Source organism: Notolabrus celidotus, chromosome 2 (genome assembly GCF_009762535.1).
Source record: "Notolabrus celidotus isolate fNotCel1 chromosome 2, fNotCel1.pri, whole genome shotgun sequence".
In the NCBI taxonomy this organism is placed as follows: Eukaryota; Metazoa; Chordata; class Actinopteri; order Labriformes; family Labridae; genus Notolabrus; species Notolabrus celidotus.
In genome coordinates this window covers 36,422,706-36,485,973 of record NC_048273.1, presented here as the reverse complement: position 1 = coordinate 36,485,973, position 63,268 = coordinate 36,422,706, and the positions used below count along the sequence as shown (strand labels likewise).

Genomic DNA, 63,268 nt, shown 5'->3' with positions numbered 1-63,268 from the left:
CCAAACAAAGCTCACTTCATTGACTTCTCATCCACTGTGACTGATTCTGTGGAAAAGTGAGAACCTTTAGCAGTTGCTGGGAGTCAAAGTGGTGAACTGCATCACTAATGACGACAATCACAGTAATCCCTGCAAGACTCAATGCATATGTGGAATGTATATGTACATTACAGTGAATGTTTCTTCATCCTGAATGGTTCACGATGACGTCAGTTCATTTAGGAGGGATGGATTTCAAACTTAACGTCACGTCATTGTAACCTTTCACCTACAGAACCCCTAAAATCACTCACAGTTTGATGGTGGCCTTTGTGCTACACGTGCTTATATTAGAGGCAGGATTAAATATTTGAAATGTGATCTCCCCGAGCTCAAATGTGGTCAAAATAAAGTTAATCGCAGTGTGCAACATGTGTCCCAACCTAAAAAAGGCCTCTAGCACTCACAGGGGATTTGTTATTACAGCTTTTCTGAGCTGAGAAAAGTGGCACTCGCCTACAACAAGTAAAGGCAGCAGGAGGAAAATGTGTGGCATCTATGGTATGCCAACCCAAGCTCTCCTGGGAAAACAAGGAGGGCAAAAATATTTACATTAAAAGTCAAAGTTTGCAGAGGAGTGTTTGCATCTAATGGATGTGTGCACGCCCAGGAAATACACCACAGCTTACACACATCGAGTAAAAAGAAGGTGTAACAACAAAACAATTTCCTTAGTTTAAATTTCTGTTTGTATTCAGCTTTGACTTTCCTGCTCTGGACGCACATAACAGTCTCTGAAAACCATTTCCTCAGAGTCTCTGCTTCAACACAGTCAGCAGCACGACTTACCGTCATGTGAAACAAGATCCTTTCTTGATGATGAGGAATGAAATTCCAAGTATTTCCTCATTTGATTAGGATTCAATGTACAGAACAAAAAGTATGCTAAACCTCACTGCTCACACTCAGTGCTAGGGAGAGGAATTTAAGAGTACAGAGAGAACTTTCTGACTGGTTATGAAACAGTCTCATTTTAACACTAATGCCTTTTTAATGACTTATCTGACAGTTAAAGTAAAGCTAGCAAAACAACCAAGCTAACGTTACTTGCACTATTTCAAAGAGTAGTTATTTGAATGTTACTTGAATCAAAATTTAACACAGTACATTGCCTATTAACATGATTTCTGTCTCAGGAAGAAGACAAGAATTCCCATGATCCCATGCTGCTTTACAATGTTATGAACATCACCAGGGGCGGATCTACTGGGTGGCATAGGGTGGCAAGTGCCATCCTAAAACACACCCTTGCCACCCCAGTTGGAATGATTTAATTCAAAGAAAAGTTATGCCTCATCGGACATATCTGTGAATTACAGACTGCAGTGAATGCAGCACAAGATGACATATCACATTTATATATTTTGGCATTTCTTAAAACTGAATCCCCACTGCTCTTCTCCCTCTACACCAATGACTGCACCTCAGGAGACTGCTCGGTGAAACTCCTGAAGTTCGCAGACGACACCACCGTCATCGGTCTCATCCAGGACGGAGACAAGTCTGCTTACAGACAGGAGGTGGAACAGCTGGCTCTCTGGTGTAGTCAGAACCATCTGGAGCTGAACCCGCTCAAGACGGTAGAGATGACAGTGGACTTCAGGAGAAGCCCACCCCCCCCCCCCCCCCCCCCCCCCCCCCTCACCATCCTGAACAGCACTGTGTCTACTGTGGACTCTTTCAGGTTCCTGGGATCCACTATTTTCCGGGACCTGAGGTGGACCTCCCACATAGACACAATCAGAAAAAAGGCCCAGCAGAGGATGTACTTCCTGCGTCAGCTCAGGAAGTTCAACCTGCCCCAGGAGCTGCTGATCATGTTCTACACCTCCATCATCCAGTCTGTTCTGTGCACCTCCATCACTGGCTGGTTTGGCTCTGCAACCAAACTAGACAAACACAGACTGCAGCGGACTATAAGGACTGCAGAAAAAATCATCGGTGTCGACCTGCCCCCCATCCAGGACTTGTACCGGTCCCGGGCCAGGAAACGGGCAGGTAGCATCACTGCTGACCCCTCACACCCTGGATACAAATTCTTTAAACTCCTCCCCTCCGGCAGGCGCTACAGATCACTGTGCGCCAAAACAACCCGCCATAAGAACAGTTTCTTCCCCCAGGCTGTCACTCTGATGAACACTAAACCATAACAGTGTCACACCTGTCAGATAAATACTCTCTGTAAATATACATGTAGATACACAATGCAACAATTCTCAAAGCAGAATTCCATATTTCTATTTTTTGTACTATTTAACTACTATTTTATAATGTAAAAACTACCTCTGCAACTCACCACTGCACTTTATCATATTATTTTAACCTGTACATATTAGTCAAGCCTATTTGTTGTTTCTTTGTATTTATAGCTAAGGTTATTGTTATTATATTTCTATTTTATTTTTTATTGCAGTTCTTATTCTTATTCCTATTCTGCCTTGTACAAAGAGAGCATAGTTTACTGAAGTCAAATTCCTTGTGTGTTCAAGCATACTTGGCGAATAAAGCTGATTCTGATTCTGATTCTGATTCTGATTCTAAATTGTCTGTTAACTAGATTTTTAGGGAGGGGGGGGGTTGTCCTGTTGAGGGGGTGGGGCGCCCCCTTATCAAAGCAGGAATACACCCTCATTTATATGTGGTCAAATCAACTCAAAAAGACATCCAGAAAACAGAACAATCATTGTAAAAAAAAAATATCAAGCTTTGACCAAAGTATAGATGTTTTTAAATTAATTCAGCACATAGATGTCTGCCATGTTGCCACCACTGAAAAATGTACTGCCTCCCTCTTGCCACCACATAAATATTTTTCTAGATCCGCCATAAACATCAGAGACAGAAAAAACATCTTGTGGGTTTAACTTGATACTATTAAGGTAATTAAAGAGACTGCATGGAGTTTTCATGTTGTGTTGATGTTGGTGACCCCTCTGGATGAAATCTGTAGTGTTTTTTAGGGTAAGGACTACATAAAGTGTGCATTTGTTGTGAAAGCGAATGAATGAAATACAGATCTTCTTTTTAATGTAACTTTTCTTTCTTCAAGACAACCACACAAAGCATCACTTTGACTTAAGGGTAAAATCATTTGTCTCATGTTCAGAGGTTGTAAACCTCGAAGCAGGCAGCCGAGGTCCATTGCTTGTTGTTATCCCCCGCTCGTCTACCCAGCTCCCTTCATCCACTGTCTTGTCTCTGAATAAAGGCATGAAAACCCAGAAAAGAAATAAGCAAAAAAAAGAAACACAGTGTGTAGCCTCTGTGGTGACGAGATGGCAATAAAAGGTAAGCCCATGACCTAACCTGGATGATGGTTCTTGTAATGGGCATGTCTCTGATCTGTTTCCCAGTAACATCCTCACACATTCTTATCTCAGACTCTTGGAAACAGCCACTTCGAGGAGTAAGATTTTCTCTGACTGTTACATTGTTAAGGCGGTCTCTCCATCTTCTATCCCCCTGGCGCTGTAGTTGTGATTGATGGCTGGCTTCGGTCATGAGGGCTACACTCACTTATTACAGATTATCAGTGGTGGACAAAATACACAGCTTCATTACTTAAGTCAAAGTATAGATCCTCCAGGTCAAATATTACTCCAATACAAGTAAAAGTTGTTCAGTCAGATTATGACTTAAAGTCCTGGAGTACTTCCTTTTAAAAATAATTAAGTATTCAAAGTACTTTAAAAAATCTCTAAATCTTGTATTTTCACAATATATCAGTGCAGTCCAGAAAACATAGTGGTACATTCAGTTACATTATGTTTATTTAGAAACCATTACTTGAAATCTCTAAAAACTATACCATGGAATAAAAACAGACACTAAGTTACTCCACAGACAACTTAGTTTGAAATGTTTATCTGGAATGAAACAAACGTTAAGTAGTTCAACACGCTTTCTCAGGTTGGACAGTGAATGTTTGTACGTTTGGGCAGAGTGGGAAAAAGGGAGAACATTTCAAATGCTACGTATCATTCTTCATTTCAAAAACCTCTAACACGAGCTGAAGATATGACCATGGGTGTTCAGGTGGAGAATTATAGACATCATTACCACCTCTACATGAACTGTCTGATCTGAGTGAAATCTGCTCTGTGTTTGCTCCACGTTCAACCGAGGGATCAGATTTCAGAAAAGAGAAAGAAATTCATGAGCTGACTTCAAAGCTAAAGTAGTGAGTAACTAGAGCATTGATAGAAATGTAGTGGAGGAAAAAGTACAATAATTGTCTTCTGAATGAAGTGGAGTGAAAGTCACAAGTTCCCCCAAAAAATAATACTCAAGTAAAGTACAGATACTCAAAAAATGTACTTACGTACAGTACTCAAGTAAATTTACTTTGTTTATGTCCACCACTGCAGATGATCCACTGTTGTCATTAGTATTTGAATCTAAAGGGCTTGACGCCAAATTAAGAGGATCCCACTTTTGTCAGATGTACTTTAAGGAAAAACACTCACCCTGTATTCGGGTCATTGCAGCATCACCTCAAAGATGCCAGCTATTTTGTGAAGTCTTGTTGCTGGCTGGCAAATATAGTCACCCTGTTTTTAGATGTTTGGTCCAGACTCATTCCTGAAGTTGACTCTTCAGCTGCTAAGTGCTTTATGTTCTGTGTTCGCATGATAGTCGCTAACTTTGTCTTTCTGCAGGGGGGTTTCGGAGCTTTTTCTGCAACAAACAGCTGCCTGTTGATGAAACTGAGAGAACCAGAATGAGCATTATCACTCTACAGATGCAGTATATTTAGCCATATCCAAATGTTATGAACATACTGAGCATACTTCTGAGGCTGCGGAATACATTGTTCCTCAAGGGTGGGGCGTTTAATGAATTTGTCTTCTTACAAAATGGTCCAACACTACTGCCATGAATTCAGATCCAGCTGCAGCCTCCATATTCCCACTGAAAGACAGAAAAGCAACATTATACTATAACCTCTCACACTAACAGCAGGTGAGATTTTGAAGAAGAGATAGACCACAGCTCACTTTTTAAAGAAAAAGCTGGGTCTATGAGAAATAGAGCCTCATTTTATTCAGCACACTCAGTTTTGGTGGTGCAGCCTTTCATGTGTTGGTCATCAACTGTATAAATCATAGAGATAGTTTCAGGGACTACCACTGGGCCCTAAGGAGGGTTATTTAGTCCAATGATGTTATTTGCCATCTCTGAAATGTTGACTCTGACTTGTGGGACTTGGGGATCATCTAGAACCAGGCAACAAGCAAGACCAGAGTGGATGGCCTATAGCTGCCAGGAAAACAGCTACAACAGGCCCTGTCAGTCAAATCAACAATGACAGGAGTTATGCTCTTAGCCTTAATATAATGAAAAGCAATTAGGTATAAAAAAAATTCACCCTGTACTGTTGTTACTGATAAAGAAATGATCTATTGAGAGCGGGGAAATAATGACAGTTAGCGGGCAAAGATGTGAGAGCAGCCTGAGGAGCTACTGGACCCCAACCATCTCTGAGAGGGAAAAGAGGAGCAACATCCTGTCCTGCAGCAGAGCTGGAGAGAGCATCTCTAAGCAGCTGATCTCTACAAAGTCTCTGAAACCAGAAGAGGTAGAGATAACAGCAACAATGTTCAAAGAGGAGACATCTGACTCATTTATGTTTAAAGGTGAGTCAACGTCAAAGAGAACATGAATATTCCTGCAGAGATCCTGCTCTGGCGTCACCCTCAATGGAAATGTTTGGTTTAATGTGTATTATAATGAATGAGCAGGCTAATGTTTTGACTTGACCGTGAATTGAAATGTTCAGTTTAATTAATAAATATTTTTTCAAATCATCTGTTACTCAACATTTTGTGTGTTAACTTATTCACATCGTCAGACGGTAGCTGTAGGTGGGATAATGTATAGTGAGTGGGTTGTTATGCTGTTGAAGTCCTGGCAGGGTGAGCTGGACCCCGATGCAAAGTGGGTCTAGATTCTATCTTGCATAACCACCATTCATTTCATTATCCCTTATGTGTTTTCAGCTCCTTCCAACTACTATTCCAGATTTACAGACATGCTGAAGTTGAATGTTATGCATTTAACAGATAGTAAGGTTTATTGTGATACAGAGGATTTCCAGCTCTCTCTCTGAAAAGTGAGTTGAGTCAACGGAGAGATTAGTTTGAGAGAATCCAAACTCGATTTCTATTCAGTGTTGGTTGTTATTGTGCTCAAGTTCAGCCATAAGTTTATTAGCATGCGTTAGCTGGCCAAAAATGTTATAAAATGTCCCTGTCAGCATGTAAACAGCAGACATACTCTGACTACTGTAAAGTAAATGTATCCCTTCATTTAAAAATATGCACTGTCTAGAGTTTCCTGTTCAGTGTCTTATGATTCAAGTTATATTTTTACTTAATAAAAGTGTTGATTAAACTAAAAATGAGGGATCTAAGTGGATGTCTTTTAAAGAAGATGATCAACCTTTACCAAGACCCCATTCATCGGACAGGTCTGACTTTTCTGCACTGTATTGTCTGTATTAAAATGAATGCAACAAATCAAACAGAGAAACTTTTCTGAGACATATATTAAGAATTTTAATCTATGGTGAAATGTTAAGGCGTACAAACAAATGTTTCCTTTACAAAAGTTCACAGCCACAAAAAAAATATGGGTCAACCAGCTGAAGCAAGGCGCCTTGACGGGACCTTTTGTGTTTGACAACGGTTATAACTTAGAGTACATCTTTGGCACCAGAAAACAATACAAATACAGAAAATATAAATGGAGACAAAAAGGAAAATATATTAACTTCTCTCACTTCAAATAGCCATTCATGTAAACACATTCCAAACAAAGTGAAGGGCATTACGTCAAAGGACACACTGCATTGACCAGCAAATGCATTGTGACGGGAAAAATGGTGGAAAGTATGAAGGGGAACCCAGAGGTTTGACATTTCACATGATATTTGTGGAGCTTGACACAGATACTCATGTCTTTATGTTGTCAGGTTGAAAATCAGACACTTTTAAGTTTCAGCTGTATTCCCCTTTGAGGAAATCTGAATTTCCAGTTAAATATAAAACACAGCCTTGGAAAACAGGAGTCTACATTCAGCAGTGTCCAGTGATCCCGCACCATGCAGGGAGAAATAAATAGAAGATTCCATGTTGGGGGTACAGTCAGAAATGTGAGCAATGGAGAAAACACGTCTGAATATAACACAGTGATGGGGACAACAAATAGAGTAGCAAATGCAGGCCAATTATAGTTGACCATTTCTGCGCTCATGGAGGAACCAGCCACCACGGCTCTGAAGAAATAACCAACCCAGGACGAGGAATCATGTGGAGAATGTGTGCCATTTTAACAAGGGCGAGGGGTCAGACTTTAGATAGCCTTTTTTCTTTAACGGGAGCATTCCCTTAGCGAGGGGAATGTGAGAAGATTAGCTCCAGCGTGTCAGCGGAGGGGAGTGAAATGTTGGGCAGCCGCCATGTGAGGCCCCAACATTAACCCGGGATCTGGAAAATTAGACCTCCGTGAAACGCTGTCAATCCTCGCAGGCTTTTTTAAGAGAGAAATGAGCGGAGGTGCTGGAGGCTCCGCATTCAAGGGAAGTTTCCAAATCCTGTGCTGAGCTGTGAGTAGGGGCCCGAATGTATTTTAAAGAGAGGAGCAACTGTTAATTTAGGTTTGAGTTGTTCTGTTAAACAGAATAATCCTCAAACATAGCATGGAAACACGCAAGGATGCTTACACTGAGTCATTTTAAATATAAATATTCCCATTACAATGAGAGGGCATGGTAACAGGATCACTACTGGGAATGAAACATAGATATGTTTAAACTTAATCCAGGAAAGTGAGTACATGGGTTTATAATTTAAGTGGAGCAGAGCAGGACAAGTGATCCATGTGCTTCTTACGTCTCAAACATCAAATAACATCACAACATGAGCAGCACTTATATAAATATAAATACAATACATAACAAAAAAAGTCACATGCACAACGTATGCACAATCAGCAGCCCCTTTCCCATCGTAGCGCTCAAACAGTCCATGTACCTTTAGGAATTCACAATCATGAGTCATTGCACAGTCGAAGGAAAGCTCAGCTCTCCTCTCCAAACCATGCCTCATTCTGGACTCTGTTCATTTACTCCGACGACAGACAGTCAGACGTTCTTTACTTGCAGCAGACGTCATGTAGGCCTTTAACAACCCGGCCAAGTGTCTCTGTCATCGCTCAGTCATGTCAGCTGCAGCGAGCACTCAAATGAGGATTTCAACTACCTCTGCGTCTGAGCTGTTGATGCTCTTGAATGTCTTGAGTGCTGCCTTTGGCTCCTCCGAGGCGTCTACAGTTAAGATAAAGATAGCAGATTAGAAAAACAACCTTGGTATGCTAAAGCAAATACAACTGCAAGAGCTGCTGTTTGCAAAGCTGCACTAAACAGAGGTTAAATTGTAGATCTGTAAATTGTTAATGCAATCAGTTCATAGAGCTGAGTTAAGACCAGAAGAAATGCAGATTCTCAACCTGTGTGAGTTTCATTGTAGTGTCTTCTGTGACAGTTTGAAGGCTAATTTGATCAAGTGTTTGAGTGACATGAATTTGCATTATTTTGTGTCTTTTAAATCAGTTAAATGCAAAAGTGCTGCAAAAAATGTCTTGCTTGTTGTCCGAACACCTCTTTCATTCTGATCCAAAAGCCCCTTTCACTCATGCAAAACCCTCCTGAATTGTTATCCAGGTGGGCTGCATGTGTGAACACAAATGGCTGGATTCTTCATCACAACTTTATCTGGACTTTTTTTCCAAATAATGTCAGAAGTTCACGTTTGATAGGGGCTGAACAGGATCAGAATCAAAGGGTCGTCTGTCTAAGTTTTCAGAGCAGTATTTTGTGTGGTGGTGATTTGATGAGAAATGCCAAATAGAGCAATCAACTCACTAGTTGTAGCTGCTGAGATCACATCAGGAGTCTTGCTGGGTTCTGGCTCCTGGGCCTCATCACTTTGGGTGCTGGAGTCCCGGGTCAGGCCCTTAGGCAACACCCTGGTTTTGATTTGCAGGGCAGCAGCACCTGTCTGGTCATCTGAGAGGCTCTTTCCTACAGACAGACAAAAGGAGGAGGCTGTTTAATGACACGCTTACATTTACATTTACACACTCCTGAACATCTGCCCTGCGGAGTGCTTCCCATGACTATTCTGGATCTGGCTATTCTGGAGTGAGAGACGATATGCATTCCAGTTTAAAAACATGTTGTCTATTTGAGGGACACGACAGGGTTGTCATCTACTGCCCACTTTTTTTTAGGAAGTGTACATTCTGTCTGGCGGCGCTGACCAGTCTGCCAGTTGTCGCCTAATAGCATGTGTCATTATAGATTTAGGATTCCTCACAGTGAGGGAAACATCTTGTTCTCACCTTTGCTCTCCGTGTTGCTGGACACGGTGTTGATGGAGGGGACGGATCTGGCGAGTCGAAGCTTGCCCTGCTCCCATTTGGAGCGTTGCTGCAGGACTTTGATTACGGCGTCTTTCTCCAGGAGCTGAGCATGAAGAGCACGGATCCTGAACACATTTAATTCACAGTTAGATCACACCCCAAGAAGCAGGATTAAATGAATATCTAACAATGATGAGGTGGAAATAAATGTTCATATGTATACCTTTTCTCCATCTCCTGATGTCTTTGACTCGACAAAGGCAGGTCTTCATTAAAACTGCTGTTAGGAGAATGTCGAGGTGAGTGATTGATGATGGTTGTATCTCTGCAAGGAAAATAGAAAACTGTTAAAAACTTCACATAACTGGAATACATTTCACATCACTACATTTTCTTTATCTTTGTTTCATGTTTCCATATTTAACATACCTCTGTGCTGCAGCAGTTGCAGCTGCATCCATCGCAAACTGCCTCATGGTGCTCTCCTCCAGGTACTTCTGCTCCCACTTAGTGATGTCTGCTTCCAGGGCCAGAATACGCTCCTCCTTCTCCCTGAGCTGCTGCTGCAGCCTGGACGAGCTCAGCTCTGAAGATGAGGAGTCTGCTGCCTGGTTCTGAGACTGAAACAACAGACAAAATTATAAAGATTAAGCTTAAAGAAAATAAACACTGTTTGGATCAGTAATTTGACACTTGAGCAAAATGATTTGCTCAAGTCTTGATGAGAGTAAGATCTAAAAACTGAGACCATTTTTACATCTGTATGATAGAAATATCTTAAGGAGCAGATGCTTTGCTTAGCTTAGCATACAGAAATTCAACAGGGTTCACACCTAGCCTGACTCTATCCATACACTGAAATGTTTCAGTTTGAACATTTTTAAAGATTTAACAATGAAACAAAGCATGCATTAAGTCAAAACCAGGGCAGCTGTTCATCTGCTTTGGGACCTTTTTCTCAGCTGAGCTCATTTATGTTTTCTTGGCAATCAACCCATAAAAGATTGCTAAAATGCTTCAAATTAAGTCACAGCAACCACTTTTGAGCTCAGCTAAGAAAAGTATTGGATCTCTCTCAATTGATAAAAAAACCCCACTTAAAATATAAATACAACATGTAATTTAGCAAACTTTTATAAATGCTTGATTCCTGCCTCAAGCCTTGATGCTAAGCTAAGCTAATAAGTCAATTGTATGGGAAATCATAGAGCTGCCACTCTTCTCTACTTGTTGAAAGACAAAGAAAAAACAGAACAGTGTTTCCTCCTCACCTGTTGTGCTCTGAGGCTCTTCAGTTCCTGCTCCAGTCGTGTACGTAGTCGCATCTCAAGCGCTTCCCTCTTTTCACACGCTGCCTGCAGCTGAGCCAGTGCGCTCTGCAGCCGCTCCACCTTCTCCACATAGGCTCTCTTCCTCTGCAGCTCTTCCTCCAGCTGTCTGTTTCTAGCCTGAGTCGTAGCCAAAGCCTGCTCCAGGATCTCCCGTCTCCGTTGGCACTCCTCCCCAGAGATGCGCAGGTGTTGTATCTGCCGCTCAAGCTGTTCACGCTCCCGCTGCTGCTCTTCATCTGAGATAGAGAAAGAGAACAAAGAGGGCTTTCGGTTATTACTAAAGCTGGGGAACAACAGCAGTCTGGAAAATGAGGTCAAATGAATGCTTAAGATGAGTAAACTTCATCTAAAGAGTTTTCAGCAGCCACTGATTGGATCAATCAATCAGCTGGATCTGCTTAGTGAGTGATATTCTGAAAGGAATGTGACCCAGCGAGGGACATTTACACTGACATTAAGGCATGTGAATCAATGACAGTCTGAACATGTTTCTGGACCTGGATCCTGCAATCAAGAATGAAAATGATATTTTCAAACCCTCATTAAAAGTTGTTCTGTGTTTCTATGGAATGTTTTAGCGAGGAAATCCAGTTTGTCTGTTGTGCCACTTTAAAAAGGTGGCTGATTACACAACACGCCTGCATGCCTGTGGAGGGAATGCAGACTTCCTCTTATCCACTTACGCACACAGGCATTGCCTTGTACTGGGAAAAGCTCTGGAATGCTTCTAAGGAGGAGAAGTAAACAAGCAGCTCAAAATATAATTCAAGTGGTCCTTGAAGAAAAAAAACACACATCCACAAATTGTAAATCAGACGTGTTTTTTGTGTCTGTTGCTCCGAGATAACTGTTAACAGACAATGAATCTGACGTTTTGGTTAAGGTTGAACACTAAAATATACACAGAAAAGTGTAATTGTCATTCCAGAGTGAATGGAAAAAAGGAAGCGTGGATGTTTATGTAACTGCAGCCAATGTTGAAGGAGTTCTGAAGAATAAATCAAGTCTGTAAAGTCAAAACTGCACAGTAGAGTAAAGACTAGATGAAGAATGAGGAGAAATGTTAAGAATGAGGAGGATGACAATGTCCCCAAAAAAGTCAAAACCTAGAAGAAAACAGTGAAATTTGAGAGTTGGAATGAGTATAAATCAGAGGAGGACGATTTTTAACATTTCCACTTCCTCAAAATGCCAAAAGAAAAAGGTCTGCCTCCTCTGATGCATTTTTCTTGCTACTTGCATCAACCCTTCCAGTTTGTCTTCATTACAGAGACATTTGACATTTTGTTTTTGGCTCAGTGTTACTTTTGTACCCGGCATTTTGGTTTCATTGAAATTGAATAAAACATCCTCTTCTTAGTTGCTTTTTTATGCCTGGCCTTCCTACTCTTACGTTCATTTAATGATGTGAATGGTGCTCTGCAACACATTCCTTCGTATAACCGCAAAGAGGGAAAGAAATATTCACAACAGGGTGAAAATGATGAAACCCTGAGGTAAAGAAATGTCCAAACAAGGAGAGTGAGGCAGCCAGAGGTCATGTTGAGTCAGGCCTGGATGCCCTGAAGTCCTAGACTTACTAGTTCCCCTTAAGGAGGGAAGTCAGCAGTGATGCAAAACTGAGTAGAGCAGGAGGGAAGAGGGAGGGAGGGAGGGGGTAGGTCCTAATGGTGGAACAGCCTGAAATACTGAAAAAAATTCCTGGAATCCGGGCCACATTTACTGCAGCTATGAAAAATGGCTGGCGTCTCAGTGAGTGCCCAGAGTACCTCTCACGTTAGCAATTTGTGTCCTGACATGTGGGGAAGGCTTTTATAACCCACCACCTCACAGTGGAGGAAACCAATCCCTGCTTAAATATGTTCCTGCCATTGTTGTGTGTTTCTGAGGGAAGTGAGATTTGTCAATCCAGTTAAAAAATCCCCTGTAGACCCTGACTGATGTGAAACTGTTTGACATTATAACAGTTTGAGAGGTGAAGAAGTTTTGATCACTGATACGGAGGCTGATACAGAGAATTTTTCAGCCGGACTGAAACAACATTTTCTATGTTGATGTGAATCGATGTGACTGCGAAGCTCCTCTGAGTGCTGCTTCCTTAAGCAAATAACTTCACTGTGTTTTCTAAAGCCATGAAGTTAAATTGCTGCACTGATAAAGAGACCTGATAGCAACATTTCTAAATCACCTCAAGCACTGTTTTCTATTATAAGTTCTGTTTCAAAGGAGAATATTAAAGCAGATCCTTGTGTAACAGTGATGGACCCATGTTGACCAATCATATTAGCTGACTGATGTTTCTTTTAAGCTTTCTGGTAGACTTAAATAAAGGGGAGACCAGTAAAAAGAGAGATAAAAATCATTGAAACATGTGTTAATAAAAGATTTAGAAGAATTTCTGCAGAGTTTGGACTTGATTTGTTCTGATTCTGGCAGCATTGTTATGCCGTGCACTGAGAAGACAGTTCCTCTAATAAAAGACATGATGCAGATGTAAACTTACTTTGCTCCAGCAGTTTAACAAAGACGTGCTGTCTCTGCTCTGAACACTCTGCCTCCTTTGCTGTTCGTTGTTTGGTGGCCGAGTCGAGTTGTTCTGTTGGGAGGATAATAAAGACAACATGTTGGTCAGACCGAGTTTACAGCAGGCATCATCAGGACAGATGTGGTGTTCAACACATACCTCTTAGGTCTCTGTTGAAGTCGTGCATCCTCTTAATCTCCGCCTCTAGTTTATTCCTCATTGTTTTCTCCAGAGTCTCCCGCTTTGCAGAGCCTTTCATCAGAGTCTCATACGCTTCAGAAATCCTTTGAATCTCCAGCTCCAACTGGGAAGAAGAGAGCAGATGATCAATCTCTGGGAAAGGCGGCTACAGTCATTGTCTGCACTGTGGTGTAGTTTTCAGTAGTTAATACCAATGAGGCTAATTAGTCATCTTTGCATTCTTTTTTTACTGCCCTCAGGCAAATGGCTCATAATACTATGCGCAAGTGAATAGCAGGAATCAACATTCCTGAGTGAACACTTGTGGGTCCCAGGTGTCAAGGCATTTATGTGCTGCTGTGGCAAAATGCCAGCATGTTTGAAAGAGAGGGGGGAGGATGTTCTGAGGGGACTCCATAGGAGGAGAAAGCTCTTAAAACCAGACCAGTGGAGCACATTATTGATAAAAAATGACTGAAAGTTGTCCATTTCACTCCTGTTTGAAGTAAATATGAAGCCAAACAGCTCATCACACTGACTTGCACTGGCAGGAAACTATGGTTTTGTGATTTCACACCCTCCACAAGCCAACAGCTCCATTCATCTCACCTTCTGCAACCTGGCGGCCTTCTCGGCGTAGACCTCCAGCTCCTTCCTGAGCCGCTCGTTCTCCCGCATCAACATGTCGGTCTGAGCAGAGTTATTGCTTGAGGCTTCGATTGTGTTGGTGTTGTGAGCCACCTGGGAATGAGCAGACACATACCTGCTGAGGGGAGACATGAGTAATAGTTACAAAACTGCTCAAAACCACAAAGCGCAGGAAACACTGAATGAAGCACTATCTGAGGCAGTTACTGTGACCTCCTATTGTCTGAACCTTTAGTGTCATCTTTCTGTTACCTGTGAGGCTGAGGGTAGAAGGGAGGAGGAGCAGGGTCTCTGAAGTACTGTCCATGCTCTTGTGAGTGGCTCAGCATATATCCAGGAAGTCTGGCAAAGACAGGATAGTCCGGAGGTGGTCCTCGCTGGTCCACACTTTGCTGCATCCCTTCATGAGAGTTTGTGACATGGTTGTACAGCTGTGGGTAGCTGTGCGAGGAGCTCAAAGCTGCACTGTGTCGAGCTCCATTCCTTTCCAGAGAAAGCTGAAGGAGCCTCTCGCTGAGGGAGCGAGCATGTTCCCTCTTCAGATCCCACTGTCCCTCGCTGTGACCCCCCATTACGTCCATGCTGGGGGCCTCCTGCTCGGCCTGCTGGGAGATCAGGTACTGCGAGTGGGCCTTTGCCTCCTCGTATGTGGGCAGCTCCTCTCCATGGAGCTGGTACAGATGGCACACCTGGCTCTCAGAGTGCAGGCTGTCCCCTTTGTGCTCCTGGCCCTGAGGCTCCTGTCGTGTGGACATCTGCATGTACTGAGACTCGTCCTGAGTCAGACTCTCCAGAGAGGAGCGAGGACTCCCTGCGCCCCCGCCACCACTGCTGCTGCTGCCTCCACGCAGGGCCTGCTGCTGGATGGCCAGGAGTGTGCGAGTGTCCGTAAGATTCCCGAAGCGGAGCTGCTCCTGGATAAGACGGTGCAGGACCGTGCCAGATGAATCCTCAGCGGTTCTCATTTCAGTCAGTGAGAAATTAGCAGAAAATAGTGCCAACAAGGGAAGTCTGGAGCTTTATGAATCACAAATCTAAAGAAATAGAGAATCCAAATCATTAGACCGCTCTGCGAAACACAACACAAGAACTACATCTCAGTGATGTTTCTATGGTTCCCAATTGTTTTCATTACAAAAATATGATGGCAGCCACAGCAGAGGCCAACATTCCTCTTGATTAATTTACAAACATTTCTATTGCACAATAACTTCATGAGCTATTACTGGAAATACCCCTGACAGTGAAGTCAGTGTGTATCAAGTTTTATGGCCCACACTCTTTGGAGCATAGCTTTCCCAGTTAGACAGAAGTGTGATCCTCAATAGATGCTATCACAGACTTCATCAAATAGTTGCTTTAGCAAATGTGTGTCTGATAGATCTCAGCTGACAAGCCATTCAATCAAAACAGCTTTCTAAGATCTTTCTAATTGAATCAATTGTTTAATTTTAGTACGTTTCTAACCATCTACTTCAACTGTAAAGCAGTTTCGGTCAACTCTTTATGTGATTTAATGTGCTGGCTGTATAAATAGTGACTTGACTTTGCACACTTGCCCAACAACAAATAGACAGATATGCAATACTTAAAGATAAAATGATATGCTGCATTGCAAAAATATCCTACAGCAAATTAAAATGCAAACATGCAGATGGAAAACTTTTTAAAAAGAGTTCTGGAGTTTTCTAATAAGAAGAAAGTAATAAAATCCAATTTAAAGACTTAAAGTTGAAAAGAGACTAAAATGAGTTAAATTAACAGCTAATTCTGGATAAGTGGACACATCAAGAATCATCAGATCATACGTCTTAAACAAAACTTGAAAACTTGTATTTAATAAGTCTCATTATTTCACACATCAACACTGCGACATGCAAACATCCGTGCCGAGAGGACGTCTGGTTATCAGGCATCCACAACTCGAGAGAGAGAAAAGACCGAAAAACAAACTCACCGAAATAAAGTCACATCACAGTCCAAACACTGAATGTAGCGTGGTGTTATTTCTCAGTTTTCTGCGCTCAATTGAAACAACGTAGTCCACAGATTAGTGTGCTCTCTCTGCTCTCCTCCATGAAAGTCTCCGTGTGAGCGCGCAGACAGCAGCAGCAGCAGACTGAGGGAGCGCAGCGCAGAGCACCAATAAATAACTGAGAGCTGATTGTTCGCCGCGGCTGGAATGAGCGGAATGCAAAGGCTGCAAGTCCCTGTGGGATCAAAAGCAGAGCACGGGGGAGGAGGGGAGGAGAGAGGGGGAGAGGAGGGAGGAGGGGAGGAGAGAGGGGGAGAGGAGGATGGGGGAGGAGGGACGAGGGAGGGGGGGCGACTGAGCAAAAATTGGATTGAGAGCAGCAGCGCTCCTCTCAGCTGGCTGTGTCATGGAAAGAGTTTGTTGTTGTGTTTGTTGTGTAGCAGGATTTCTAAGACCCTGCTGCTACAGAGTTTGTTGTTAAAATGAGGTTGAAGTCATTACAGTTTTAGGAGCGACACAGGAATGTTGATGGGGGATTTAAGGAGATAAAAATGATCATAAAATGCAGCAAAACATTACGAACTCTATTTAAAGGATAATGCTTTAGGAATGTAACGTTAGGTCATAAGAGGTAGGAAAATAACTGAGAAGAAAAGAGAAGGAAACCATAAAAAATACACCAAATATTCCAGAAAGACTTCAGAACAAAATAAGTATCAGAGAATGTGATTAAAATGTTTCATTTTCTCAGTAAAAGGTGAATAATTGAAAAGCTCAAGTGTGAGAACTGATCATTTCTTCCTTCCAGCAATTCAGTATGATCTACTGGAACTCAACCCAGCATTTTAGAGCCAGAAGTTTTGAGTTTAAGTGATAAAAAAGTTATATTCTGCAATAAAAGAAGCTCAAAACAAACAAACTTAAACATCTTACACGATAAGTGCCTGAATAATACATTGATGGAGCAGTTTGTGGTGGTAAATATTGGTTAGAACAACTATTTGATTGACAACCTGCACTCAAAAATGACATGTTTTCATCTTTCTTTGCGTTTCATAAAAGCCATGTTACAAAGTTCTTAAAAAGTGCATCAAAATAAAAAAGAAGCGTCATTAAATGCTCAGGTTTTAAAACAAAAGACATGTCAGAACTGTACAGACATCAATAAGAGAATAACAAATATCTGAGGCTGTATTTCAGGGATAGATTTCACCTCCTTTTAACATGATAGAGACTACAATCATGAAATTAATGTCGTAATATAATTGAGACACAGATTAATCATTATTTTCTTGCCCAGTCTTTTGTTTGCATGTGCCTGGTAAATATTTAAGCCATGGCCCGTGCCAGTTAATTGCAGAGTGTGTGTCTGAGTGTGGACACGGAGAAAGAGGGAGTGTGTATGTGTGAGTGTGTGTGTGATTGAGGCACACTGCCTGCCAGCTGTCCGTGGACTGAAATCCCCTTCCCCTCCTTTAATAAGAGCTCTGAGAGATGCATTGTTCTCCCCCCAAAAAGCAGACATGATGGGGGCAGCCCTGCCATCTGCTGTTCTCCCCTCCACCACTAGCACCAACTATACACACACAGACACACACTCACACACATGCACAGAGATGGGATCAGCTGGCAGTGGGGGAAGGGTTTTGTATAGTATTGTCATTGAGTTCAGTTTTTTTTTTTTTTGCATGAAAAGAATCATCCTGAAGTGCTGCTGGAGGTTGCGGGGTGTAAACAAGTCTGCTCTTGTTGAGACAGTGTCGTCAGTCAGCAGACAAACTGCAGGTGTCTTTATCTCACACACTCGCAGGCAAACGTCCACCTGCTGATTTGCATGGCAGTTTAAGACCAACAGTTTCTGAGGGCTGCTGGTTAAACCTCAAACACTGATAAAGATCTACAGTTTACAATTTGTAATTCCTCTGATTCGACACGACAGGAGAGAAGTTATTACAGCACACATCATGTTTTTATGGGTCTTTCATGTACAGTGCTGCAAGGCTGGCTTGGGATTTTGCTTTATTGGGGAAAGTTCAGTGAGAAAATTTGGATTCTCTTATTTCTGTCTGTTAAAGTGAAGCTACAGACAGGTGACAGCTAATGTTACACACATTTAGTTTAGTACAAAGACTTGAAACGGCTCCATCTGGGGATAAATCAAATCTTCTAATTAAGACCTCCAAAGCTCACAGATTAAACACTATATCTTGTTTGTGTAATCCAGACAAAGGCCAAGTGTAAAAACAACAATTTGAGGTTTAATAGGGTTTTATTGTGGGTCCATATGTTCCTACGGTTCTTTGTTTGAGATGGCAAGGGCTATCTTAGTATGAAGGCAAAGCTAAGTCTCAATGCCATTTGAAAACTAGTTCAGCCACTACAGGGTATTCAACATGTTCACATAGAAGGGTTTGCATGATATCTTAGAGAAAGTTAGGCTCAGTGTTTTGTGCAAAATCATAATTACATCCAACCTCCCAGGTAGAGAAAACTGATGCTGTTAAAGTCCTTTTTGAAGCTTCCTACTGAGGCACACCATTGCAATGTTAAAACCAAAAAGATGTGAAAACTCAAAATTTCAAGTCAACTGTCTGTACTAGATTTTTGAGATTTGAGGCTAGCTAGAAATCTTACATTTGAGCCAACTGATGAGTTTTTGTTGAGATAACTTATCATTCATATGTAGTGTGACTTAAAGTTTTGAGTTCTACATACTAAGAAGTGAAAGTTGTTCCAACTTATTATTGTTTGTTCTGAAAATGTTCCTAAATGTTACTGCACCGTTTTCACACTTGAAATGTAGCTAGCTAATGTTCAAGGTGGCTAACTATTGGTAATGACCATGCCTTATTAAACTAACTGAGCAAATTAAAGTGACAGTAACCGGTAATCAACTCACTTTCAATTGACTAACTGTAAAGCTAGAGTTTCAATACAATACTCAAACCACACACTCACCTTTAGGGCGATCACATCCACACAGGACAGGAGAGTTGGGGGTCTCCCACATGTGGTGAATTGAAAGTGTGGATGAAGACCCCTGTAGATTTGAGTTGGAGACCCCGTTCTTTGCCTGAAGCATACTCAAATCATTTAGCCGAGCCTCAAACCCATAATTTACAGTTTTGCCAACCTAACTTATGAAATGAGACCAACTTTACACAACAAACTTCATACAGGTAGTAGAGATAACTACTTTGATTTAGTTTGAAACTAAATGGAACATTTTTTGTTTACTTAATCAAAAAGTCATTTTCAGGCCAACAATTTGAAGTTTTCATTTTTACAGTGCGGACTTGTTTCAAGATTCCCCTTCAGTGTCTGTTTTATGAAGTCTAAGATATTAGTCTCACAATGGACTCCGATGTGAGAGTCCTACATTGAGCTATATATCGTCTGTTTGTCTCATGTGACAACTCGAATGTAGCTACAATTACTTTTTAAAATTTAAGTTCATATCTTTTCCCAGTGAGTTATAGATAGTCTGCAAAGATGGGCGGGATGACAGCTCCCCGAAACTGAAGCCAAAACATCCAGACCTCTCCCTGTTGACTTGCTATAGTCCAGGTACTAAAGCCAGCTTCCTCCATTAGAACAGATGGGACATGGATTGAGCTGTAAAATTAAAATACATGTCAAATAAATATTTCTCAAACATGGTTTCTGTCATAGCAGTTTGTTGTGGAAAATGCATTCTCTACCTGATTAGTATATTGGAGGAGGAACGGTGAGAGTAAACATAATCAACACTACATCAAGAGACACTGACTGTCCATGCTTCAAACCCAGCTAGCAATGTTTTGTTCTAAAAACATTCTGTTAATGTGACAGAGAATGTTCTCGAATGTTTTCAGAGGGAAGTTTGCTTTGTGTTCAAAGAATGTTTTCAGATAACATTCTCTAAAGACCTTCCTAAAATGTTAAGTCACAACAGTGCCCTAATGTTCTTGAAACATTCTCAGCGTGATTTATGTTCACAATTTGTTCTCAGATACTGTACTCTAAAAACATTCAATAATCTGTGACCCAATGAATGTTATCAAACATCCTTTGAATGTTAAAGATAAAACATTCTGTCTTTGTTCTAAATAAATATCACCGGAATGCTAAAATAAAACAGTGTGTGATTTCAGGCGTCAGAAACATCCTGAAAACATATTTTACATGTTGCTTGAGAAAGTTGCTTTTTTGTTATTGAGTAACATTGAACATTTTATGGAAAACATTCAAAAATCATTTTCCTGAAGAACATTATCAAAACATCGTCTGAATGTGAAAGACAAAATGTTCTTCTTTCATTGATAGTTAACAAAAAGGAACATTATTTAAATCGATAACATCCTTGATTTGTTCTTTGAATGCTACATTCAGAACCTTGTCTTGAAACATAATCAGAACTTATAGTTAATGTTACCCAATGTAGAGTGAACATTCCCTGCTAGCTGGGAACCAACACTAGACTCTGTTCTGTTGTGGACTGTACCTGAGGGATCTTCGCTCTTTTATCTGTAAGTCTAATTCGTGTTTTGGTTAGCAGAAGGAGCGTGACGTCGGCTCAGTAGCTCCAACAGCCAGATTACTTCTGTGTGTGCCGTGGCTCCAAAATATGTGCCAGCGCCCAACTAGGACGGTATTTAGGGTTCACTTTATTACAATGGAAGGGTCATCCATGTTTATGTACAGTCAGTGGTTTGTAGTGGAGCTGTTTGACTTCAGATATTAGAATCATTACATAGCTTTCAAAACAAGTCATAGATCTGCTGACTTTGAATGTTAGAATTATTATTATTATCAATCACACTTATTGTTATGGTCCTGATTTTTGTTATTTGCCCTAACCCTCTCTCTCTCTGCCTGCAGGTTGCATGGGTAGGGGCGGGGCCGGTCTCCTCAGGAGTGAGGCTCATCAGGCACACCTGTCCCTGATTTTCTCATCAGCACTGGCTTCTTAAGCTGCCACCAAACACTCCTCCAGTGCCAGATTATTTCCTCTAGCCGCATGCTCCATGTCCTGTTGTAGCCTTGCTCCTGAGGAGATTCAAGCCAAGTTTTCTGTGTACTTATCTCGAGTGTTTTCCAGAGGATTGATTCCTAGTTTTTTGTTTGTGAGTTTTTTGATAGAACCTTTTCCCCCTTTTTGGGTGATTTTGTGTTACTCCTAGTTTTGTACTTTTTCTCAGCTGTTTTTACCCGCAAGGCGCTTTAGTTGAACCTTGGTTTTTTGCTTAATAAATATTTTTTTTCTCTGTATTCTGCATTTGGGTCCTGGTCCTTTGCTCAAGCTGTAACACTTATGTTATCATTATTATTGCTGTTGTTGCTAATATGACTCATATTTTTATATTATATTATATTATATTATATTATATTATATTATAATATATTATATTATATTATAACCAGATTTGAGGCCATTCGTCTGATTAATCTATTGTTAATGTTGTTTCTTTGTTTCTCTATCCATCTCACTCTCTTGGCCCGAGCAGTACTGGTAGATGACTGTTCAACATGAGTCTGGTTCTGCTGAAGGTTTCTGCCCGTAAGTTTCTGCAGCTAAATGTTCGATTAATGATACATTCAAGACTGCTGTCTAGACCTGCTTGCTTTGTAAAGTGACCTTCTGTTATTATTCTGTGCTTTATAATTAGACCTTGTTTGACTGACTGATGCTTTCCAGTGGAGGAAAGTCAAACATTTAACTGAAGATTCAGACACTTTTCTTTTACCTCAATTTTAGTGAATCAAACCAGAACCCTGAAATACATTTGAAAGTTTCCCCATCAGAGTCTGAAACCTATATTCCAACAAGAGTCACGTTAAGATCAGCAGTTTGAACCTGTTAAAATCGAGGCCTATAGGCTGAGTGGGTTCACACAATGCTCACTGTGATCTGGGAGCGGCAGCCTTGTTATGTGAGGTGGGACAAACCAGGCGCTTCGGCAGCTCCTTTTGTTTTCCTGCAAAGGAGGAAATGGCCGCATTCCTCACATTACCATGTCCATGGGGTCTGACCGAGCCTGCAGTCTGCTGTTTCACTGAGGACAACAGGAGGGCGACCAGCAGCCTCTGACATTCTTATTTTAATGTGGGGTTTCTTAATGAATAACACTGTTGTCTTTAATCTTAAACACAAATTTTCTTTCTCCACAAAAGCCACAAACAGTTGATAGAAATAATGAGGGAAACATGCAAACAGATCAACTAAATTCTTGTATGTGTTGATTTTCTTCTTAAGTTTTAGCATTTCAGAAGAGGGCAACCTTCTAGGCGGTGAAACTTAAGGACCAAAGTGATATCTGAATTGAACATAGTCTTTACTGAAAGCAGCAGACATGACAGACATCCCATGTTTGCTTCCTCTCGCAGATCTGAACTCTACTTAAGGGCTGTGAAACAAATGGAGATGAACGTTTACACAAGTCTGACGTGTTGCAGGTCTACAAAGAAACGGTCCCTCACACCTGGTGACATAAGAAATTCCTCACCTCCCCATAAAAGCAAACAAGTCCTGCTAAAGCAGCGAGGAGCTCTAAACAGGACGCTCAGAGGTGATGCTGCATACACGAGACGAGCTCACTTTCTTTATTGCAGTGTTGTTACACCAGATTCATTCTCAGTCATCTGTATTTACCTGGAATGCTGCAGTTTTTTTGAGAGCATGGTGTGAAAAACAGACAAATACATTTAATGGGAGGATGGGGACTTCATCTATATCTCTTCTGAGTGCTGCTTTTTTTTTTTTACAAAAACAGATAAAAGGAGGTGATATTCTGGATTCTGCTTGACATGAAAAGGAGTCTGTGTTGCACATTTTCAGCACAGATGAACGATAACTGCTCCAGATGCAAGTCATTCTTTTATTTCAAGTCTTTTTAGATGTTTGTGATGAGCAAACCACTGAGGCATGATACTTTATTGTGCAAACTGACCTGGTTCAAGAGGGTTAGAAGAAAGAGTTTACCAATATAACAGTATTAGCTGTTAAAGGGACAGTTCGTGATGTTGAAGTTGTCACATGGGTTGTGTGAGGTACTTGGATGCTAGTCAGCTCAGTCCCTTTGTTGAGAAATCAGAGAACTATTTGTATTTGGAAATTTGTCAGTGTTTAACTTTGCTGTTAGAAAGCCACTTTGATTCAGCGCTGCTGATGGATGCGACACCTATGTGTTTTTCCGCCTGCAGCACACTGATCAGCTGTTCGGGTCCGCAGGCTTTGAAAGAGACCAAAATACAACCAAACTAAATAATGAAGGATTCAGACAGCAACATTGATATGCTGTTTTCTGTGCACACAAGTGGACACCTTTATGAAGCAGAGTTTACAGAGAGAGAAGGAGAGAGTGGAGAAGCTTCTTTGCAAGCTGGAGAGCAGGATACATCCCAAGTTACCTGGTGCTACAGGTGTGTAAACTGTGTGCACACGAACCCAGAGAGCCTCTTCTGTTACAAGTGTGACGTGGTAACGATAGTACTTCAGGACCTTTCTGTGTCAGAGGATACCGGAGAATTCCCTGCCTCACTGGACGCTGCTGTTTTACCCACTTTCTTCACTTTTTAGAAGTTAAATCAGAAACATAGTCCTCAAAGTAAGTTTTCAGCTCTCACTGTTTTTTTTTCTTTGCATAAAGACACAACACATGATCCTCAAAATATAACATGTTAACGTCTGATATATAGATATAAAAAACAGACAACATACATTTTTTATGTGTCAAATCTTACATCTATAGCATGCCATTATAAATGAAATATGTCAGCAAAACTACTTAAATATTTGCTCACAACTCCATTAGTGTACCCGTCTCTCTAATGAGTCTTGTGCTGACATGTAAAGTGCTGATTTGAGGCAGCTGGCCTTTTGCTTCAGTCCGGGGTCAAAGGTGAAAATGCTGTGGTGATAGTCATCTCTGCAGCTACACCAACATCCTGCTGCCTCATTTGCCTAAACAAATCGGTTCTAGCAAGGTTGGTATAGATTAAGACGAGTCAACACTGACGTACATGTGAGCACATGTTGGTTCTCCAAACGGCTCCTGGAGAACTTTGAGGGTCTATTAATAACTGAAACTCAAACGGACTCACTTTAGAGTACAGGTGTATTAATAGACAGACAAATATGTAAAAGAACAGGATGAGGTAAAAAATTTTTAAACCGGGGTACATAACTTCCTGAAGATGAATACATCTGCAGATTGAACGACTCTTTGTCTCTCTGTGGTCTTTAAATATTTCACTGTTGCCAAACTGTCTTGCGTCACCTTCAAAGGCAGGTAAGGACTGTCTTATCTGCTGTATTAAACACAATAGACATTTTCAAGCCAGTCAGTGCGTCACATCCTCACAATGAACAAAGGCTGACTCGGTAGAGGAAGTGTGGAGTACATCAGAAGAGGAAATACAGCATAAAATTCACGTTCACATTTTACATTATTTTACTGTGATCTTTTTTTGTCTTTCATCGTGATGTTTTTGGCAGAGCTGCACACAAAAGTGACTTTCGGAAGATGCCAAGTAAAAGGATCTTTGGTCAATCCGATCCCTGCACGTTTTCACCTGCTTCAGTGTACACAGAGGAACACAGGATCAATAGTAAAACAGGCTGTTAACATTCAAGGTCTTTGGCAAACATGGCAACGGGAGGGGCTACTAGCTGAGCTGCTACTGGCTTGTTTGTATAAGTTCAGCTTAGTTTTAGGTTTGGCTTACTTATTTCTTACTTATAATATCCATCCTTCACACAGCTGGTTTATAGCTAGATTATAAAACACAGTATAAAGCCATCTCTTGTTGTTTCTCTGTTCATCTTCAGCAAACACTTGACACTTGTAGGTGCTCAGCTTGGATTAAGGTGAGGAGCACTTCAATGTTTTTAGTTTTTTGATTAGTCTGCTTCTCTCTAAATCCAATGATTATAAGAATAGATTAAAAAGACGCATCATGAAGCCGTTTCTTTTTAAAACAATGGTGTGGTCTCCGTTTATTTTCAGCAAACACACAACACCAGGAGGGGCTGTGAGCTGAGCTGCTTGTTTAGGAGCTCAGCTCTTTGGAGGTTAAGATCAATTCTAAATATTTTTTGTAACTTAATTGGTCTTCTTCTCTACAAACTAAATAGACTCAGTGATAAAGAATAGGAACAAACACCAAAACAGTGATTTATTACAAACTGTGTTTAGCCATTAAACTTCAACAAACATTATATCAGGAGGGGCTGCGAGCTGAGCTGAGCCACTAGCTTGACTGAAGGAGTTCAGCTTCTTTTAAGATTAAGATTAATTCAGTTATCATAATTTAGGGTGTTATAACAGCTCTAAACTATCTCCAGAGCTTTTCCAGCTGCAAAATAAACAAATTGTAAAATTTTATCTGGTTAAGAAATGCTGAATAAAGAAGTTTCACATTGACAAATCAGTCTCTCTCCTGCTGTCTTCTGGGCTCAAAGGGAAGCTGCCACTATAACTTCAATTCACCTACTGAAAAAAAAAGATTGTCCCAGTTAAATAATATTGTTAAAAACAACAATATAACCTGAAGCACTAATAAAGTATTCTGCTGAATATTTTTTAACAGCTGTCATCGATAGAAAACGTATAAAGATTCATGTTAAAAGGTCAAACATGACACTGATATAGAAGTTTGATGAGGTGATGAACTGAAAAAATGTCAAAGACTCGTTTAAATGATTACCGAATGACAAAATTAGGATTTGGTTACAGTCCAACGTTTAGGATTTTCAGTATCACTGAACACACACAGGAGAGTTTGGACCTGAATAAGCTGAATGTACTGATACTGTATGTATGGGTGTTGTCTTAATTATATAAAACAATCACAAGAAGCCAAAGTAAGATTACAAAGCCTTTGAAATCCCAAAATATTCTCATGATAAGACTCATACCCGCTTAAATGAAACTGAAGACAGCGATATGAAATGTAAGTTGTGTAAATACTCAGAACAGCTGATGCCCAAACATTCCTTCCTGTCACTGTTGCAGGAAGGTGTTGAGCTGAATTTAGCTGTTTCAGGGAAAACAAGCCACTTGTGTTTGGCTCACAACACAGACATGTGTCAACACATAACACAGGCTTTCTTTTTACTGCTTTAGTTGTCTGTTTGGATGTTTACAGGGAAAATAACTCACCTGAAAGACGGTTTAGCCAACAGGAAGATGCATAAATAACATAAACAACATAGAGATAAAAATGCAGGACTGGAAGCTAAAGATTTCAGTCTTGAATCAGGAAGTAAAAAAAAAAAGAAAAAAACTCCATAGCCACGAAGGTACTGTTAGAAATGTGAACGTTTTAGTGATTTATTTACTTTTAAAACGGTATTTAGTGGAGCAGAGCGGGGCTTGAGGCTGAGGGGCAGATGTTTTGTGGAAACAAAGCGCAGCACAGACTATCTCCTGCCCTCCAGCTAACAGGCAGATGCACCTGTCAGCCCCCCCTCACCACCATATGGACCCCTGCCACAAGAATGCAGTGTATGCAAAACAGAGAGCAGACCAAGCATGCAGCATTTTAATGACTCAAAAAACACAAAGACTTTGAATATGGAGGTGTTCCTACAACACCAATCCACCACCTGGTTCTTAATGGAGCTTCTTAAACATTTAAGTGTTACTCTTATATTTCTCTGGTTCAGATTATTTAAGCTTTCTGTTAAGAAGAACTGTTTAATGTGCGTTAACCTACACGTTAAATATTTAGACCGTTCAAAACGAGCCAGCTGTTGTCCCTCATCTCAAAAACTCTCTTAATTGATGCATTTCTGGATCCAGAATGACAGTCTGAACAATAGATCTCAGGTTACATTCATGCCCCCCTCCCTCCCTCCTTATCCATGCAGGCCTGGCTGAAGCAGATGGTGGGTTATAGCCATCACTTCCAGGCCAGATAAAGATGTGTCCTCAGGCAGCTCTGAGTGCAGAGCCCCCAAATCTGTTCATCAGACACCGAGCTGAGCTGAGCTGAGCTGAGATGGATGCCTCTGTCGCTTAAAGCCTCGAAATGGCTCTGTGATAGGAGGAGAGCAGGTGGTGGACCTCTGTGACACCAGGGCAAATATTTCATTGTGCTGATAAAGAGGGTTAAAGATTGGTAATCTAAGCAGGGAAGGAGAGGGGGAGAAGGACAAAAATGTATGCTTTGTAGTAAACTGTAGCCTGGTGTACTAACGTTATCCCAAAAGAAGTCTAATTGTTGTCCTTCAAAAAAAAAACAGAAGAAGAAGAAAAGCAGATGTCTTCTTATACTTTTTAATACTGGAAAGGCCACACTGGATTTATGCTCTCTGCTTTCTTAGGTCTTTCAGTGTAAAGAAGAAATGTGTTCTTTTGTGTTATCACCTCTCAAAGGAAAGGGCAAGGGCCAATGAAAACAAAAAAAATGTTGCTGTTTTTTTAATTCTGATGAGACTTTGTTCCCAAAATCCTGACTTTTTGTCATAATTCTGAGTTTAAAGCCAGATGTCCAACTTTTTTCTCTGAATTCTAAAAAAAATGTATAAAACAAAAAAAAGGCAGAAGTCTAGAAGGACGTTGGGATCCGAAAATTATTTCAGAATTCTGTGAATAAAGTCAGATATATATATATATATATAAAAAGAAAAAGGTCAGACCCCCAAAACATGTTTTCAGTGGCCCCTTCTCTCAGTGTCAGTGATCTACTTCAGTACTGTAACACCTCACAGTACAAGTCTTATCTCTTGCTCAGTCTCAGCTATGACTGACTTTTTCACTTGAGCTTTTAGTAATGTGCAACAATGCACCAAGCCTGACTGAGACCTGTTGGAGCTGCACACGGTCTTATCACGCATGGTGATGTGAATATTCACGGGGCGATGAGTATTGCCAAATAACCTGTTTCTATCCACTCTCTTCTCCAATGAAAATATCTGCAGGAGGTTTGGATCACTCAAATGAAGATGAAAAATACAGAAAGCAAAATAAGGAAAATCCTCAAACAAACAAACTAAAGTCATTGACAAGGAAATTGGCTTATTTGGAGGGAACTCCTCCACATTCACAGGAGAGGACGGCACACACAGCCCAGAGCTGAGAGCCTCATTTCCATGAAACCTGACAGCAATCAGCACCTGCAGGGCGGAGGACATTTCTGTCACACCATAGTCAAGAGGGAGCTCTCTCATTACTTCAAACAGGGCTTATACCATCAAAATGAAACCTTAAATCATCCCACTGCCTTTTTTTCAAGTTTATATTTGGGCTTTTATACCTTTGTTGAGAGGATGAGGTAGTGGATAGAGAGGGAAAGTGGGAGAGAGAGTGGGGAATCGAACCCAGGCCACCTGCTTTGAAGCCTCTGTACATGGGGCGCCCCAGCTCACTTTGAGTAGTGTCTGATAATGGATTAACCTCTCTCATCTTAATACACAACCACGGCGGAAAATTAACTTTTTACCTAATCTGCCATTGGCTAGTGACCTCCAAAACTTTACCGGCCAAAAATAATTTTCACCGGCCAAATAAAAAAATCCTGCCTTATTTGATTTAAAATAATTACCATATATTTTTATTATAAAAATCTAACTTAAGCATCAGTTAAAGAATACAGTTATGTACAGATACAATTAGATTATTACTATTTCATTAGGTTATACTTCATTTCAAGGTGACTGCTGCATCATCATGTATTAGAAATATTCAAAAGTGCAACCTTTTGACTGAGTGAGCCAAATGTCTGTCTCACAGCTTTAACAGGAACGCTTCGTTTAACCTGTAGGAACAGGGAAAAGAATAAAAAACATCAACTGGGATTGAGTCTAAATGAAATGAGCTCCGTTTAGCTGTCTGTTCCTCTTCTTGATCGTCTCCTGCCTCTTGGTTTATGCTTTTGATTTGTGGTGGCTTCATGCTGGGAATGTGTCGCCACATCTTCCTTGAAACGCTCTTCCCGCCGTGCTTCTTCAAGCAAAGGGAATGATAGTAGTGATGTGCGGATCGATACTGAAATATCGATACTTCCGATACCAGATCTTTATACTCTAAAATCGATTCTCAAATCAAAATATCAATACTTTGATACTTCAGTCATTTGAGGCAATGTATATCATTAACAGGAACACAGTGGAAAGTAACTTAACCATTGAGATCTTGTCTAAGTGATACGCTGTTGGTTGGGACTACTTTTTCTTCCGCCTGGGTAAGTGCATAATGCGTCAGTCAGTCACTCAGTCTCAGTCTGTAGACACAATGGCAAAGCGTAAACGGAGTCATGAGTGAAGCTATTTCAGCTCCACAAACAGCCAAGACGTGGTCTGTGATGTTTGTGGAAAAACGGTTAGGAGTTGTGGCAACACAACAAACCTTGTGAAACACCTCAGGTTGAAGCACAACACAGAACACGAGGCATTTATGATGAGGTGGACAGAAGAGGAGAGCACAGTGTCAGGTGCTGCTGCTGCCAGGGCAAGAAAGACGTCTCTGGCGGAGTCCTTTGGTGCTGCAGGCAGACACTATCCAGCTGCAGAGGGAGAAAATGTGAAGCTTTAAGTGGTGCGAAGCATGTTCCTGTTGTTTACATTAATAAATATGGTTATGAAATAAGTAACTAAATAAATGCATGCTTCAAGAAATAGCTGCATGAGTTCAGCTTGTAGTAATTTTCTTTTTTTTGTTTGACGCCGCTACCTCGATATACTTAAGGAGTTTTAAATAATAAATAACTCAGAAATACACTACTTTTTTAAATTAACCAGACACATTAGGTGTATTTACTAGGGGTGACCTCAAATAGTCGAATATTGGACAATTCGTTCTAACGAGCCTTAGTCGACTGCCAATCTCAGAGTCGAATTTGCATATGAAACGTGGATCATTCCATTCAAACCATGGGGGTGCTCAATGTCTAATTTTACATTATTTTCCTGTTTCCCGTAAAAATAGTGTCTCATTTAGCCTATTTTGATATAAATACAGACTTATTTAATGTAATTCTGAGAACAGCTCTTGAAGTGTTAAATCTCCTTAAAGTGGTAATTAAATCTCCCCTGGTAATTAAAGGTGGACCATTTAGCGGGACCTGTGGAGCAGACGTACCTCAGCTGGCCTTTAAATCTTTCTACGTTCATGGCAGCTCAAAATGTCAGGAAAAAAAACTTCAGATGATTCTAAAAATAGTGATGAAGATGAGGAGCAGCTTCATGAAGAGGGCTGTGAGATCAAGGATTACCGGACCACACAAAAACTGTACGGGGTCAAAAGAAAGAGGAGGGATACCCAAAGCTGTCCGAAGCCTCAAAAACAATCCACAGCATCCCATCCACCTCCACATCATCAGAGAGGATATTCTCAAAGACAGGATTTACAGTCAACAAAGCAAGGAGCGCACTTCTGCCTGAAAACACGATGGTTTTCCTCACGTACAATTTGAAAAGACTCACGCGGACAAAGACGCGATGAAAGACTGTTTTAAAAGGTTCTGTTAGGAGATTTAAAAACCCTTTAGCTGGTTCAGGTTTGAATTTGAACATTATATAAATGTTTAGCCTTAAGTTGGACAAACTACCCTCCACAGCGCTGCTCTCCTCTGTGTGAACACTGTTTAAATATCTCCTGATTCTTTATTCTATAGTGGAGCGTTGTTCCATGTTTAACGGATGGTGGCCTTATTTGAGTTTTCTCTTCATCACCTCGTTGTTTCTGCAATATAGATTAAAAAAATCTAAGTTTTATGCTTCTAATATTCTGTTGTCCCTTTTACTTTAAGCTATGAGTCTCTTAATTGTAAAGGGTTATGTGTAATATTGTCATGCGGTCACCATCATGCAGACTTTGAGTCAATAAGGAAAAACAACAAACATTCCACTATTCGTTGACTATGGGCAAAATCTGATGAATCAGATTTGACTAAGCAAATCCTTAGTCGGGCTCACCCCTAGTATTTACACAAAGTATCGGTATCCGATCGATATCGCCGATACCAGCCTGAATTTTACTCAGTATCGGATCGGATAAAAAATCTGTGGTATCGAATGAATAGACTCTATTCTATTCATCACTAATGAATAGAACTCCAGTACCTGACGTCAGGTCGTTCCAGGCAGAAATGGGCGAAAGTATGAAAAGAAAACCTCACATGCAATATAAAATTTTCCATCGGCCACTGGCGGGTCTGTGTTTTCTGTTTTTTGGTTCTATTAAAACAAATTTTTTACCCACCATTGGCGCTTGGTGGGCGTTCATTTACACCCTGTGCACAACATACACTCACCATCTTGTAAACACGGCGTGCTGCCATCACATTTTAATAAAGTGTGGTGTGTTTTTTTATTCCTTTAAAAGTTTCAACCAGGTTCAACACAAACAGGGCTGAAGCCAAACTGGTGCACAGGGCATAACTTAAAGTCAGTCATAACTTTCAGGTCTAAGTTGGACGTAAGGTTGCACCCAGGAGGACACCCAGCTAGCGGCCCCTGGTCTTACACCTAACCCCTTGCAGCAGTTTCAGCAAATAACATGTACAGTATATAAGTTTTCAGTCATGTCACTGACGGTCATGTTTTTGTAGCTCATAAAGAAACATCAGAGTTAATACCAGCTTGTTTCACAAACTCCTCACAGGGCTTTATACTCAGTGAATATTTCTGTAGATACCTGTTTGTTTACTTTCAGATAACACTTACTCTTTACAGTTCAGTAACACGTTAGCTCATAGCTAATGAGGCGGTTCTTAATGGGGCTTTTAATATTCATACAAATCATTAGACTTGAGATATTGATATTGAATCAGAGAGTGTTAACAGAAGTTATTGTGTGAAAGCAGCGCCTGACACAGTTTCCTCTGTCTGCCCCCACCTCTGTCCCAAATGTCTGACTTTGTGTTTCTGGCAATTTGCTCCCATTGTGCAGCACTTCCTGATAGGAGGCGCTCTGAAGACTGGGCTCACTCAACTGCAAAGGAATGTGACATTCCTTTCTAAAATTACGGATGTTTCTTTGGATTTCTGAGGCTGATTTCTGCCATTTCACTGTGGTGTCTGGAGAAAGTGTTTCCGCGCAGACACACAAGTGAGCACAAAGTATATACTCTAAACTTCATTCATGATTGACTGCAGCAGACCGGAGGACGCCAACAGAGTGTTTATTTTCACTGGTAACAAACCAGCCCATATTGTTATTGTTCTTTTGTTCACGACTAAAAACATTAAATATGCTGGGTGGGGAAACTGATCCAATATTATGTGAACAGACAATTTCACTCTTCATTCTGTTTATTTAACATCTCAGCAAAAAATCCTCGTTTTCTATTGTGCAAAGAAATATATAACAAATTCCAACACAACAGAAACGTGATGGATCAATCCACGAAGGGAACCAGTGGTTATCTTCAGAAGAGGACTCAGATTAATGAATGGGACATTTTTTCAGTGGGGAAAATTTGGATTTAATTTAGGGAAATGTCACCATTGCTTTTAGAAGCCTAAATCATCACTTCATATATCTAAAAAATATTTCATTGAGCATATGGAGTACAGATATTAGGGCATCAAAAGGGTCTGATTTCTATTTCATGTTGTACAAGCCCAATTCCCAAAAAATTGGGATGCTGTATAAAATGATGATAAAAACAGAATTTGATTGTTTTCAAATGATTTAAATGAAAGAAAGAAGTTCAAAGACAACACATCAAATGTTAAAACTGAACAAGCTGTACTGCTTTATCCAAAATATGTACTTGTTCAAATTTGATGCCAGCAACACGTTGGAGAGGGTCTACATCGCTTGTGATGAATTTTCCTGGATATTCATCTGTTTTAAGTCGTAGCTCACTTGGAAAATCTCTAGACAGCAAAAAGTTGGGGGAAAAAAAAAATGCTGTTTGTGTTCGCTCATGCACCACTCCCCAAAAATCTTAAGACATTTTCTGGAGTGCATTTGTGAAAGGAGCTTTTGTAGGTGAACGGGTCTTGAGATTAAAAAGGAATCTTTGTGAAGGTGTTATAATGAAAATGGAAGCAGTTGATTTTGGTTGAAGAACACTATGTCAGCAGAGATAACCAAACAAACACAAAGAGGCCACAGGCTGGCTGTGATAACCTCCATGTCCAGATGGTAGACTGGAGTTACAGAGAGGAGGGGTCAGACGTCAGGAATGAGGAAATCCCACCCTGGCCCCTGCAGATAGAGGACAGGAAGCTCTGTTATTTGCATACAAATTCACCCTCAGAAACACAACATGTGCAGCTGGGGGTGAGAGTGTAACAGCGTGGGAGGAGACCTGCAGACCTCTGATAGTGCTCTGTCAGGTGGCCTTTACGTGCCTGATGACATCAACAGACTGTGGACACAGAGGAGAGGAGATAAAGAGGAGTCGTTTATGTCAAGTCCAGGATGTCCCATTCATCAAGCAGTGAGCGGCTGAATCAGTAGGTTATTGAATCTGACCCAAGTGTAGAGAGAGACAAAGAACAGGCCTGAGAGCAAATGTGTGACCGCTTTTCTCTTCTTTTGGTACTTTTACTTTAATAAAACTCTCAACCCTGAACATTTCCTGATTACAGTTCATCGCTGAAGAGAAAAGCTCTCATTCACTTAAACCGTTTAGAGTTTGGTTTCAATATCAAGTGATCTGGTCTTTGTTGAGTAATGGGGACCAAGTTACAAGTTTCTTAGTCATTAAAAATAAAAGGTCAATGGGTGTTTTGTAAGAATGAAACTAGACTCTAAAAAATGTGTGTTTATTGCCTCAAGCTCTGACATCAGTCTTCCTGTGCATGTTTTGTATTTTAATGGGCTATATTTCAGTTTTATATTACTCTATTTAAGTCCTCTGACAGTATCTGTACTGCTGTTTACTATCTTTCTACTTTTTACTCCACTACAGTTTTTTCTTCTTCACAAAAACACACAGGAAATCCCCTGTGTGTGTAAACCTACTTGGAAATAAACCTGGTTCTGATTCTGATTCACAGTCTTCAAACATGTTTTCCCACTGAGACACTTAACAGCCACTTTACAAAACTCTTCAAATGTTTCACAGGAGGTTTCACACTAAGCAGCAAAAGAGAACAAAGATGTGTAAATGTGTGAGGAAAAACACAAAAGTTTCCAGCAAGGGTCACACAAGGGAATAAAAAATCAGGGTAAAGATTTACGCTTCACAGCACAAAATGAAAACAAAACCTGCAGCCTTCAAATATGCAAACACCCACCAAGGAAACAATCCTGCATCAGTTCTTTAAAAACTTTTGATTTCTTTTTCATTTGTTCCAGATTTAGTTTGAAACTGACGGAGAAGGCTTCACTGTATCAGGTGGTGTCAGATAGCCAATCAATCTAGCAATCTGGAGATACTCTCACCTGCTGCCATTGCCTGGATTACAGGACAGCATACAGTATTAAAACATTTCCTCTCTGTTGTTTTGCCTACAGTGCTTGAATGCTGATTCACACACATAGATATATATATATATATTTTTACCTTACATCCCCAGTAGACCCCTCAGATCCTCAGACCAGGGTCTGCTTGCTGTGCCTCGTGTGAGGCTACAAACAAAAAGGTGACCGTGCCTTTGAGCTCGTGGATCCAATTCTGTGGAACAATCTTCAGCTCCAAGTGTGCTGTGCTGATTCCACTGAAGCTTTTAAAAAACATCTAAAGACACATTTGTTTGTCATGGCTTTTGACCATCTGTTGTAATTTGTTGTTATTTTGTCTGCTTTCATTATTGTCTTGTTCATTGCACATTTTCTTCTCGATATTGAAACTCTGTGAAGCACTTTGTGACTATGCTCTGTGAAAGGTGCTATACTAAATAAAGTTTACTTACTAAAGTTTACAGGGTCAACAGGCAGAGGTGAAATGTGCCAGACCAACAGTGGTTTGATTTGATATGGCGTGTTTTATTTCTTGTTATAATTCGGCTTTTGACAGATCAGGATCAAGTGTTTCACTCAGCTGGGTAATAAAGCAGACTAAAGGAGTCCATTTATTTACATGAGTTGTGCTTATTTTATGTCTTATTTTGGTTCATTTTAGAGGAACTTTCAGGTCATGTTGATTTTGGTATCTCATGAGGAAAACGCCACACCAGTAAAATACAGTAAACATATTTTGCAATTTAGATTTTTCATCAAAAACAAGGATTTTCAAAAATGACACTGCTTTAAGCCACTACGCTCTTAGACAATGGAGCAGCATGCTGGAGGATCTGAGAGGAACTGGAGATACTGAGACTTTGAAACATAATCTAAAATCGTATTTATTCAGTCTGGCTTTTATGTAAGATTTAATCATTTTATGACTTACTTTTTACTATTATATTGATTTTAATGTTGTTTTATTATTTCATTAATTTAAACTGTTTATTTTATTTTTATTTATTTATTCATTTATTTTTTAATTAATGTACTCAGTTTTTAAAAATATTTTGAGCCTTAATTTTATTTTTAACTTTTATCCTTACACCTTATAATTTATTTATTCTAACTATCTATATTCCTAATATTGGTTTGATGTTTGTTGTTGGTGTGCATTAGTCTCTATGTATTTTTAATATGTCTTGCCATTATTTTATTTCTGCTTCTTTCTTGTTTTTCAATCACTGTAAAGCACTTTGGGTTGCATTTGACTTGTATGAAAGGTGCTATATGAAGAAAGCTTGATTGATTGATTGATTGAAAATAAAACTCTTAACTGCATACATCTCCTGCAAGTGAATGTAGCTACTGATCTGCAGATTTTTAACACTTTGATTGTTCTGCAAGAGATGACTGGAACACTGAAAGACTTCTGCATCATTTTAAAGGAACTAAACACTTCAACTGAGGAGAAACATGATCGTTCTTTTAACACGTCATTGTTCAAATTTCAGATATTTGTGAATGTGCTCAAAGAAAAGTGTAATAATCAGAAATGCTCTTTCTATTTTGCACAAAAATACAATTCAATTGATTAAAAATATTGTTTTGACATTTTAAAAAATAATTTCAGAACTAAGCTAGAGCAAATAAAACGTGTAAATACTTCAGATAAAAGATAGCTGGGTGTTATTATTTTAGTGGCAATCTCTGCAGCTGATCAAAAAAGTGTTTATAAATTAAAAGCTTTAATCCATCAAACCTTCACATATTAAGCTGACTGTCAACAGCATAAACACTCCAACACCACTTTTCAAATCCTGTTTATGGAACTAATGGATGCATCACCTCTTGGCCTTTTTGCATGGAAAGCTTCTAATAAATTCCCAGTGTGTGATAAAAACATTTGAACCCTGTAATCCTTCAAACGTGTTTTCAAATCAAGCAAATGTGGTTCAAATAGAAAGTCAGTGTCTCTGAGATTTGCTGACCCAGCAGTGAACGAGCAGCCTGATGATATATGACGTGGTCGCCCCTCAGAGTGATCACGACAGGTGATGACAATAATCTCTGTGATCTCTAACCAGCCTGACAATTTTATGGCGGCTGTAATTAAAGTCTTAAACACACAGGAGCTCCCGTGATGACTCGAGCATGAAAGGAAGGGAAGCCGTTAAGAGTCTGTAATGTTTGAGTCTCACTGAGGAGGCATTTTAATGGCTTTACAGATTCCAGATACTGAGGAGGACCAAGGAATCTGCAAAGTCAAGCTGCTGTACGTGAACAAACATTTCTGTTTTCAAAGTCATTTCATGTTTTATAATGAGGTGAAAGGTGAGGTCAGAGGCATTACATAAGAGGATTAGTGATAGGGCTACAGTGAGATGAGTTTGCAAACTTCAGGGTTGGAAGAGAGTGATAAAAAAATAAGTAAAAGTTATCTTATATTGTTCTTATCTCCCCACACTCATTTAAAAGTAATGAAGCGTAGAAAAAGGCTCTTACTCAAGAAACAGGAGTGTACACATGACTTAATTACTTTACTGTTTTCTTCAGTGTTGATTTCAGGGGCTTATTTGGTCTGATTTAAACTGATAGTGGCTCTACAACAACTCACTTGAGTTTATGGCATGTAAACGTTGACGGGACTGTTTCAGCTTATCATCAATGTCTCAAAGGCGGTGTTGTGGGCAAAATTGTTACACCACTGATTCAGCATCACAGGAAGAAACTAGAGATGTTTCTAAGTGACTGATTTCCCAGCTGTCAAATGGAAATTTAAATCCCTACTAGTCTGAACCACGAGTTCAGTCTGGATAGCTCAGTTCTTGATCAGCACACACTGTATGGGGGGGTGGATTTTTTCATAATGTGGCAATTTCAAAGATATTAAGATTATGAGTCTTCCAATGAGAGGCACAGCTAACTTGATTGACAGGCGGGAACACTGTAGCTGTTGGCTAGGAGGCTCAAAGCCCGCCTCTTTATGTCACGCTCGACAGCAGTTATGTTGAGTTCAACATTTCCAATATGGCTGCCGCCGACCATTGGCCTCAAAACAGTGCTTCAGAAACAGATGGGTGACGTCACGGATACTACCTCCATTATTTATACAGTCTATGGTCTGAAGGTAAGAAAACACTCCAAAAACACGGCTAAACATGAGTGTGCAAGTGGGATGTCTAATTGCTTTGCCAAGTGTGGCTAACCCTAGCAGAGCCAGAGAATCAGTCCTCTTTGCAGGTTAGCGTTGACATGCCTGTGCTGGTTGAGCGGTTATATGACAGTTTTAATAGACACAGCCTATATACAGCTTCAATATAATGCAAAACCATGTTGCACTCTAGATTCTATCAGTCATCTGTGCTTGTTTACATCCAGGTCGGAGACGTAAAGCATTCTGGCAGCAGGTTGGTAATGGGTGGCTACAGGTTAGACACAACATACATACAGTGGATATCAAAAGTTTACACCCCCCTGTTAAAATGCCAGGTTTTGTGATGTAAAAAAATGAGACCAAGATAAATCATGTCAGAACTTTTTCTACCTTTAATGTGACCTATAACATGAACAATTCAATAAAAAAATTAAATCTTTTAGGGGGAAGAATAAAAAATGAATAACTAAAATAATGTAGTTGCATAAGTGTACACACCCCCTTATAACTCTCTGTGTTCAGAATGAACCAATCACATTCAAACTCATGATAAATAGTAGTCAGTATACACCTGTCATAATTTAAAGTGACTTTGATTAATCCCAATAAAGATCAGCTGTTCTAGGAGGATTTTCATCACATTTCCTCAGTTCATCTTACAGCAAAAGCCATGATCCACAGAGAGCTTCCAAAGCAGCAGAGGGATCTCATTGTTGAAAGGTATCAGTCAGGAGAAGGGTACAAACATGTTCCAAGGCATTAGATATACCATGGACCACAGTGAAGACCGTCATAATCAAGTGGAGAAAATATGGAACAACAGTGACATCACCAAGAACTGGGCATCCCTCCAAAACTGATGAAAAGACCAGAAGAAGACTGGTCAGGGAGGCTTCCAAGAGGCCTACAGCAACATTAAAGGAGCTGCAGGGATTTCTGACCAGTACTGGCTGTGTACTACATGTGACAACATCTCTCCTATTCTTCATATGTTTCTGCTATGGGTAGGGTGGCAAGACGGAAGACTTTTCTTATGAAGAAAAACATCCAAGCCTGGCAACATGTTTCAAAAACACACATGAAGTCTCCCAAAAGGATCAAATGTTTTATGTTCTGATGAAACCAAGGTTGAACTTTTTGTCCATAATTCCAAAAGGTATGTTTGTCATAAAAACAACACTGCACATCACATAAAGAACACCAGACCCACAGAGAAGCATGGTGGGGGCAGCATCATGCTTTGGGGCTGTTTTTCTTCAGCTGGAACCAGGGCCTTAGTCAAGGTGGAGGGAAGTATGAACAATTACAAACACCAGTCAGTTTAACACAAAACCTCCAGACCTCCATTAGAAAGATGAAGATGAATGATTTCACCTTTCAACACGACAACAAACCAAAGAATACATCCAAATCAACAAAAGCATGGCTTCAGAAGAAGATCACAGTTTTGGTCCAGACCTGAATCCAGTTGAATATCTGTGGGGTGGTCTGAAGAGGGCTGTGCACAGGAGATGACCTCACTATCTGATTGATTTGGAGCTTTTTTGTAAAGAAAAATGGGCAAATATTACCTTGTCAAGATGTGACATGCTAATAGACTCCTACAAAAAAACAGAGTGCTGTAATAAAATCAAAATGTGCTTCAAACAATTATTAGTCAAATGGTGTGTACACTTATGCAACCACATTATTTTATCTTTTTAGTTTTTATTCTTCCCCCTAAACTTTTTTTTTTCAGTTGAATTGTTCATGTTATAGGTCACATTAAAGGTGGAAAAAGTTCTGACATGATTTATCTTGGTCTCATTTTTTTTACATCACAGAACCTGGCATTTTAACAGGGGGGTGTAGACTTTTGATATCCACAGTACATGCATCTCAGGCCTACAATTATAAAAATACAGATAATTAGTTTAACCAATCCTTCAATTGACTAAACATGTATGCTAGTGTTCGAACTTGACCATGAATTGAAATTTTCAGTTTGATGCTTGTTCCTAATACAGGAGATAAGATACATTGTCATGATATCAACTGTTTTTTAAGCTGTATAAATGATTGATTTTTAAATCAGTAATAAACAATATATATTAATAATATTTAGTAATAATTATATATAATAGTTTGAAGTTTGAAGTTTTTAATTTATCATTGTGTCATGCATATAATCATATACTCAGCCTGCATGGGCTTACAAGGCACCATGAATTCATGCAATCCAGGGTCAGAGCGCACGGCACGATCATCCATCGCAAAGAAACTGAGGAAGAAAATGATAACAGAATAAAATAAAAATACAAATAAAAATGCACACTACTTAAACAGACTATCTTCTCTTCTTTTCCAGGCTTTTGAGACAAAAATTAGCTACTTTAAACACGTCAGAAATAAACAACCATGCTAGATTTTTGCACATCAATTTCTTGAAACAATAGCTCTCCATATCTATTTTGTGTCAGCTTGTTCATGTATGAGGTTGGTAGCTGGGCAATAAGTGGGATAAAGTAGAGTGAACAGGTTGTTGTGCAAATTATAATTCATGTCAGGGTCCTGCTCATCCTGATGGGATTTTAATATGCAGAACCACCTGTTCACTCCCGTACATAGTTTAGGTACACAGATAAACAGGAAGAGGCTCTATTTGTCTCCCTGCATATACAGTAAATATTACTCCCCTATGAAAAACTCATGCACCTTTCATTTGATGGATTTCACACTTCACAGGTGAGCCACTCAGGACCAATGAAGTCCAGTCTCAGAGGAAGCAAGCATACAAACTTACCGACAGACACTGGCATTTAAAAAGGCAAGATGTTTACCATAAAGCAAAGATTCTTTAAAAAACGTTAAGATCTGATTGCAATATTTATTCTCTTCTTTTATATTTTCTTTTTTTCCTTTTTTGTCAAAAAGATCGACAACTATTCTGCAACTCTGCAAGGTATGCAGTGAATACAAATGTTGAGAAATAGTGTTTAATAAGTGATACAACTTGAAGATGGTTTAGGATTGTGTTGCAGGTGCAGTTACACATGCGTACAATACCATGGAAAGATGAGATGATTACTCTCTAAAAATAAGGAAGGACGTCACCTCCTCAACACAAATCAAAACATGTCTAGCTGTTTGTGTCACAAGACTCAAAGAATGTAAACCCTCTCTTCCTCTCGCCAGTTCATCAATGTATCCCAGGATGCTTGTGTGGTGGAGATCATAATCTATAACTTTCTTTTTCAGGCAGAACTATAACAAAAATATCACCTCTCTCTCAGACTGCATGGCACCCACACTTTATCTCAAACAGCCTTTATATCTGTTTTAATGTCACAGCTGAGTCATTACAGATTTAATGTTTTAAATACTTTTGCAGCGGTTTATGATAAAATACTTCTGCATTTAAAAGAACATGGCATTAAAACAATTGTACCCTTGCAGCTGGAATATTCAGGTAAACACATATTTTCATTTTGGATGACCCGACGCATAAAAGCCTGCAATGATCACACTCTGTCAAACGTGTGCATGTCATTGCATAAGAGAGAGAGAGAGAGAGAGAAAACCAGGCGAGTTGGGATGTTTGTGGTCAGAGGGAAATCTGAAAGTCTAATTACACAGACGATCCAAACGGATGCCCTCATTAGCCATGAATGAACAAGGAATGTTCAAACACTTTTACATAACAGAATCAAAGCAGCACGTAGAAACCGCAAGAAGTATCCTTTAATGTGTTAATGCTGCCTTATCCAAAATGCAATGATTGGGGGCAAAGTGTAGAGAGTGAGCCACTGCAGCTGTTTTCATCGTGTTTAAAGACCCAAACCATGACCATCCTGTAAACAGAAAGGCCACCCTGGCACCAGTATATGAAAAACCAACAAAAACAACAACAACAACAACAACAAATACTGGTCTGTGTTCTGATATGACCATAGACTGTATAAATAATTTACGTAGTATCCGTGACGTCATCTGTTCCTGAGCGCTGTTTTGAAGCCAATCAGCAGCTGCAGCCATATTGGTAATGCAGAACTCAACCAGGCACAGTGTGACGAAAAGAGGCGGAGTTTGAGCCTCCTAGCCAACAGCTATGTGTTCCTGTCCGGGAGTCAAGTCAGTCATGTCCTTATTTGGGCAAAAAACTTGTAATCTTAATATCTTCTGAGCCGTACAGTGTGTGCCGATAGAGAAATTAGCTACTTAGAGCCAAGCTGTTTTTTGAACCAGGCTGTAAACATGTTTATTTCTGCTGTAAAGATCGTCTTCTTTGAATGGGTGTGTATGTGGTTTCTTGTGTTTCTGCAGCCAGCCTCAAGTGGATTCTAGATGAACTGCAGTTTATAACACTTCCGTATGGGCTTCATATTTTGAGACCGGAGGTTGCTGCTTGGCGATGACTCAAAGACAGAAATGGGTCATATAAAAGTCACAACATTTTAGTCGATGTCAGTGCTGTTAAAGGTTTGTTTACATTAGTAAGTCCTGCAAAACAACATCAAAACAAGCTCTCATTTTACCGTCATTTGTAAGTCACATTAAAAGACATGCATGCCTGACATGTAAATGGTTTAAATCCCTCACAAGACTCACTTTTTGTTTATTTATTTATTTCTTATAAATGTTTATATTTATATTATTATCTAATTACTTTTTATTTATTTTTTTGTATTTCATATTAACCCCTTGAAATTAATAATTAGGAAACTGTCATTCAGCCGTCTCAATTTCATTATCATTATTGATATGACATATTTATTTATTTTCCTATTATTAATTATTTTCTCCCTCTTTCATTGTTTAATTTTATAGGTAATTTCTGCTTCATTGTTTTATAAACATCAGTATCTTTCCTTTTTTTTGTTGTTGTTTTTGCTGTCGTTTTGTTTTTGTTTTTACCTTTGTTTTCCTGCTATTATTATTATTATTATTATTATATATTTATTTCATATTTACTATTATTATTATTATTATTATTATTATTATTATTATATATTTATTACATATTTACTATTATTATTATTATTATTATTATTATTATTATTATTATTATTATTATTATTATTATTATTATTATTATTATTGTTATTGTTATCACTTGGTCACCCTTTTCTTGTAAAGCACATTTCTTGCACAATACACAAAAAATGGTTAAAATGATCTAGGTTGGGCTTTTATTTTGAAGTTTGATTCTCCTACTGCCTTGAGGAACCTAAAAAGTCCACGTCTCATTACTCTGTGTGTAGTGTGTATCTCATTGGTGTATCAACATACAAAGTCACATTCTGATAGATAAAAAAACACCTTGAGCCCCATGCATAAAATTTGGACATGAGGTGAAATGCGCGTGCACACACACACACACACACACACACACACACACACACACACACACACACACACACACACACACACACACACACACACACACACACACATATTCTGATAATCCCCCACAGCAGTCAGATGTCTCTGGTTTACACCTTCTTATGCAATATTACATCACAGCTCTCAGCTTATTCCTGAAGCACAAAACTCTGCACCACAGTCACACACTCAGTCAAACATATGCATGAGAAAGGTAAGGAGAAAATAGGACTTTTAAACCATCTTGGGCTGATGATTCCTCTTTTCAGTGTTCAAACCAAGCAGCAACCTCCGTCCGCGAGAATTGAAGCCAATGCGGAAGTGTTAAAAACTGTAGTTCATCAAGTGTCCACTTGAGGCTGGCTCTCGAAGTACCGGAAACCACATACACACCCATTCAAATAAGCCGATCTTTACAGCAGACATAAACATGTTTACAGCCTGGTTCAAAAGATAATAAGATTACGAGTTTTCAATTATGAGAGGCACAGCTGACTTGACTGACAGGCGGGAACACTGTAGCTATTGGCTAGGAGGCTCAAAGCCCGCCTCTTTACCTCAACAGTAGTTATGTTGAGTTCAGCATTTCCAATGTGGTTCCTGATGACGATTGGCTTCAAAACAGCGCTTCAGAAACAGATATGTGACGTCAAGGATACTGCGTCCATTATTTATACAGTCTATAGTTCAAATATCAGGTCAAGTCTCTGCAAGCACGAGCCAGACTGTGGTTTGTCTGAGGCTCATGCTCCTCCTGTAGCCTCAAGATCAAGAAGCAAACTCAAGGACCACAATCTAACGCCTTTCAGATGCCTGCAACTGCTCATACCTCAGCAGCCTCTCAAAACCAGCAATTCAATAGTGACTGCAGCATCCACCGGCTGCTTAATGCACCAGAGGGAGAAATCTAGCTGCAGCCTAAAATCAAATGTTCACATCTACAGCCATTTACCATTTACCATGAACAGCCACATCCTCTGTGAGCAGGTGACCAGTTGTGTCCTCAGAACTGTTAACTGTATATAAATATGTCTGAGGCAGCTCTATCTCCTCCTATTGAAAAAAGAGGAGGCAAAAGTTGTTATGACTGAGTCATTGTGAGGATTGTATGTGATTGTCAACGTTAGGCTATTTCTGGTTTGTCATAAGAAGAAGACATCACTTCTTCTTCCACCCCTATTAACAGTATATATAAACAAACATAGTGTAAGTGGGACGTCGGTGTGCACGCATGGACACACTCATTGTGTTTCAGAGGAACGAGTCTCTTCCTCTTGGCCTCACTGGCACAGTTCCCTTTGGCACAGAGCCCCGGGCCGACTGATAAGAACGCGCCCTTCAGTCTCTGCAGCATTCCAAGTATCCTGCAGAGAGCATCCAGAGTCCCACTGCACGAGACGCATCCATCCACAGCCTGCACCCACTCCCCCCACCCCACCCACCCAGACTAGAGGAGAAGAGACGAAAACAATGAAAAAAAAAACAATCGAATATGGGACATAGCTGGAGGTTTAAGTGGGACAGGGAAGGATACATGTGAAGCACGTCGGTCATGTTTTCTGAGGCTCCACCATGGAATGTGCAACAAAGAAGGCATGCAGGCTGCAACAATTCTGGGAAAAGTGCTCTTATCTTTCTGAGGAAGTTCAGAAATTCATAGAAGATTTATATCACGCCTGCCGAGGTGCAGCAGCCTATGAGGGAGGCAGTCCATCAGTTAGGAGCGACATGAATCATATGAGAGACATTTTTCACCAACTATGAAAACATTTTTGGGGTTTAAAAACAAACTGAGGGCGCAGCTTGGTAAATGTTTTGAAGTGATTATCACTCAGAGAATCAGAGATACTCTTCCCTTCCCATGCTCAGGAATCTCCCAGCAGACCTGGCCAAAGAAATCCCCGCCAACCAGCCATGCCTTTCAGACTTCCACAGAGATAAACTAGCCTCTACACACACTCTCTCTCCTCATTCTTTATTCCCATGACAAGTCATGTATGATCCCACAGATAAGGAGAATTCCTCAAACATACCTCAGATATCTCAGAACAGATTAGTTGATAATGTGGAGAATTTTTTTCTTGCTGTGATTCATGAGGTCTGCTAACTCGTTCATTAACTTGCCCCTGTGTAACCTTTAAGAGGTCTGGTTGCGACACAAGGAGTTCAGTTTTTGTTAGACTGTAGAGATGGAGTGCAAACACAATGCCTCTGAGGAAGTGGTTGATCGAGGAGGATCGGATTTGTCGTGTAGTGTAGCTTTAAAACTGCGCCTCCTGCAGTTTGTTTGTGCAAGAGAAGCAATGAGTGATGGTTGAACCGGCAAGTTAAGAATTTGGACAGAAGTATTTATACATTTCTTACAGATAAGAAGCTCTTTAGAATAATTTAATGATGCTGAATCTCCTGTGAGGAGCTTGTGTTGATTTTGGCGCCCCTTGTGGACACGCAGGAGCTTCCTGTCTCCTTGCAGAAAAATCCTGACAATGAAGAACCCGGAGAACTCTCATGAAAGTTTGTTCCTTCTCTTTGCATTCCACTACAAACCGCTCTCATAAAGTGAATCTAAATTTGAGCAATTAAATTCATTACACTAATAGATTATGCATTCACTCAATTATCCTGTAACCTAAAGCAAATCTTCCTGCAAAGCATTACGTAAACAGAGCAGTATGAACTCTCTCTGGACCTGGATCCACCGCACTCCTCCTCCTCCCTTTTACGAGGCCCCTTCAGAAGAATCTCCACACATAAAATCCTTCTCACCTCCTCCTAAGAGAGCCAGAGGAATGCCTGGCTTGCCAAATTCTTCTGTGCTGTTTGTTGGTGTTTACAGTGCTAGTAACACAGGCTACCAAATACCAGAGTGAGAAGCCAGTGAACTCAGAGGCAGCTGGGGAGAACCTCTGTGTTGTTTTGAGAAAAGTATGACAGCAAAGACATTTTTCTTCAGATTGTTTCCACTTTATTTCCATTGTTTCAGTGTGTGCTTCATTAGGAGGGCAGTAAAATAGAACTATCCCCCCTGGTCTTTCTGTGTTTCCCCACATGGTTGATATTAACATTCCATCAGTTTTCTAATGATGAGGACAAAGCAGGCCGCAGGGGAAGGTTCATGACAGCATTGGCATGGTGCTCACATTCCTGCACTTGACTAGCCAGAGGGCCTCTGCAGGGTGGGTGGTGTTGGTGGTGCTGAGGGGAGAGCAGTCACAGGGGAAATGAGGAGAGCTGCAGTATAAGCTGCCTCCTCTCCCTCCCTGCTGTTTGGACAGACATGTACATATGTGGTATTTTCTCAGTTATGACAGACGTGCAGGGAGGACGGACACCTTTTTGGCTCGTGGCTACATTCTTTTCACTGGATGTCAAAGCGGTGATGCATTCCAGGCAACGAGAAAAATTGGAATTTGCTGAGAGAAATATGCAAAAGAAGTTTTCTTGACGTCCGAATTCCAGAGAGTACCTCGAGTGGAATTTAGCAACCAAAAGTCTCTTCTGTGAGGTTAGATGAATACGACGGAGTGCAGGGAGAATAGAAACACACTGCTTCAAGACGCCGCAGATGAGACCTAGTTCATGCACCTACTCCCCTTTGTTCCTGTTCATCTTTTTCAACAATCTTGAGATAAAATAACTGAGATTTTAATTTAGCGTTAACATGCAGCCTCTGCAGAGAAGTTGTGTCCACGGAGGATTTAGAGTTTGATTGAAATTTTAGGGAAGAAGGGTCTTACAAAAACTGGACTGCATTTTTGGAAAAGCAGGATTAGGATGATTTATAGTTCTGTGTCGACCCTACGCAGCAGGGGCTGACGCGGACGAGCACCACATACTTGTGCGTTGATGTGTCCGTGTCACGCAGCAATTCTCCTCCTAAACACTTGAGGACAGTGTGGTCTCTCTGATAGCCGGTTCGCCTGCTTCAGGCCCCGCTGCGATCTCTGTTTACTTTTCCACAGAGTTTCAGAGCGTGTTATGTTAATCTACAGCTGATACATGTTGCTGTTTATCATACAGACATGATCACATGAAGAAGAGAGGAGGAGGAGATGAAATACATGGCCAATATGCGGTTGATGAGCGGGAGTGCTGTAAATGCGTGAAACACAATGCTGCTGAGCTGACCAATCACAGGGCTTGCAGTCCACGTCGATTCCACAGGTCGTCACATTTTGGAGGAGGTGCACGTCAGCAACATGCGTAGGCCTCTGCGTAGGTATGGGAGCTACAACGTCAATTCAACGCAGAAGTACAAATCAGCCTCAAGTGTTTTGGGAGTTTTCTGGCCCTTGCATGTTGGGCAAGGTCGTTTAAAACTAGATCACTTGAACGCACCTTTAAAGGCATAACGCAGTAATTGAAAGACTGAGAGATATAAGGGCCATCATCATAATAATAATAGTTGAATCAGTCATGGATGTCGACACCTGTTCTTTGAAATAGACTGAACGACAAAAGTTCCTCTTCTGAAAACAAGTTCTGCCTCCACACAGAAAAATAAAACCTAATTTCATGGATTGAGAATAAAAAAATGCTGTTGGGGCTAAAACTATATTCACTGTGGGGACAGAGTAGATGTGGTTTGCTGTGTCGTGATAGCACTTGTTCATGTTGAAAGCTCACAGGAGTTCTTGCATCAGAATCATTTCTTTTTGCAGCATGTATAAAACACTTGTGTTATTGCATCGTGCTGCCCTGCTGAGCTTTAACACTTCTACTGTTTAAAAAAAAGACATTGAGTCTTTGAAGTTAAAGGACAATGAAGCAACAAGACTTCGGCCTTTGTCCCTGCTGTCTGAGGCACTTTTCTCATCTTTATTCCACCGTGCTGGATCCCTAACCAGTCTGTGCAGAAGTCTGAGCGGCCTCCAGCCCCGAGTCACCTGGCAGGTACTTTGAGACTGTCCTGACGTTGTTTTCGGTCATGACCTGGATGTGGGTGTCTAACATTTGGATCAGCTCCTCGCAACGCAAGTTCTCATCCTCCATGAAACGAGACACCATGCCGTATGCAGGAGACACCGACATGGACTCCTGTGAGAGAGGAATACACACAACTCCAGGGTTATTTATCAAAAATGAAAACAGAGAATCCCTGATGATACAAAAAGTGTTGTCTGTCGGTTGGTGGATCATCACTCATGACAAGGCTTACCGTGGATCTGCGGGGGATTTTTTCTCTGGACACTGATGACACAGAGTCTTCAGAGCTGAAGCTTTGTCCCTCAGCAGCAGATTCATTTGAACCTGGTGCTGAGTTCATCCTGTGGAGTCTGGAGCATCTGGAGGAGGAAGAGGAGGAGGATGCTGAAGACTGGGGCCTGCTGTCTTGATCCTGGCTGCAGCGATGCTGTCTGGAGGAATGGGACACTGTGTTCAGCTGCTTAAAGAGTTTCTGGATCTGAGCTTCTGATTGCGTTGTGTGTTCTTCTCTGTGTTTCTGATGACTGACATCTTCATGGCTATAATAAAATAAGAAGTTGCATCAGTTTCTTGATTTCTGTTTCGATGTGTGTCTGTGTATATCCTGAACAGGTACCTGTCCTGAGCAGGGAGTGGTCGGTTGGTCATGACAGGGCTGAGCTGAGCTTGTTCATTCTGTCTGGAGACCTCATGTCGGGTGTGAATGTCATCCAGCGCCTGCCTGAGCTGTCGATTCTCTTGTTCCAGGGTGCTCAGAGAGGACACATAGCTCTCCCTCAGGGACGCAAGCGAGGAATCCCCCCTCTGAGGAGAGCAAAATGAAAGACATGAGTTAGGTTTAAGAAGGGCACTGAAGACGTAATGCAGTCTGTTAAGCTGTAATAACCATAAATTAAGATGTCACAGCAGGCCAACCTTTGGTGACTGAGAGTCGAGTCTCTGCAGCTGCTCCTTCAGGTGCTGGTTCTCTGATTGAGAGGTCTCCAGCTGTGTCTGAGTCATCTGGGAGAGTCAGAGAAAGGACTACGAATGTGACATATTTACATGAACCCTGAACACATCAGCACATTCTCCCTCAACCCTTTGAGACAGAAGAGTTAATACTAAACCATGCAGGTACTCTCAGAAGTTTCATCTAGTCTCAACTTTAAAATGGTCTCAACAAGAAAAATTGTACTTTCTTTCACGTCAATTTAATGTCCAAAGTAGACTCCTCAAATCACATTTAGGATCCCTCTTTAGGTGTCACAATCTGCAGGTTATACAGAGTGTGTTATTATTTTAAAGTGTTAGCATACTTACATTAGCCAGTTAGTCTTACAAACACAGAGCAGCTGTTATGCAGATATCTGTCCACAAACTGTGAAGCACCACGGAAACTGAGATTTGGACTTGTTTTTGACACAAACATCCTCAGTCTGACCTGAATGTAACCTGATGAGATCTTTAGTCTTGCTTTTAACTGAGTTTCAGTCATTCTTATAACAGTTTTATATCTTCATCTATTTATCTATTTATTTATGTTAAGTACAGCATTTTATTTTATTTTAATGGTTTAATCCTGTATAAAATCTTAACATTAATAATAATACTTTAAATTTAAAACACAGTTTATACTCCCAGTCCAAAGTTTGGACACACCTTCTCATTCTATGGTTTTTATTTATTTTAATTATTTTCAACATTGTAGATTAATACTGAAGACATCAAAACTATGAGATAATCTGGTTTTGCCATAATCTGGATTACAACAGTAGTCAAATAGGGATATCCATTGTGTACTAACCCTACCTCTGAACAACACAACTGATGGTCTCAAACACATTAAGAAGGCAAGTCATTCTACAAATGAACTCTTGACAAGGCTCATGTTCATTAGAAACCATTCCAGGAGACCACTTCATGAAGCAGACTGAGAGAATACCAAGAGTGTGCAAAGCTGTCATGAAGGAAAAAGGGGGCTACTTTACAGAATCTAAAATCTAAAACAGATTCTGCTTTGTTTAACACTTTTTTGTTCATTTAATAATTCCATATATGTTCTTTCATAGTTTTGATGTCTTCAGTATTAATCTACAGTGTTTACAATCATTACAATAAATACAAACCCTTGAATTAGAAGGTGTTTCCAAACTGTTGACTGGTAGTGTAGATTTTCAAATGTAAGTATTTTATAAGTAAAACCTTAATTGTCTCAGTAACATCTGATGGGCTTGTTATTCAACATATGATGGTGACAGATGCCATTAGTTAAAGTTACATTTACTGAAAATACATTTTGTCTTTGTCATAAAGAGTTTTCCAAACACAGGGCCATGTGTTCAAACTTTTGACTGGTAGTGTACATCCAAAACAAATCTCAGAGTGCTGCAGAGCAAAACATCTGTGCCGATCTGCTGGCCTGAACCAAACTCACTGTGCTCACGGTTTAATCCTTTAAGTCCTGAGGGTTCACTCTGAACTTGGAAACTCTGCCTTCAGTTTTTGTGGTCCAAACATGTGGAATTATTTACAACACACTCACCAGATCAACAATCTCATTGGTCTCGGAAAATCAAGACTATTATCTCAAACCTCTTCACTCCAATGTGCAATCACTTCCACTGAGTCGTGTTCTTTTCAGTGTTTCAATGTTGTTGTTTTTGTATCTGAACATCATTGTAACTGAGGGGAACCTGAATGATTTTCAAGTCTTATATAAAAGTTGATGAGGATGATGATAACTTCCATGAAAAGCATCCCCTCACAGAGCTGCTACACCTGTCTACGTTCTTACCCTGAGCTCATCCGCCCTCTGCTCTGCCCGCTCCACCTCTCCACGAAGCTGCTGCCTGACGCTGGACGATGAGCTGTTGAGTGTGTTGATGGTGACGTCACGTTGATGCAGCTCTGAGGTCAGCTTCGACACCTCCTTCCTCATCCCCTCCACCTCACTGCTGTGCATCTGCTTTGCCCTGTGCAGGTCCTCTCTAAGCTGCAGGATGAACCCACAGGAGAGACAATACATGATGCTATCAGGGCTTCTTTGCACCATTGCAGTATGTATGCAAAAACACTCAAAGCTCCAAATAAGAGACATTTTCTGACCTTTTTCAGTTCAGCAACAGAAGAGTCATATTCTGCTTTCATGCTCCTCAGTTCTTCCATCTTTGATTGGTCTGCTTTCTGCTGGGTCGTCCTCTCTAGTCTGAACAAATACATCAACATTTTTAACAACATTTCAAGACATACAGAAGAAATGATGCCACAGCTAAAGAGTCCACATGATAGATGAAGAAATGCTTAGAAAGAGAAGCTTTTACCTCTCTCTGAGACAGGCCAGTTCAGCGTTCAGATGAACCTCACATGCTTGTGCACTGTGGAGCTTGGTGACAGTCTTCTCCAGATCTTTCCTGAGCGTCTCCACACCAGGACAGCTCTGAGACACACAGTCCTCCAGAGAGCTGCAGAAAAGAGACAGTCGTCCTTTATTGACCTCCACTCAAACTTTCCTTTTTTATCAGCTCCTCATTAGAATCACTGTATTTACAGTGTAAGTGCAGTATCACAGCGCCCTCTGGTGTTCTGTTGATGTACTACATGTCGTCTGAGAACATTTTTTACAGATAAAAATCCACCAACCAGATGACGTGATCTTTAGCTTGCAGCACTTGTTTGAGCCGGGCGGTTTCATTAAAGAGTCTTTGGCGCTCCTGGCTGGCTCTTCTCATACATGTGTCCTGAGAGTCCAGCGTGGCGTGGAGTTCCTCCCTCTCCTCTGAAAAAACCTACAACATCAGAGGATCATTAGCTGACACACTGCAGCACAGATCGAATGCTCAAAGGTCTATTTGTGGATTAACATTTGCACATTTGTTTTTTTATATTAGTTCATAAGTAAACTGCAGTGGTTCACAGGGAGTTCACAATGTTCACAAGCTGAACATTAAGTGGAGTATTTTTGACAAACGGGTCTAATTATTCTAGTCATAACAGCAGGCTGTCAGGAAAGTTTAATGATTGTTGTGTTATTTTCAGTCAAGATCATAATAGTTGTATAATGGTATGTAAATATGGTAAGGGCACATTCTTTCACTATGATCATTTAAATGTCTTCCTCTTCAAAGGTTGATCTTTTAAAGACCAACATGCAGCATGCTGATTTTATTATTATTATTTTTATCATTATTATTATTTTTTTTATTATTTATGTATTTATTTATTTATTTTTGTATCTTATGGCCTAAAGAGTGTTACAGGGTTAACTGTTGGCCCAACTCTCAAGTGCAATATTCCCTTATCTATTTATTAACGTGCAATTATTACTTCATCCATCTCCTAACATGTGCAATACGTTTATCTACACAGCTTCTCAGTTCTGCACATTGTTTTTAACCTATGTTACTAGCCTGTGCACATCTTTCACTGCATCACTGGTTTTGTAAATATATGGACCCTGTGGAGGTGGTGGCTGACAGGAGGATGATAGCAAAGCTATCTTCTCTGATGGACAACACGTCACACCCCCTCCAGGAGACCATAACAACACTGGGATGCTTGTTCAGTGATAGACTTCTTCACCCGCCGTGTCTCATGGAGAGATACCGCAGGTCTTTTCTTCCTGCAGTGGTCAGACTCTATAACCAATAACAATTACAAAACCAAAACGGACTCACGTGCAATATCCCCCCCGTCTATTTTTTAAAGTGCAATAACCACTTCACCTCAGTTCATCCTTCTCTTCTTACATGTGCAATACGTCTTTCTACCCATCTTCCCAGTTCTGTTCTGTACATTGTTTATACCTAGGCTACAAGTCTGTGCACATTTTTCACCCAGTCATTGGTTTTGTAAATATTTGTAAATTGAACTATTTAGTTGTGTATATACGTTCGTAAGATATGCTTATTTTACTTCTTTCATTTTAATTGCTAATAAATGTTTTAATAATTGCTATTTTATAGGCTCCTGTTTGCTTTATACTGTTTTGCACTGTCTACTTTGCTGCTGTAACACTTTCCCTGTTGTGGGATGAATAAAGGAATATCTTATCTTATATCTTAACTCCAGTTGTTGAGAAAAGCTGTCCTGTACTGGATTTCTGATTTTCTTGAGCTTTAAACCTTAAATATTTCACTTTATATGTGATAAATGTAGAAATATGAAAGTTTACCTTTAAAGAAAAACTAAAGGATGGACCTGTACGTACATTAATCCAACATCAGAGATGTTCATATGAGACAGCCTGACCTGTATTTGTCAGCAAAAACTACAGTCTGTAGTGTAGTTAACACACGTCACAGATAATACAGAGACGATCAAATGAAGATATATATTCTATACTGCTCTTCACATCTGTATGTATTGACTCACTACCATGCTGGTTACTCACATTAGCTCTCGGTCTCTTCTCCTCTCCTTCTCTCATTTTGAACAAATAAATAAATATTGAACAAAAACTCCAAAGTTAGAGAAAAAAACTATTATAGGAAACAAAGATTAAAAAAACAAACCACGGATTATATTGTTACTGTACAGCTGTGGTCGTTACATGAACTCATACTGAAGTCTCTGCTGCTCTGTCGACAGGACGAACAGTGACCTTACATCTTAGCTAACTTAGTTTCAGTTCAAAATCTCTACAGATCTCAGAAACATTTACACAGGCAGGGAAAAGTGTTAACCTGCAGCTCCTACCATTCTTCTAGCCTCCTGCTCCCTCTGGTACACTCCCAGCTGTGTCTCCAGGGGTCTGAGGTGTTCCAGTTCCAGCTCCTGTGAGTGCAGACTGTCCTGGGCCTTCTCCAGCTCACTACGCAGGTGCTGCACCTGTAGGCAGCACTCCCTGTGACCTCTCTCCATTTCCATCAGTGCTGACCGGGACTGAAAGTTAAAGATGGAAAACACTTGTTAAGAATGAAATACCTCCACCTCCCTTCAGAGTTAAACTCTCTGACTAACATAACATGTAATGATATGAATATGTTTGTACTTTCAACTGCGTGAGCTCATCAATCAGACTCTTATTTTGGACCTCCAGAGCTCTGAGCTGTTTCTGGTGCTGGATGTTCCGCTGCTCCCACTCCACAGAGCGCTGGTGATATTCCTGCAGACAGATAGCGGTGGTTATACACCATGGGACCAGTGGGGGGCAGTAAAGACTTCTGTTGTAATAGCTAAGTGTAATAAACTGGACTAATGTTTCTAATCTTTTCACTGAGTCGGGTCACCTCTGAACGATCACTCTCTTTAGTCTTCGCTCCTCCGTTGGTCTCCTTGAGTCGCTTCTGTTGGAGCTTGTGATAACTTCTCTTTAACTTATTCAACTGCAGGAAAACAAAATGTTTCAGAGAGGATTCTCGATTCAGAGGCCTTGAATTTTATTTTCGATGTACCAAAAAAGCAACGACAGACAACTTGCCATTAGACATCACAGATATCAAAACTTGATGTCTTTGGATAACTTGTTTCGTTATACTGGACAAAAATAAATAAATCTACTCACTACCACCCTTCCCCTGATATTGAAAAAATTCAACCTTAATCTGCTGAACAGTAGATTTATTGAAATTGATGAATTGATCTGTTTCTCACCTCTTCCAGAACTTTATGCAGTTGCTGTTCGTACTTGTTTACGAGCTCTGGTCGCCCAGTCTGGACTTCTTCCAGCTGCTTGTGGAGTAATTGGATCTTTGATCAGGAGTGAGGAGAGTAATGGTACAGTTAAAATGTGGGTAAAACATCAACATGACATGTTACCATGATAGAGAAATAAAGTATATTCTATGATTGATGATTTGTGATGGCATCCATTGTTTCTATCACTTTCTGTGTCACCGAACAGTCTCATTTCCTGCTTTAACTATTAAAAAAGATAGCTCTCAAATAGGGATGCACTGATATGTCAGCTGTGTATTGGCATCAAATGCTATTATTCCTTTTGAGGGATGCCAAATAATACTGCACAGTCAAGTCAGGCAGAAATTAAACATTTTGTCCTGGAGGTCAATGTGTTGGATGCAGGAACAATGGTCAAAAGTAATAATGTGTGCGACTCTGACATGAACTAAGCTGTGATGGCTAGACGACTGTGTCAGAGCATCTCCAGAACTGCAGCTCTTGTGGGTGCTCCTGCTCTACAGAGACTTCTCACTCAGCATTACCTAAATAGTTAAGAAAAGAGAAAAATAACTAGCTCCTGCACCTCTAAGTCCTTCCGTTCAAGTAGATTCCTGGAGGAAGACAGCTCCTCTTCCCCATTTTTCAGCCTCAGCTCCATGGCCTGCATCTCAGCCTCCCACTCCCTCCTCTGATTACTGATCATGATGTCAATCTGTCTCATCAGCTCCTGCAGTTCTGGCTCACATGATGACAGGACAGAGCTGGGGTACAGACACAGATATCATGTTAATTAATCTGTTAAAAATAACACATTACATCAACTGGCTGCCTGTCTTGTTTTAGATAGATGCTCCATCAAGGTGAGGCCAGTCAGCCTGCTTTAAACGTTACCTTAGATCAGGGTTTCGCAGGGATCCCAAAGAAGCTTCCTTTTGATTGGAAGTCATGCTGTCAGGGTTTTTCCACAGCCTGTGACTCTGGAGACACTTTTCAGTGGACACAACCCGCTAAACTGTGCAGCCTAGCAGCCTCTGTGACTGCATGGACGTTACTGAGCTGCAGGTTGAAACTAAGCAACTAACGTCACATCAACGCGGTCTGGACTGTCGTAAAAACAGAGAGCAAACTACAGAGTTTTACAGATTTTAACAGTATAAGGACACGTTAATAACTTTAGCTTAGATCACTCCGCCTGGTAACTTTTGTTTACAACAAACTTTCATTGGCTTCAATGGACTTCCGGATGTAAGGCGGTAACCCCGCCTCTCAGAGTGACGTAAGCACGCTGAAGACGGTTAGTCCAGATGGAGCTCTACATTAAAGTATGACGGAAATTAGTCTTATCGGCATCGCACAGCTTTTTGTAATGAAACAAATACGGTTATATATAATTCACACACACTTAAAGTGACCATGAACTGCGTTTATAACATGTATAATTTAACCTTCTAATTTTAATCAAACATTTTAAATTTAACTTAAGATGGAGAAACTGTAAATAATCCAGCAATTCAGCAATAAAAAGCTAACTATACATCACAACAAGTGTATTTCACATCAAATCTGGCACATTACGACCCATTAAAATGCATTGTGTCCCCCATCGTGGACACGTGGCTCGTTGGTCTAGGGGTATGATTCTCGCTTCGGGTGCGAGAGGTCCCGGGTTCAAATCCCGGACGAGCCCACTTTTTGAACACTGACTGACCAAAACATGAAGCTGGAACCAGCTGATATTTCATCTGCTGTTACGAGTTGTCATAAACGTTCACGGGAACTTGTATCGTCTTGGCCTCTCCAGTGGCGCAGATCCTTTTCACCATTTATCTGATTTTCTGCCTTTCAAAATAAAGTGTTTTTCATAACAAGTGATGTAGTCACGTGGTATTTCAGTTTTGGACTCTTACTTATGCCTGTATTATGCTGCAGGATTTTACACGTAGACTTAATGTGTTAAAAACAAGAACCGCCATTTCTTACCGAACTGCAACGAATAGCAAGCATGATTCATTTTTAATTTTTAATTTTTAATTTTTAATTTTGTAGTATTATTTAAGAGTAAAGGTGTTCATATATTCGTATAGTATAATGAAATTTATGATATATTCAAGAGCAATATTTTCCTTGTTATCATAGGAACAAATAAAGGCTTTGAGTTTTAGAGAAGTTGAAGTGTGCCTCTTTAGCTTTGATACAGTATCTATAAGGTAAAAGCCTCCTCCAGTTTATGTTCTCAATCTTAGATCTCCAGAAAGGAATAGCAAGCATGAAGCTACAGCCTTTAAAACGTGATGACGCAATGAGAAACGTTACGAGCGTCATGACGTGATGTTTTTATTACTACGGAGGTGAATTAATTTCCAACTTTAAGCAGGTATATTATTTATAATGTGAAATTCTGTGCATGTTTAAAAGTACTCCTGTACACAGGTTGCAGCGTGGCTCGTTGGTCTAGGGGTATGATTCTCGCTTTGGGTGCGAGAGGTCCCGGGTTCAAATCCCGGACGAGCCCACTTTTTAAATTTTTTTTTTTATACTAGAATTCTATAAATTAGTTTATACGTTTTATAAATAAAGTAAAGTGTTTTATTTTAAAATGATATACATTCTGGATATAGGAACAACTTGCTTCTGTTCCACATTCATCCGTGTTTGTCAATAAATCCCCCACGCCCATCTCTCCACCTGGCCTCCCTCCCACACTGAACAAAGAGCGTCCCCAGCCTGCGCGCTGCCTCCCCAGCTGTTGTGAGAGTCTGGGTCGTTTATACAGTCTATGGTCGTGAGCAGGGAGAGATACGCGCTCCTGTCCCGCCCCCACAAATACACCAGACACTCCTAACAGGCGGCAGACGAGCCGGCTCTTCCTCTCCAGTCACTGCAGTGTGTCTGTGCTGAACACAGCAGAGAGGAGATACTCCTGCAAACACAAGAGTGTGGACATAACTTTATCACCTGGGCTTCAACTCAACGGTGAGTACACTCTTTTTTTCACCGTTTTATATTAGCTGTAATTAAATGTAAGGTTTAGCAGTTTCTGTTATGGTTTCCATGTCTATGTTATTCAGCACTGTTATTATTTTAATCTCTATGACACAGTCCTGACCTTACTTAAATGTATATCTGACTGTTATCCATTAAATCTAGCAACTTAACAATATTACACAGCAGTAAGGTGCATAAGTCAAATTGATAGGTAATGTAACTGAAGAGAGAGATACCTGTTTAAATCAAATGATTAGGATGCATGATAAGGGATGCACCGATTGAGAAAGTCAGGTTGATATGGAATACTGATTCCAACATTGATTTTTTTTTTTGCATTAATGGATTTTTGTTGCTTATTTTGTTTTATTTTATATTATCAAGTCTTCGATCTGAGCCAGGGATCCAATCTTAAAACATCAGTGAATATTTTGAATGTAATGTGTGGTCTACATTTCACGTTTTTGGAGGAAGCAAAAAGATAACAACTTTAATTTAACCTTATATCACATCATTTCTTTAAAAAACAACTGCACTAACAGCCTCTTGAACTGCTTTACAATCACAAATTCAGCAAGAAGCAATAATCAGTCCTTACACAGCCTGACAAAAACATATTGTCTATTTATTTTCAGTTGGACTAGATGCAAAAAATAAAAAAAACAGCACCATTAATAATTTATTTGTCATACAAAATATGATGCAAAAACCATACGACTATCTTGCCATCATTATGTTCATAAAATCAACAGACATATATATATATATATGAGCTGCTGTAATCTGTGGATGCCAGTTTTTTGTTGATATCCTGATATCTGTCAGTAGGATCAGTGATATCTGCACTGATTCTAGTACTCAGCTGATATACAGATCAATGCATCGCTATCAATAATACACTTTCCAGAGTTTCCCTCAGACACTAATGCTGCGAGAAGATTAAGTTTGCATCAAGTTTACAAAACTGCTTTCTTTTATTCAACAGAGAGAAGAAACGTGAAAACCTGGGACTCACTGCAGCAGCTATTCTTACACAAAAGCTGCTTTCTTTGGGACCTTCAGGATCCAGACTCTGACTGGTGCAGTCAACCCTTCAGCTCTACCATGGTTCTGTGTGAGGACGGCGACTGCAGCGTCTGCTTGTCTCCCTACTCCCGGATGGACAGGATCCCCCGGGTGCTCCACTGCAGACACACGTTCTGCGAGCTGTGTCTGGAGACCATGTCGCGGTCCAGGAGCGGGCTGCTGACCGTGCCCTGCCCTCTCTGTCGGCGGGTGACCTGCATTGGACGCGGCCTCAGCCTGCAGGAGGCTCTGTGGGTCAACAGCCGGCTGTGGGAGCAGATACCAGAGGAGGAGGAAGAGGAGGCCGGAGAGGAGGAAAAGGAAGATGGAGTGGAAGAAGTAGCAGAGGAGGAGAGGACTGAGCATAAAGAGCAGAGCACGTTACAAGCAGAATGGTGAGCTTAAAGACACAGACATTTACCCGGGGACACTTGTAGTTCCATCTTGTTTATTGCAGTTTTAAGGACTATTTCCTGAAGTCTGTGACCTTTGACCTCTACATTGTTAAATCTTATAATATTAGATTAACTGTAGAGTTTTTTTGATACCATATCTTCCCTTCCTGTTCTGATTTTAAGACTTGGACTTGACCATTAGCTGACACCAAACTCTTCTGTGATACAAAGTCAACAAGATAAGAGGTTTATCATTTTGAACAGCTGTATTCTGATGAATCTGTGTGCATGTCATATGATTCATTTTGTTATTATCCTTTTTGTTTGGTCAGGCTCAGTCCACAAAAAGACTTTGTACATTGAAAGAAGCATTACAAACAAACACACCATTTGCTTCCAGCCTCTATTAAACCCTGTGTCCACGCAGAGTGTCACAGAAACCTATCCTTCATTAAAAAACAGCTTTCTAAAATATCATTAACATTAAAAATAGAGCCTCTAAATGAGTGATTTGAAAACACCGATTGCTGACAGTTGGTGAACTTTGAGCAATTTCACACTCGACCCTAAATCTCAGTGTTTTTATTTGTGTTGTTTACTCATTATTGAATGTAGGACAAGGATGGCTGTAGACGTAGTCACAGTGGTGGCTGGCTCGACTTCTAGCCTCGACCCTTCACTGCATGTCACCCCCCCACTGTCTACTCCCCACATTTACTGTCTGTCTTCAGCTTTTCTGTCCAATAACTTTTAAAATTCCCCCAAATATGACTAAAAAAATTAGATGCAGCGATATACCATAGTCCAGACTAGTGCGGTATAGTTTTTGAATTGCTAGCACCAAAGTTGAATACTTAGATTTGAAATGAATAAAACCCTTCACAAAGAATTCTCTTTAAATTTGACTCAGTGTCAACATCTCAGACTTCTATTGGTGACACTAAAGACATTAACCCTTTACCCTACTTTTTTAAGGTGTTATATTCCTTAGTTAATCAATTTTTTGCTGAATTCTTATAGGACTGTCTTGCAATTTACCAATTATTGCAGAATCAATGTATCCGTGTATTATCATTATTGGTATGGTATCATTTCCTGATTCATTCTGCAGTCCACACCCCTTTTTAAAGATGTATTAATGTACCCGACACCAATTCCTCTTTTCAGCTCCAAAGATTATCTTCTGGTAGCTATAAGGTGTACCATGTTGGCTTCTGTTTTAGCAATTGTAATGTTTCTTGCAAGATCTCATAAATATCAGTGTCTGATTGTTGCACTGACTGGTCTGGTCTCTGAAGCACTCATCTGTACCAGAGGCCCTTCAGACACTGATATCAGTATCATAACTGAACCACAGAAACTGTTAACAAAGAGAAGAAGACAGGCATCTCTTTAAGACTAGTGTTGAATTTGAAGACCTTTATCCAAACAAATTCCAGCCATGCCTCCTCATTCACACACACATGTGACCCAGCGCCTTTGTCCACAAAGCTGCTCATTAGCACCAGAGCTCTGCTGTGCCTCGTGTTGTTTTAGGAGTGAAAGTCTTTCTAACCCAGGAACTTTTACTCTCCAGTGTTTCCTCCAGGTCTGCCAGAACAAAACTCATTAAACTGCCTGCATTCTTCAAGAAATTCAGTCTGACAAAGCAGCACCAAGAGAGGATCGTGCCCGGAGGGAATGTGTGAGTATCTTTAGTTTTAAACTAAACTGCTCAGAAAAGGAGAAATGAAAGACAGAATATGGACTTCAACTTTTCTGTCTGTGTTTTTCAGGGAGATGAAATCTTGGCGCAGGCTTCCCACTGATGAGAGGAATTAATGACAGCAGATGAAGGACGTGTGAGAGAGCTCCTCTCAGGATCTTACTTTGGATGTTAGACGCCACTAGAAGCCTCAACGTCGTCATTTGGGGGAAAGTTGGGTCCATTAGCACCGAGAATCTATTTGTGTTCCTGTCAGGACATTGTTCTGTCCTCAGCCAAAGGTGCCCCGTCTCCCCCATTATTTATTCTGGGCTTAATTTCCCCAGCTGGTGCTCTGGGATTGTGTTCAGCTGTCCCAGTGGGACTCACACCCAAAGACCCCCCTCGTAACAGATGGTCTCCTGAGGACGTTCTCTTTTTAGACGCAGCTGAACATTGACTATTTGTCTTTATTTAAAAAGCTAGTTAACAAAGTATTTAATTAAACTATTTTTGAAAGAACCTCTCTGTGCCTGTGTTTTATTCACTAACTCATGCTGGTCTGAGTGTAGAACTGCAGGGTATGACTCAGATTAAAGATTTAAAAGCTCAAAGCAAAGACACATTTTCCTCTTTACTGTGTACATCATTTATGACACTTTCAGTAACTGACTATAAGAGGATTTCTGAATGTGAAAATTACTTTTGTGGGCTGGATTCACAGGAAAAGCACCCAACAAAAGACTCATTGAACCATGAAAGCGGATTATAAAAATCCATTCAATGAGCATCTGGCAAGTTTTCCATGTTTGAAGATATTGGAAAACTGCAGCTTTACTTTTTATGTAAATATCTGTATTCTTTTGTGTCACCGTATGTGCACAAATCAATTCAAGAACATCCAACTCTGGGAGAAAAACGAGGGGTCGCATGTGTGGATTTAATCCCAGTTCAAGGTCAGTGAAAGGTATTATGGTGTTTGGCGTCTCAGTCATATTAAGGTCAGTGTTGGAGAAGTAGGAGTGGAACATCCGTTAGTTGTTCTGCAGGTTTTGAATCCAGCGTACTGTAACAGCAGCTTCAACTGTCTGCAGAGGAAACAGTTAAATGTGTCAGTTTGCCTCTCAGCGTTGTTTCTGTTCCCACGCTGGAGTACTATCACAGCCACTGACATCATCTCCTCCGTGTTGCCAAACATGGAGACACATCCAATTTCTGAATGAGCTGGCATCACCAGAGCCGACCGTCTGTCACAGCTGCAGTCTGGACCACAGCAGGAAACAGAAACCCTGCAGAGAACAGACAAACACTGCAGGATTGTGAAAGTGGCAGAGCACCCGTTTCTGTTTCACAACCTGTTTACTGGCTCCCAGTGTGTTCCTGGTGGAGCAGATCCCCGGGTGTAAGGTGGGGCAACAACAAGAAGTTACTCCCAGTGCATGTTGTTGACAGTGCAGGATAAAGTGAGGTCATCACTTCAACTAAAATGTCCTCAGTTACAAATAAAAGCTCTGTGTTTGAAAAACTCTTTATGACAGACAAAATGGATTTTCAGAAAATGTAACTTCAACTAATGACATCTGTCACCATCATATGTTGAATAACAAGCCCTTCAGTCATTAATACTGTGTCAATAAAGGTTTTACTTATAAAATACTTACATTTAAAGAGATATACACACTAAAAAAAAAAAAGATACAAACACAACACTGCTCCCATTTTTCACGAGCTGAACTCAAAGATCTAAGACTTTTTCTACATACACTAAAGGACTATTTCTCTGCCAACTGCACGCTCCCTCAAAACCTGCGACATCTGTGGCATCATGCTGTGTGATCAAACTGCACACGTTAGAGTGACCTTTTATTTTGGCCAGCCTAAGATACACCTGTGCAATAATCATGCTGTCTGATCAGCATCTTGATATGCCACACCTGTGAGCTGGATGGATTATCTGGGTAAAGGAGAAGTGCTCACTAACACAGATTGAGACACATTAGAGAACAGTATTTGAGAGAAATAGTCCTTTAGTGTTGAAAAAGTCTGAGATCTTTGAGTTCAGCTCATGAAGAATGGGAGCAAAAACAGAAGTGTTGCGTTTATATTTGTGATCAGTGTATATTCTTTTGGAGTGTGGTTGTATGAGGTACTTGTCAATAGTAAGTGTATTACCCACAGTGATGTCAATCAGATCAGCACTTTTGTTGTGATACCAGCCAGAGAGCTGGCACAGAAGCTAGGCTATCAACCGCTGCAGGCGAGGTTGACTCTACTATGTAATTTAGCTGATGTTAAGAAACTCAAACCCAAACATGCTCTATTTGGAACTTTGATCAGTGTGCTGCAGGAAGAAGAACGAGTACTGTCTGTGTTTCATCTGTGGCTCTCTGACAGCAAAGTAGAATGATAAAAAACTCTAAAAACCAACATTAATGTTTGGGTTTGAGTTCCTTAAAATCAACTGAAGTACATGGAACAGCTGACCCTGTCTGCAGCAGTCGATAGCTCCTATTAAAATCCGTCTGAGATTGGGATCCCTTGTTGGTTATATGATTACCATTGATAGATAAGTACCTGATACAACCCTCCAAAAATAATCAAACAACCCTCTAACTAAAAAAATGTTTAAGATTTATATATATATATATA

The 63,268-nt window shown here is 40.3% G+C and overlaps 3 protein-coding genes and 2 non-coding genes across 10 annotated transcripts; 3 read left to right on the top strand and 2 right to left on the bottom strand.

Moving 5' to 3' along the window:
- Positions 1-6,571: 6,571 nt before the first annotated feature.
- amotl2a (angiomotin like 2a) lies at positions 6,572-19,150 on the bottom strand. Of its 3 annotated transcripts, none has more exons than XM_034676904.1 (12): positions 19,079-19,127; positions 16,103-16,355; positions 14,398-15,179; positions 14,107-14,260; positions 13,477-13,621; positions 13,297-13,389; positions 10,734-11,029; positions 9,892-10,082; positions 9,686-9,787; positions 9,442-9,587; positions 8,963-9,121; positions 6,572-8,365 (listed from the first exon to the last, which is right to left on the bottom strand). In XM_034676904.1, the coding sequence occupies exons 3-12, from the start codon at positions 15,108-15,110 to the stop codon at positions 8,280-8,282; spliced, it is 2,085 nt and encodes a 694-aa protein (XP_034532795.1). In that variant the 5' UTR covers positions 15,111-15,179; positions 16,103-16,355; positions 19,079-19,127; the 3' UTR covers positions 6,572-8,279. The 3 variants fall into 3 exon arrangements, with proteins under 3 accessions (XP_034532795.1, XP_034532778.1, XP_034532787.1); XM_034676887.1 differs by having other exon boundaries at positions 14,107-14,263; positions 19,079-19,126; XM_034676896.1 differs by lacking the exon at positions 16,103-16,355 and having other exon boundaries at positions 14,107-14,263; positions 19,079-19,150.
- A 28,192-nt stretch (positions 19,151-47,342) lies between these two features.
- On the bottom strand, positions 47,343-55,792 carry cep63 (centrosomal protein 63). 4 transcript variants are annotated; one of them, XM_034675285.1, is made up of 14 exons: positions 55,382-55,792; positions 55,074-55,251; positions 54,464-54,559; positions 54,078-54,195; positions 53,862-53,980; positions 53,567-53,752; positions 51,512-51,657; positions 51,193-51,333; positions 50,978-51,077; positions 50,667-50,864; positions 48,806-48,892; positions 48,507-48,694; positions 48,123-48,429; positions 47,343-48,001 (listed from the first exon to the last, which is right to left on the bottom strand). In XM_034675285.1, exons 1-14 carry the CDS (start codon positions 55,435-55,437, stop codon positions 47,804-47,806), a joined length of 2,118 nt encoding a protein of 705 aa, XP_034531176.1. In that variant the 5' UTR covers positions 55,438-55,792; the 3' UTR covers positions 47,343-47,803. The 4 variants fall into 4 exon arrangements, with proteins under 4 accessions (XP_034531176.1, XP_034531183.1, XP_034531192.1 ...); XM_034675292.1 differs by having other exon boundaries at positions 53,862-53,975; positions 54,100-54,195; XM_034675301.1 differs by having other exon boundaries at positions 48,123-48,321; positions 55,382-55,789.
- A 313-nt stretch (positions 55,793-56,105) lies between these two features.
- trnap-cgg lies at positions 56,106-56,177 on the top strand. Its single transcript has one exon. It is a non-coding gene; the product is annotated as a tRNA-Pro (tRNA).
- A 753-nt stretch (positions 56,178-56,930) lies between these two features.
- Positions 56,931-57,002, top strand: trnap-ugg. Its single transcript has one exon. It is a non-coding gene; the product is annotated as a tRNA-Pro (tRNA).
- An 85-nt stretch (positions 57,003-57,087) lies between these two features.
- Positions 57,088-61,141, top strand: im:7152348 (uncharacterized protein LOC559250 homolog). Its single transcript, XM_034711218.1, has 4 exons — positions 57,088-57,463; positions 58,461-58,935; positions 60,512-60,619; positions 60,711-61,141. The coding sequence occupies exons 2-4, from the start codon at positions 58,580-58,582 to the stop codon at positions 60,754-60,756; spliced, it is 510 nt and encodes a 169-aa protein (XP_034567109.1). The 5' UTR covers positions 57,088-57,463; positions 58,461-58,579; the 3' UTR covers positions 60,757-61,141.
- Positions 61,142-63,268: the final 2,127 nt, after the last annotated feature.

What these genes read in the sequence shown, in the direction of transcription:
- amotl2a (XM_034676896.1), bottom strand. Translation starts at nt 15,110, where the DNA reads ATGAGAACCGCTGAGGATTCATCTGGCACGGTCCTGCACCGTCTTATC. An exon ending in GCAACTGCTGCAGCACAGAG is followed by an intron (nt 9,788 to 9,891) that starts GTATGTTAAATA and finishes TTTTCCTTGCAG; the next exon opens with AGATACAACCATCATCAATC. An exon ending in CAGCAACACGGAGAGCAAAG is followed by an intron (nt 9,122 to 9,441) that starts GTGAGAACAAGA and finishes GTCTGTCTGTAG; the next exon opens with GAAAGAGCCTCTCAGATGAC.
- cep63 (XM_034675285.1), bottom strand. Translation starts at nt 55,437, where the DNA reads ATGACTTCCAATCAAAAGGAAGCTTCTTTGGGATCCCTGCGAAACCCT. An exon ending in ATGAGCTCACGCAGTTGAAA is followed by an intron (nt 53,753 to 53,861) that starts GTACAAACATAT and finishes TTTAACTTTCAG; the next exon opens with TCCCGGTCAGCACTGATGGA. An exon ending in AAATCCCCCGCAGATCCACG is followed by an intron (nt 48,002 to 48,122) that starts GTAAGCCTTGTC and finishes CCTCTCTCACAG; the next exon opens with GAGTCCATGTCGGTGTCTCC.
- im:7152348 (XM_034711218.1), top strand. Translation starts at nt 58,580, where the DNA reads ATGGTTCTGTGTGAGGACGGCGACTGCAGCGTCTGCTTGTCTCCCTAC. An exon ending in AGCACGTTACAAGCAGAATG is followed by an intron (nt 58,936 to 60,511) that starts GTGAGCTTAAAG and finishes TTTACTCTCCAG; the next exon opens with TGTTTCCTCCAGGTCTGCCA. An exon ending in ATCGTGCCCGGAGGGAATGT is followed by an intron (nt 60,620 to 60,710) that starts GTGAGTATCTTT and finishes TGTGTTTTTCAG; the next exon opens with GGAGATGAAATCTTGGCGCA.